This window comes from Schistocerca nitens, chromosome 1, assembly GCF_023898315.1.
Source record: "Schistocerca nitens isolate TAMUIC-IGC-003100 chromosome 1, iqSchNite1.1, whole genome shotgun sequence".
NCBI classification, from domain to species: domain Eukaryota; kingdom Metazoa; phylum Arthropoda; class Insecta; order Orthoptera; family Acrididae; genus Schistocerca; species Schistocerca nitens.
In genome coordinates this window covers 1,001,898,781-1,001,970,869 of record NC_064614.1, presented here as the reverse complement: position 1 = coordinate 1,001,970,869, position 72,089 = coordinate 1,001,898,781, and the positions used below count along the sequence as shown (strand labels likewise).

At 39.5% G+C, this 72,089-nt stretch overlaps 2 non-coding genes across 2 annotated transcripts; both read left to right on the top strand.

The window, feature by feature from the left end:
* Nucleotides 1–30,496: 30,496 nt before the first annotated feature.
* Trnak-uuu (transfer RNA lysine (anticodon UUU)) lies at nt 30,497–30,569 on the top strand. The gene has a single exon. It is a non-coding gene; the product is annotated as a tRNA-Lys (tRNA).
* A 23,578-nt stretch (nt 30,570–54,147) lies between these two features.
* On the top strand, nt 54,148–54,222 carry Trnat-ugu (transfer RNA threonine (anticodon UGU)). The gene has a single exon. It is a non-coding gene; the product is annotated as a tRNA-Thr (tRNA).
* The last annotated feature ends 17,867 nt before the right edge of the window (nt 54,223–72,089 follow it).

Sequence of the window (72,089 nt, the reverse complement as noted above, 5' to 3'; positions counted from 1 at the left end):
ATTGTCTGCAACAAGTCTTCGGAGTTGTCCACCCATCCTCTTCTGAATATGGCCTAAGCACTCCAGTTTCTCAATAGTGCAATCTTTTCCATAGGGCTGACTTTCAAGTACATTCTTGAAAGCACTAGAGTCTCCATCTCCTAAATACTGTACGTATCTTACTCCATCCTTTTGCAAAGATCTATGGAAAATGAATTTCATACCTGCAGCTTCCATCCCACCACTGGAGCCTGCATAATTTCTGCTACAAACAGCTTTATGGGCTTCTTGCCATTCTGTTTCTTTACCTGCATCAATATATTTCTTGTGCAAGGCACATGCAGAACAATATTCAGACATCACCTCTAAGTCTAATACTTTTCCAGTGTTGACACTAATGATTGTTGAAACTCCCCCTCTTTATCCAGGAACTGTCACAGGAAACTGCTATATCGTTGCTATTAGTTGCTTCACAATGTTCTTGAATTGCCCCCAGACTGCCATTTTCATGCTCTCTTCACTTACTTCTGCAACTGCACTGAGGAGAGCAGTATTCATTGCAGAAAATTTTAGGGGAAGACCAGGCATGTTCATAATACCACATAAAAGGTTTCCACCATCTCTTCCAACCCCTATACATCTTAGTCCATAAGCAAATCTCATATTGGCTTCATAGATTCAATTACTGACCTTTGATGTCTTGAATGGTCTGTCAGCATCACAGTTTTAACACAAAATGTGCAATGTGCAAACCAAACCTTCTCTCTCTCTCCATCACCAAGCAAATCCACATTTCCTCCACAAAGAGAGCACTTGCAGGGTTTTCTAAGTGCTTCTGCCACCATTTCCAGATCCACAATTCTGAAACCTGTATTGCTGTCATGATTTGTTTCTTCTGACACAAGCCCTGTCCCAAGTTTTATTTTAGATGCACTTGGAGACGAGCTAATGTTTGCATCTGCAGGCCTGACCCTAACCTCAATGTCAGTTTTTCGCTTTATATTGGAAATATAGGACTTACTATATTTTTCAAATACTTTACCAGGCCTAGGCGTTGTAAAAAAGGATCAACAGTTTCAACCTTGCACAAAGAATGGCACAACAAATCAAGCATCACTCAAATTCCACTGAACAGCACAAAACTTGTTTACAACACTCCACAGCCTTCTATACCACACCGATTTAACCAGAAAATGGCTCCACAGCCTTCTTTATAACACTGCTGATATGTATACAAAAAATCACAGCCCTGTAAAGCTATATTTTCTAGGTTCACAGGCCAAATTCTGCAATAAAATTTTTCCTCCATTTGGTACATTGAAAACCGGGCTTGGCACATTACACTGCTGAGGGTTTTAATTTTTTTATGCCATTTGTAGTTCGAATTTCAAGGAAAAAATTTGGAGTAATAATCTCAATTATATTTACTATCAATACGCAAATAAAAATAATTTGTAAATTTTTCATTATTTCTGCCAGTCTCCCCTTAAGGTAAATACATTGTTTGTTCTGTATCAAAATCTTTAATTTGCTAACTATGCCTATCAATAGTTAGTGCCTTCAGTAGTTAGAATCTTTTATTTAGCTGGCAGTATTGGCGCTCGCTGCCTTGCAGTAGTTCGAGTAACGAAGATTTTTGTGAGGTGAGTGATTCATGAAAGGCAAAAATTATTGTTAGTCAGGGCCATTCTTTTGTAGGGATTATTGAAAGTCAGATTGTGTTGCGTAAAATATTGTGCGTCAGTTTAGTGATGATCAGAATAAGTAAAGAGAAAACTGTCTGAGTACGTTGAGTTTTGCTCAGCTGTTTGTAAATCAAATAACGTAAGAGGTTGACCATCACAGTAATTGATAATTTTTCTAAGGGGACGTTTCAACTAGTACGACACAGTATTCGTATCTCCCCTTCAGGATGCTGTGGCTGAATGTGTGCGATAACATTTCGTGTGAGTACGAACCTGATTTTTAATTATCGATAAAACGCTAGTCACACACAAAACCAACACTTAGTAATGGAGGCGGTAACCACTAGCATTTTTTCTGGCCTACGCCCCTATTCCTACTGACTTATCAAGAAGGGTAAATCCTAGTTGATTTGGCATTATTTGCTAAAGTAATAAGAGGTTCTTACTCTTATAATTATGAATTTGCGCTTTGGGACACGAGAGGTAATTGTCTGAAAATTGCAACTTTTTCATTTTTTTATTTTTTTTAGGCGTCTGAAATTTTATTACAAATTTATATGTAATAATTGAACATAATCTGGAATCATTGGTTCATATTATTACCGGTGCTAACAGTAGTGAAATAGCTAATTGGACTCGTATTATCAACCTCTCAGTGGTCACCCTATAGGGAGGCCGAAGCAAACCAGGGCTCAACCTTTCCATGCGTCGCCACGGTGAAGCATTTCGCGAAGCACTATACGAAATCAGAACAGATATTTTGGAATTGACTCAAGCAAACCCTCTGTTCAGCTTCCCTGGTTTCTCTTTTGAGGAGCCTACCACATCTGCTGACAATCTTTTAAAAGGCTCTTCACCTTTCTAAGCCCAACACATTCACACAACAAGCCCTCATACATGCTGGAAAAGTACAGAGAGGACAGGAAGTACGACACATTGTAAAAGTAATCGAAATAAAAAACTTTGTTGTCTTCTACATATACATTAGTTGGGTTATTCATGAAGCGTACTCACAGTACCGCTTCAAGTTGTTAGGTCAGAGCAATTGCAACAGCAGTCACAACAGCTGTTTCAACAACAGCAATAACAATATTAGCAGCAAAATTATTTGCTTGATCAGAAAATTCATCTTTTGAAGGATCATCTGCAGGTGCAGGGTGCCACGAAATACAGGTTCAAATGGCTCTAAGCACTTTGGGACTTAACTTCTGAGGTGATCAGTCCCCTAGAACTTAGAACTACTTAAACCTAACTAACATAAGGACATCACACACATCCATGCCCGAGGCAGGATTCGAAGCTGCGACCGTAGCGGTCGCGAGGTTCCAGACTGAAGCGCCTAGAACCGCTCGTCCACACAGGCCGGCCGAAATAAAGGTAGCAGTCACTTCCTCAGCAGACAACCGCTCAGCCTCGTTTCCACCCTTTTAACGATCTGAAAGAGATTTTGGATACGTATTTACAACAGCTGAAACAGCTCTTCACCGCCTTTCAAGTCTCCAGCGGTACCTATTCCCGTCTTCGGCTTCCTCAAAGACATTTTTCTTACTTAATAAGTTGACTCCTCTCTCCAATCTAGACGCTCTCACATTCGAGAAAATGTGCACGTTCCTTTCGAATTATTACTTGCAAACAGCGCATGTCGTTGCGTCGCAGCTCCAATGTCAATACAACAAATAACCTGATCAGCCGTATCGCTCCTGGGTGATTGATTTGCAAGGACTGATTCGCCAATGCGATTTCGCTTGTACGAACCCAACATGCAAAACCTCATATTCAGGTTCTATAACTAGAGATGTAGTGGTCCAATTGGCTCCCGATCTGTAAGTATGCAGATCAGCCATGAAACTAGACAATCCCTCATTGGATATATTTCGACAATAGTGCATTATTTCGCGCCCCAGAAACGTGACATACCCGTAAACTACTTCCAAGATGACAGAGTCGATATTTATCAACATCAGATGTATCACTGACCTCTCATCAGCCAGTCATACCCTACTGGCGTGTGAAGCTAGGTCATGCCTGTTAATTACACAGTTCAAGTGTATGCAGAGTATACGTACTTCTGGATACCTGTTTTGGAAATATGGTCATCTAGGCGAACAATCTGCCGCAAACCGACAGGACGATCGTGTCACTTCTTCGCATATGTCAAAGAACGATACATGAACTCCAAGCAATAGTTCCCCAGGCGACCCTTCGCTAACAAGATATTTATAAACTACATAATTGCAAACAAAAGCGTCCATTTCCTGGTGAACATTGGAACTACAGTTTCCTTGGTAAACCTTCAAACTTATGCTTGCCTAGCCTCCCCAGAATACACTCCACCCTCTTCCTCCCATACATTGGTAACATATGGTGACAATTCAGCCCCTCTACAGTCTACAAGAAGATCACACGGCTCATACGTTATTTGTTGGATACGGTGAATCAGCTGGAAGTATTTTCGGTATGACTGTTAGATCGTTGTTCGGACTCTCCTTCAATGCCGTCCAGAAGACCTCCTTCTAGAGCTTGTTCGAGGAGATTATTTTTCTAAGAGTGACCTTGGTTACACTTAATTGGAAATATTGCTGGACGAGATATCTCAAAACATTGTAGTTATCAACATTCCCTACGGTTTATATAAATGTAAGTGCTTGCCTTTCAGGATCTGTTCCACTCCTGCAATCATTCTGAAATAACTGAAACAGTTAACCATGAACATACCCACTTGAGCTAAATGTCTAGACGACTTAATTGTCACGGCCGCTACAAGTCGGAACATCTGCGAAACTTTTACCCACTATTTACATTACATGATGCTGAAGCGGTCCATATCACGCAACCACTAAATCAATTCGGAGGAAATGTGTTCAGTACTGGTGGACTGCTGGCTATCAACGCACCTCCACACAGTTCAACTATATGCTGCACTCAGCACCCTGCTTACATTATTTTCACCACCCCATGCACCCATTCTGACCACAGATGCATCTCCTTATGACATTGATGCTACCCAGAACTGAACAACCTGTCGCTTATGCATTTCTGTCGTTGCGACTAACAATGGAAGCAAGACTTAAGAGAAACCAAGTACGCTCACAGGATTTGTCGATCTCGAAAAAGCGTTCGATACTGTACAATGATGCAAGATGTTCGAAATTCTGAGAAAACTGCTGGTACGTTATATCAAAAAGAACCAAGAAGGGTCACCGACAGTGGAAGACCAATAATGAAATCTTCGCATTAAAAAGGATGTACGATAGATGTAGCATTTCGTCCCTACTTCTCAATCCATACATCGAAGTAGCAATGATGGAAGCAAAAGAAAAGTTCTAGAGTGGGATTAAAATTCAGTGTGACTGGTTATCAATGATAGTATTCGCTGATTACATTGCTATGCTCAGCGAAAATGAAGAAGAAATTCAGGACGTGTTGAATGGAATGAAGAGTGTAATGAGTATTGAATATGAACTGCGAGTAAAACGAAGGAAGACGAAAGTAATGAGGAGTAGCAGAAATGAGATTAGTAACAAACTTAACATCAGAACTGGTGGCCAAGAAGTAGACGAAATGCAGAAATTCTGCTACCTTAGAGGTGTAGTACCAGACGAGAGAGGAGCAATAAGGATGTAAAAAGCAGATTAACACAGGTAAAGACCTCCCTGGCCAAGAGAATTCTGCTGGTGTCTAGGAACGGTCTTCATCTGAGGAAGAAATTTCTGAAAATATATGTTTGGAGCACTGCATTGTATGGTAGTGAATCATCATGAACTGAGGGAAAACCGGGAAATAAGAGAATCGAAACGTTTGACATGTGGTGGGCTGACGGAAACTGGAATACATCCGACAAATGAGGATGTAGTTTGCCAGTGCTGCTCTGAATGAAGAGGTTAGCACCTGAGGGGAATCCATGGAAGGCCACATCGAACCAGTCCAAAGGCTGATAATAGTCAACATCCCAACAAGTTGTATGTCGTAGACATAAGTATTAAAGCTTTTTTTCTGATTTTGAGCAAAAGTAACTCCCTTAAGAATGTAGCACACGTTTTATTGCACCATGTCTATTATGGATTTCTTCCTTATTACTTAGCACTTTGAGCATCTGAAAATCATGTTCTATGTGTTACATCGTACCCTCGCTCCACATCTTGTCTACTCGCAGAGTCCTGTCTACCAACTAGTCATGCCTCCACTCGATTGTCTTGCTTTACCTAACGCTAGGCGCAAATTGAGATGCGTATAGCGCATGTGACAAGGCGCAGCGCAACGTGCTTTTTTGTAACTTCACAGGTTCAAATTGGATTGCTCAAATTGCGACCCGACGTGACTGGGACGCGACACACGCTTGAGCTAGGTCGTGAGGAATTGTGTTTGTGGTACAGTTTCTCGCACAGCGCGGCACTGCGATAGGGGTGAGGCGGAGTGGGAAGGCAGTCCTACAATATGCTCACTTCGACATAGTGAATATGGGCAGCAGAAGTATAGCCCATCCGAAAAATCAACCTTATGGTATACCGAATCTTATTGTCACTCTCCATCTCTTTTCGTTAGTACATGATAGTTTTCAATTACATGTATCTGTATATTTATTTGTTTTGTTTATTCTTTTGTCAAGAACAATGCACAGTTCAATAACTGGAATTATATCTTCTGCCTCCACAATGTTTTCAGATCGTAAGAAGGAACACGATTCATTGTGAGGGTAGTGAATAAGGAAGTACGAAATATTATAAAATCATGTGAGCTGGAAGCAAGGCAGGAAAGTAAAACAAAGTTATGTACTTGCTGCCTGTGCTAACGTATCTCTACGATTTGTTACAAAAAGTCGAAAAGGCCTAATTTCCAAAGGTATGACCCCTTTGTGTTCCTGGTCTAAAGCGTCCGAGATAACAAGTACATAAGTTTCACTATCATTATTTGGATATGGATGTAAGAAGAGGCATTACACTATGTACATGTGAACATCATATTTCTACTACACGCTAGAAACAGTCGCGACGCCCTCACGAAAAACGAAGTTATAATCGGTTCGTCGTGATGAGGAATAGCATTTCAGTGGTTGCATACACACTATCAGCGTAAATAAATAAATTATCCAAGAGGCTACACAAATTAAAAAAATGGTCAGTGTTATTCCGAAACTATGAGTTTCCTGAAAGTGTGGCGATTTGATATATTTAATTTGTTGAAATGTATTGCTGACAAATGGAGATCTACTTTCACGACATTTTTTTCGAACGACGTGCACTCTTCTCTCACAAAGCACACTTGGCTAGATTCCGTCGTGCACATTATTTTCAGCTGCTGACTATACACCGACCATTCTGTTGTGCCAAGTGTCAATTGTTCACTTTTCTCAACAACAATTATTTTATTCGCGAATCACACGTTGTCAGTTTGGCATTTGCGTGTCATTCTGCCTGAACGGTACGCCCATCTTTATTTTGATACTGCTCAGACGAAGAAATGGAATAAAATCCTTTATAAGAGTCGAGGGGCATGAAAGGGAAGAAGTGGTTGGGAAATGAGTGAGACAGGGTTGTAGCCTCTCCCCGATGTTATTCAATCTGCATATTGAGCAAGCAGTAAAGGAAACAAAAGAAAAATTCGGAGTAGGTATTAAAATTCATGGAGAAGAGGTAAAAACTTTGAGGTTTGCCGATAACATTGTAATACTATCAGAGACAGCAATGGACTTGGAAGAGCAGTTGAACGGAATGGACAGTGTCTTGAAAGGAGGATATAAGATGAACATCAACAAAAGCAAAACGAGGATAATGGAATGTAGTCAAATTAAATCTGGTGATGCTGAGGGAATTAGATTAGGAAATGAGACACTTAAAGTAGTAAAGGAGTTTTGCTATTTAGGGAGTAAAATAACTGATGATGGTCGAAGTAGAGAGGATATAAAATGTAGACTGGCAATGGCAAGGAAATCGTTTCTGAAGAAGAGAAATTTGTTAACATCGGGTATAGATTTAAGTGTCAGGAAGTCGTTTCTGAAAGTATTTGTATTGAGTGTAGCCATATATGGAAGTGAAACATGGACGATAACTAGTTTGGACAAGAAGAGAATAGAAGCTTTCGAAATGTGGTGCTACAAAAGAATGCTGAAGATAAGGTGGGTAGATCACGTAACTAATGAGGAGGTACTGAATAGGATTGGGGAGAAGAGAAGTTTGTGGCACAACTTGACTAGAAGAAGGGATCAGTTGCTATGACATGTCCTGAGGCATCAAGGGATCACAAATTTAGCATTGGAGGGCAGCGTGGAGGGTAAAAATCGTAGAGGGAGACCAAGAGATGAATACACTAAGCAGATTCAGAAGGATGTAGGTTGCAGTAGGTACTGGGAGATGAAGAAGCTTGCACAGGATAGAGTAGCATGGAGAGCTGCATCAAACCAGTCTCAGGACTGAAGACCACAACAACAACAACAAGTTTCCATTCCAGTCGCTCAATGTTAAAAATACGATAGGTTATAGGATTCAATCAAAATTCCAACAGAACTGGCAATTTATTTTTGTGTGAATTGTTAACGTTTTCTCATTCGAAGAAGCATCACAATTTATGAGTATCGGCCACATTTCTCTTCTTAACAGGTTTAATTGTACTTCCTTTGCCAAAACACAGTATAATTTGCAAAAACTCATTTTCGCAGCAGCTACTATGGCAGAAATCGAAAACAGTGTGTCTCAGTAAACAAGTAATTGGCAACCAGAGAGTTCAGTAACTTACGGAAAACCTCATTTTGTCTGTTTGTGATAACATAAGAGAAGAAATTTCATGGTTATTTTCATACTAGGGAATTTTTGTTTCACTAGCTGTCGATAACTCTTAAATGAATTACAGTCGCTGGAATGAAAAAAATAAAAAGTATAATTTCTGATATATCATCAAAATAAGAAAGTGAAGCGAAATCTGGTTTCGCAGGACAGAGCGGATCAGGTTATAGTTGCGGAAAGGGGCCAAAATCAGTAACTCTCAGTTGCACAAAACATACAAACTTTATTTTCCTAAAACACTTAACCACGAATGCCCTTAAGAGTATTCAAAAATAATACTACTCAAGGCCCGATCACAAGATATTAAAAGACGGCCGAAGGCCTTATTTAGAAATTAAAATAAACTACATTAATACAGGGCTGAAGGCCTCGCACCGTACTTGAGACAAAAATCACAATCTAAAAACAACATAACAGTGGTGCTCAGAAGTGGTCCAAGGGTGTGCCTGAGGAGCTAACTCTAACGTAAGGTTAGGTGAGATAGGCAGCCAAGAATAAGATTAAGTAATCAGATGGCAACCCGACCCAGGGACGGCTTAAGGACCGACCAACAAGCTAATCAATTCCGCTGCGCCGACCAACGGCACGACAACGGAAAATATCAGCCGTTGACGAAGATACCAGCAGCACTACGTCTTCAAAATTGGCGTCTAAAAAACAGCCAGGGCGCAATAACCACTCAAAAATATAACAACACCAAAGGCTATCAAACTAAACGCGGCACGGACAGCATCAACACGGCGAGGAAACACACACTGCGGATACTACGCTAATGCGCTCGCAGGAGACTTCCTCGCTGCCCTGTCCCAACCGACCGACTGCCTACTCCAGTACGCAGACAGCATTAACACAACTGCTCAGTCGAAATTACACACGCTAGACACAGTTTCACGAAAACACTTCCACAAGAACTCGAACAAGCGTAAAAGCAATCACTGTGGAACAACCAGGACGAACGACAAGTCGACACACAGAAAACCCGAAGCGGTCGGCGACCAAATATACGTCCGATGAGACGACCGACCGAACGACCAACCAACGGTCGTACCCGCTCCAGTCTCCTTCCATCGGCGAGTACTGGCTGTCCGGACCTCACTGGTGCTGCGTCGCGACTGAACCCCCGACGCACGACGAGCCGGAAATACTAGCGGTCGCTTCAAAGATAATACGACAGTGCTCTTATCGATACGCGCTGCTGCTTGTAATGGTACTTGAATTTCGTATCCATATGGTACCTCATCTGAACCTCTCGATACCAGTAATGTTCTACTGTATTTCTGTTAACTACTTAACATATTTCTGAGACGACATTCAGATTTGATTTCACTTTTGATACATCGATATGTTTATATTGCAATGATATTATTCTTATGTGTATTGTTTCTTTTGTCACTATGATCTTTGACGTACTTGTAACTCTGATTTTTGGGCGCGTAAGCGATTATTAGTTAGTTAGTTTTTGAGTTGTTATAGACCTTGAGAAAGTCAAGTCGTGGACGTCATGTTGGAAAGACGAATAATGTCATCAGCTTATAAAATGTGAACTTTAACAGTGACTGTGAGGAAAATGTTTTCAAGTATGTTTTGTACTGTGAAGTGATGTTTAGTGTGTCGCGTGATATTGCAATAAAAGCAGTTAAAAGGAAATGTAACTTAATTTCGGAGTGCTGACTTTTTTTTATTTTTCTTTTTTTTTCTTTTTCAACGTCACCATTGTCCAGCAAAAGTGTAGTCTCCAAGAATGGTTTGTGAAGCGCATCTACAAAACTTTTGAATATAGCAGAATAAAACCTAGGCCTCTTTGCATCTGAGTTTGGAATCATAACCACCTAGATTTTCAACGATTGAACCATGATAATACGAGACCAGCGTGGGTAACACAAAAAGATGAGTGCCTAGTTTTTTGATTATTACATGAAATGACTATTAACTGTGCTCTAATGACACCTGCCACATAATATGGCTGTTGTTGCCCGAAAATGCAGTATTTAGCAGCGCGAGCAACACCACAATCGTTATTAAATGCTGACCTTTATTGTGGTAGGGTTGTTAGATGCTGCCACTCATGGGCAGGCAAGCCAGCAACTTAGTGACGCCAGTAAATCGAATAAGAAACGAGACGACAGTTCCGTAAAGAGAAGCTGTCAAGCAAGAAACGGCATGAACACGAGCCGCGCACGACTCAGAAAGTTCGGTATGTTTACAAACTGGTAAAGTACTCTCCTCCTTGCATCCCATCATTCGCCGAAATCTCGTTTCGATGTCTCGAGCGATTTAGGAGATATGAGGGATATTGTGAATATTTCATTCGCGCGGGCGTGAGATCGGGAGTGAAAGCGCTACCTTCTCGACATCGGAGACAGAGACCTCTTCCCAAGTCTAAACAAAAATTCAATTTGTGAGTTAAATTTCATACGCAGCAACAAATGGTTTAATACACACCATGCGCTAAATCATACCGACCCCTATTTTTCATTGCAAACTTTTTTAATTTTGTGTAGTGTTTTACTAAATTTTGTACATCACAATAAGTATGACCATTAGCGAGATGACGGGCGCTTCGCCACGAGGCTGACATGTAACGCTACAAGTAAAGCAAAAATCAGATACTGTCAATGAATAGTTCCTGTAAAATCGTTTGAAACACATTACAGGGTGCGCGCGTTACGGCTCTGTCAGCGCCGAGCGTCGCCAATCGGCGCGTGCGAAGTACGTGTACGCGTCGCAATATGTGCAGGATCAGCGCGACGTGTGAAATGTGCGCGTCGAGCTGTAGTTTCGCGTAGCCGTCGGCACATGGACCGTGCTGTCGAACGTCAACGTTGAGCGTGCTGTGTTCAACCTGCTGCTGAACGCTCAGGGACGATGCGACTTGTGCATACGGTACGTGGGCCCCAATGTGGTAAACGCGATCGCAACGCGCTCCAGAGGCAGTTGTGGAATATTTCTAGTTCGTAAATTACACCGTTTACTAAATTGGGCGTGCGTAAAATTCCCACGTTAGCTCTATTAAAACGCACGTTTCCTCCACTGTCCAAATCCTAGTCACGTTGGTCTATGCGTAATATTCACAAATAAAAACTTGAATATCCACGTACATGTTTTAAGACAAAAACGAAAGTAACATGTCCAATCAATAAGGACACAGGCTTATGAAAGTTCCATTACAAACAGTGTGACACAAATTTGCAATAGTTCTCCACATAAGATAAACATTATTTTATCATTCCCACATACGTACTTGATCACTGTTCCTACCCAGTAGGAGAATCTTTACAGCATGTGAATTACGAAACTTAAAAGAAAAAGGAACAAAATATCTTTGAACAAGTAGCGCAAGCTGCCCTGAAGATTACACCAATCGAACAAACTCACTCCTCCAAAAAAGGTGAACTTATATTTACACAACATCAAATATTGTAGTATATACTCACATTAAACTAATAATAAATTATCAGAACCTATTAAAAACGCGAATGTTAGGAAAAGACAATATTCGTTTACAGCCAATCTTAACATGTTGCCACATGCTAAAAGCTTTAATCGTAGCTATGTTACTAATTGAAATTTAATTATAACAAATTGTACCCCATTGTGTTTTTGGTGGATACTTAGCGTGTCACTGTCTTCAAATGGCATATTCTCATAATACGCAAGTTACAATAATTATTTTAGAACGAATATGATGTTTCTCATTATTTTATTGCAACGAATCATACAGTTAAGCCGTCGGCACACAGTCCGTGCACTCGAACGTTGAGCGTACCGAGTTTCTGACGTCACAGTGTGGAAAAAGCACGTTGGAGAGTCTTTCCGAACGTGCAGAGCAACGTTTAGCATGTCAGATATTCTGAACTTGCGTTTGAACGTTGACCAATGAGATGGAAGGACGCCACCTACGTCACAGACAGGTCGTCGTTCTACTCAGTAGTATAGAACTTCAGGAGGAGAAATATGGCTGCCTGGACACGCGATGGCTCGTGTGTGTTAATAGGCGCGTTCAAGGAAGAGCAACGCTTGTATAATGTAAAATGCAAGAACTATCATAATAAACAATCCCGGTCGGAAGCTCTAACAGTGTTCCAGAAAGTGAAAAGGCCGCAGTTACAGAACCCAAAGAAATGCCAGATAAAGTTTTCCAATATGAGAAACATGTTCAATGTGGAAAACAACTAGAGAATAGAGTGTCTGAAAACCGGAGCAGGAACAGATGATGGAAGTATTTAGTCTCCTTAGATTTTTCTGTTATAATGATATTGTATTTCCTAGCGATCTATGTAAATCGCAGCACGTTGTTTTTATAGCATTTACAAGCGATATAAATCGCTGCGTGCTTTTCTAGCGAAATAAATAAATCGCTGCACCTTTGTTTTAGGTATACACACCAAGTTTATGGTATTTTAAAAATATATTTCTGGAGGAACATTATGTGCCACGGATAACGAAGGCAACTGAGTTGCCATTCATGGCAATTGCCCACGATTTTCAGGTTTGTGTAAGTACTTTTATGTATAGCTGTTTCTCCACATTTTGGAATCGACAAACTAATGTTAATTTATTGCTATAACGTACTTGTTTGAAAGAAATTACGACTATGGAGTACTGTCATTTGGGGAAAAAAACTAGTTGCAGTTAGTTTCTGTATTTATGTATCTTGCCACCTGCACAATGGTTTGTGTGTGTGATATATATATATTTGGGTGGCTGACCCAGTGTGTAGCGCCGGAAGTTTTTTGTGGTAAGTAGTCGCTTGTATGGGCCTATTCTTCGCGTGTTATGGTGTTCGTTGGGGTTTTTGTATGTTTTTTTTTTTTGTATCGTCAATAGTATTTGAGCTGTATAGATCACGGAAAGTGTCAGATTCCAATTTGTCGTCGTAGCTGTGTGTGTTTTGGTATCGTGAGCTGTTGTTGACCTATATAGGTTAAGGGAAATGTTCGATTCCAGTTTTTGTTGTTTTAGGTGTTGGATTTGTGGTATCGATAGTTGCGGTGTGATTATAATTTTTGGAGTAGTTGGTTTTTATTTTGTGATATCGACAAATGGGTTGAGCTATGTAGATGAGGGGAAGTGACCGATTCCTGTCGATGTTGTAAGTGTAGCGGAATTTGGGATCGTGGTGTGTGATATGTATTTATATTTAGTTTTTACCCCACGCAAAAACCCCCGATTTCCCGTTACTTTGATTATATTTTTGGAGGGAGATATGTTTGTTGCTTTTATATGTAAAGCCCTTATTTCTTACGACATTTCACTTTAATTTTATTGGGACAGTTCAATAGCATAAATATATACTAATGTCTATTTTCCAATTATTGCTTGTGGTACTGTTGTAATGTAATAAGTGCAGAAGAAACTACAGTTGAGGTTGATCAGACAGACAGCTCAAACAAACAAAACTTAACTGTCAGTTTTATTTCTGTTCATTGCAATTTTCAGTCTTCACTAAAATCAACCTGGGTGCTTTGTGTACAACTTTTATGTTTCTCTTAGATGATGGTGGCACATCCAAGGATAGTGATCCAGCCCCAGCATATTGTGAACTGGAGGTGAACCCTGCAACTAACAACGTTGAGGATGTCTGCAGTAACAGCAGTACTAGTATGTTTGTAGGAAATGATCACACATCCTCAGACAGTTCAGGAGTCACTAGATATTCAAATGTCCACACCTATGTCCTCAACAACTAAGAAAAGAAAGCGAAATGAAGAATATGGGTCTGCAGTTCACCTGATTGCGAAGGCACTCCAGGAAGATGATAGTGATGTAACAGTTTGTTAAATTTCTGGGAGCAGAAATTTAAAAAAAATAACTGTGACAAAAAGAAAAGACGTGTAGGATTAGAGCTAATGAGAGTACTGTATCGAGCATTAGATGAATAAATTTAATTTTGAAATTTAATTTGCTTCTAGATTAAGGAATTATATTCTGTGCCTGTCCCACTTCCTGTATCCTAACATTATCATCAGAGAGAGAGAAATATGGGACCATTTGTGTCTCCAGGCAGTGTTCCTTCATATGATCAACCTGACTGCATTTATTCACAAGCAGTTGTAAATAATTAAATGTGCAGCAAATCTCCCTATATCTAATTAAATGGAGAACAGACTGCTGTATCACTTTTTTGTGCACTACGATCAGTTTATTTAAGTAATTCAGCCATCCAATGTGAACCATATTGTAGGAGCATGTGAAACATCACATTATAACAAACTAATTTGTGTAGCATTAAATTTAAAGTTAACAGCAACATTATATAATACTGGTAGTTCCCATCTACTTTGGTTTTGTATGATAACATGCTTTCAGTGAGGTGAAACTTACATGCCCTTTTTTTAGTACCTATCTCATTGACAGTGTGAAATGATAAGTTCAATCATCTACATGATTAAAGGGTAACATTTCATGTATTTCCATTTAAAATGTCATTTTTTATGTGAATGCAACATGCCGTGTAACTTACTTTGGCAAAATATGAGCACAGTTCTCTGTTCAGCTACATAAAAGGGAATTTGGCAGTGAGTACTACATACGTAATATACCAGCCATTTTCAGTTTTTTTTACTGGTATTGTCACATTTCCTGTCTTGTTGCTATTAACTAGCGTGTAAGTTCACCTATTGATACATGTTTTTCAACATTTTGGAGCTATAGCTCCATAATCCTTCCCACATAACCAATTTTTCAAAAGAAAAATGTTCAAATGGCGTGTGAAATCTTTTCGGACTTAACTGCTAAGGTCATCAGTCCCTAAGCTTACACATTACTTATCCTAAATTATCCTAAGGACACACACACACACACACACACACACACACACACACACACAGAGAGAGAGAGAGAGAGAGAGAGAGAGAGAGAGAGAGAGAGAGAGACACTCGAACCTCCGCCAATTTTTCAATCACTTTTTTTTTTTGCAGTGTTTCACTTTATCTGTTATGACTTTCTTTGAAATTTAGAGTCAGTGTGCCATCCCTTTTCTTAATATCTACTTTTTTCCAAATTGTGCACTTAGTATTCTTGTTGAACTTTTTGCTTAATTGAGTGGTACGGTCATGTCAGTTTGCAAATGATAATTACAAAGTTAAGGGCAGCAGTTTGCTGTAATAAGCTTATATGCTGTGTTTGCAAAGACTGATTACATGTTCCAGTACACAAACTGGCATAGAAAAGATTTTTCATTTTCTAATTAATGTAGGAGTAAAGAAAACTCACCAAGTTGCAAAAACATTGAGCCAGCAGTACACAGAATAAATAATGAATATTGGATGAAGAGAGGTAAAAGTACACTATATAATCTCACAAATGTATACTGAACAAAGTGATGTAATTTGCTTTTATGGAAATGATTTTTCATTGGTACTTAAGGAAGGTATTGATGTGCTGTCTTCTGGTAAAACTGCAGAATTGTAAGGAGGAAAATACAAAAAATAGTACAATAGATGATAGTATTGGGCCAGCTGCTATTGTAGAAGCTGAATCCAGACACAAATGGATAGACGAGGGTTGGTTTTTTCGTTATAATCTACAAATCATTCTCTTGCTAGCAGATTTTCTGATAGTATTAACAAAAGTCCAAGATAACAGCCCAGGGATTTTAAGTGGAAGGAGGCAAATGTATGAGGAAGGTCTTATTGTGTAATTTGTTAGTATTCTTTACTACTATGGCAATTATATGTAGTCTAAATTTGCATGCTTGGTACACACACAAAAGCTAAATTCTCAATAAGGTTGTACACTGAATGCAATTCACATAAGAAGCTGCCATTCATTGATAACTGCTGTGGACCCCAAGATTTATTTACATTTAAATAAACTGATTATACATAAGCAGCAACATATATAACAATTTAGGGATATAACTGAGGTTTATGATGCCTCAAAATGGTGTGGATAGTGTAATTAAAACAACTAACTTGTTACCAAATCATGGTATTGAAAGATATCTGACAGAGAACATATGTTGTGGTTTTCATTTCAGTCCAGCACTATAGCAGGTAAAAACAACATTCATAAACTTCATCCTCCATATCACTACACTATTCACCGTCTCTCTGTTTGCCATATTTAACTCTCCATTATAGCTTGTGACAGGTGTTAGCAGCATACATTTCAAGGTGAGTGCTCCCTGTACAGCTTTACCCAATAAGACTCCAAAAGGTTACTGATGTGAGTCAAGAAGCACAGTGTGAATGTACATTGTACACATTTAACTAGAGGTAAATTGCACCAGTGCAGTTACCAAATCCAACAGAAAACATCAGGTGGTCCACTAGCACATTATGTGGTTACTGCTACTAAGTGCTATACTTGCTTTAGGTCAAATTTAGACTGATATTGTTAAAGGAAATTAAGTTGACAAGGACTCCCAGTTGATATAACAAGAATAGAGTGCAAGGGGAATTAACTTCCTCCACCAGAATATTAGGGGATACACATCAAAATGAGTGGGCAGCTAATTTGATCTGAAAGATCCTAGTAGTTGGAAAGGAACTGATGTCAGTTGTCTGCCCAAATGCCTTACAATCAGAAGGACAGAAAATCACATGTAAGCTGTTATCAGTTGGCTAACCCTACTTTAGAAACATTTGGGTTTAGCTACTTTCGTCATAATAAATGTCAAAAATGGGGATATAAAATTCAGTAAGTTAATATATTTTCATTCATTGATGTATTACAGGATAATACTTTGGTGTATCCCTCTCTTAGACAAAAGAAAATAACTAGAGCTGTGTGTGGGGTTCACACACATACATCTTGTGGGAATATCTTTAAGCAGCTGGTATTATTAATCACAGCCCCAAGGTGCATTATTTCATTCACTTTCATAATTTGTTCTCAACAACTTGAGTTTGAGACTAATAGAGATGTTCAAAAGGATGACAGTAGAAGGAAAAATTATCTCCATTACTCTTAATTGAGTCTGTTGCACAGAACTGAATGTTATGTGCAGCTATAAAACTCCACCCACCTACCCTTGGCATTGAAATGTCTGGCAGTGTCATAAGTATTTTCAAATGTAAGTTCAAGATGTTTCTCCTTAATAAAGCCACCTAAACTTAGAGATATTCTTGAACAGAAACAGGCATTCATACTGAAAAAGAAGCCTATATACAACCAGCATGTACCCATCAATATTTTTTACTTTGTTTGTAAATGTGTCTGATGTTTGCTCAATTCACAAGTTCCACATCATAATGTTAATTGTAAATGTTATTTATAGGACACACCGGTAATTAACTTTACCTATGTTATTAAACATAACCTTGTGAGCATCCATTTTTGAGAGCCATCATAAATTACTGATGTAAATGTTTGAAAGTTTGGATGCTTAAGAGACAAATATTAGGTTTTCCACTTAGCTGCAAAATTAAAGCAATGTACACGAAAACAGTAGCACTGATTAGCGGTCGCTGTGCAGTCTAATAAGATTTCTTTACACATAAATGAAATGGTTCGTCATAATACAACACATATCTGTTTGGGATAGAACTTATGTACATCTGGTCTCAAAAGGCTATAGATAATGTAATTAAAAAAATTAATTTGGTATACATTCATTTTATTGTAACAAGTATTTCATTACAACCCATGAGCTTTCATTGAGCTTTAACATTTATCTACCACCTTCCTGCATCAACACACTCTTGTTGCCATGGCACAGAACCTACAGTGCTGAAGTAGTACCTGAATTTGTACCTAATACTCAATGCATTTACTGTAGGATTCTGTCCATTTTGTTGCTGAATGCCTTCCATAGTAGATGTGAATGTGCTGTTGCCAATTTCAGGTGGAATACAGCACTGGGATTTCTGTTCTAAAATAAAATTGTGCAGCACGCAAGAAACTCTTATAACAATATCCACCTCCTCTACTGAAAGTCGAATTGGAATGAGCAGAACCCCAAATTTACTTCGCATCATGCCAAATGCATTTTAAACGACTCTTCGAGTCCTGCCCAGTCTATAACTGAACACCCTTTCTTCCTTTGGGAGGTTTCTTTCGGGATACCCCTTCATCATATACTCTTTCAATGCAAATGCATCATCAGCAACAAACACATAAGGCAGTTCCACATCACTGAAACAATATCTTCTCTGGTGGTGGCAAATTCAGTTTTTTATTATTCAAGGCTTCAGCCAATTTACTGTTATTGAAAACTACCCCATCATTCACCCTCGTATTTGCACAAACATTTACATATATATATATATATATATATATATATATATATATATATATATATATATTTACAGTGTGCATCAACAACTGCGAGAAGAACAATGCTGTTGCTCCCTTTGTAGTCTCTGAAGTATGCACCTTCAGATCTTGGTGCCCTCAAGGTAACTTTTTTTTTACATCAATGGCACCAATGCAATGAAGGAATTGCCAGGACACATTAAATGAATGAGCAATAGTTTTCCACTCACTAGCAGTGGCTGGAACCTGAAAGAAGATATATTTTTTTACTAAAATGGCAGTACAATTGCAGTTAACTTTCCTATTTGAATACAATGATATGTATTTGGAACAGTTTCTGTGAAACAAATTTTTTTCTTGAAATGGTCTATAACCAATGTTATCTCACAAAACTAAAGGTTTGGATCACATGAGAGGTATTCTCATTTAAAGTTATAATTCTTAGCATGAAGTAAATATTTTGGAGTACTACACTGCGCAAAAGAAAGATTGTGTGTTGCTACTCAGCATCTTATTGTAAGGAGTGCAAAATCAGTTACACATGAAATGCAATGTATCATATTACTGAGATTTGTAGAGTGATTTTTGCTTAAACTAAATGTTATGAATGCTGTTTCACTCAAATCATGACAGTGCTAGAGTGTGATAGTGGATCTCCAGTTGTAGTATATCTTGTTTCATGACTTCCCCAGCTGTTAATCAAAGCTGCATAAGATTACACAGCTAGTCTGAATCTGTGGATGTATAAATACCTAATAGGTACACATACCTTCATACAAGTATCCTCCAAACTGTAATATTGCTTGAAGGGTGTCTGGAATTATCTGTGGTAAAGTATTTGATGCTATTCTGGTAGCATACGCCAGTGACTGGAAAATTTCAACAGTGGCAAGAAATCTTAAGGTGACAGTGAGTCTATAAAAGAAGTAAGTATAAGTTACATATGCAATTTTTTTGCTGCTATAATAATTAGTGTGTAAGACACATACCTATCTCTTGGTTTTATCGACTTCCGTATGTTCGCATCTTGCCTACGGATATCATTTTCAATTATAGTCACCAATGTCATGAAAACTTCCGCGTCCATTCGCGTGAAATTCCTAAACGAAACTGGATCTTCAAACCTACAACATGATAAAGTAGATTACTTCAGAGCAACAAAATTCAGTATCAAGAATATCGTATGTAAATTATATCATTTAAAACTACAGTATATGAAATGCTTGAAGAATATTCAGTAAACCGGTTAAACAGAAAATATGTTGGGAGATTGAAACAGAACTGCAAACAAACTAGCTATGTTTACGTAAATCAGCTCATTGTGGTGCATATGCAACGCTCCTGTCCCAGCATTGCGTTTTTGAATCCACTCTCTTGACCACTGTCTCCTTCGCTTTTCTGTCCTCTCGTCGTCGACAACTGCCAGTAAAGCTAAAACAGCCAGTTTACGCTTCATCATTTCGTAAGCATTTGTCTATATGCTATTTAACTCGCGCGCGCCAACTGTAGCCAACAACTGCCGCTGGAGCGCGCTGCCGTCGCATGTGAGCACGCTGGGATCGAGTACCGTATGCACAAGCTGCATCGTTTCTGAGCGTTCAGCAGCACGGTCGACTCGGCACGCTCAAAGTTGGAATGCATGGCCCGTGTGCCGACGGCTTTAATAACGGGTTTTCGAGTGATTCTCAATTTGCTGGTGCTCAGAAACGACATATATACGTATAGGCTTGAACTGAATGCCAATATGGCGCCTCACAGCTCAGTGCTTAAAGGAGATGGCGTGCATATGACGTAGGTGGCTTTGTGCCATCTCATTGGTCAACGCTAAGACGCACACTCAGAATATCTGATATGTTAGGCCGGTATTACACTATCAAATTTCTTTGTCAAAGATTTGATCAAAGGTGTGATAAAATATTCCGTCAAATATATTTGACAAAGATCTTTGACGTAGCGCTAGAAGGGGGGTTACACTGTCATCAAATTTTTCGTCAAAGTTCAAGATGGCTGACAACAACTTGTTATTAACCGCAGCAGTTGCACTTACCGCAATTACATTGTGTCCACATGCGGAAAAGATGTGAGGGAAAAAAAGGAACCATACATACAAGGTTGTCAGTCTTTAATTCCTGGGATTACAACTTGATAATAAATTCAGTTGGGAGGAGCACACCACAGAACTGCAGAAGCGCCTTAACAAATCTGTATTTGCAATTCGAGTGTTAGCAGACATAGGCAACATAAAAATGAAAAAGCTTGCGTACTTTGCCTACTTTTATTCCATAATGTCGTATGGTATAATATTTTGCGGTAAATCGTAAAGTCAAACAGAAGTTTTCAGAGTCCAAAAACGTGTAATACGTATTATTTGTGGAGTAAATTCACGGACGTCCTGCAGAAACCTCTTCAAGGAACTGGGTATACTAACTACTGCCGCTCAGTATATTTACTCCTTAACAAAATTTGCCCTAAATAATATATCTCTTTTTCCAATAAACAACTCAGTTCATGCATACAATACCAGGAACAAAAATGATCTGCACAAGGACTTAAAAGCACTTACTTTAGTTCCAAAAGGGGTCAACTACTCAGGAACACTTATCTTCAATAATTTGCCAGCAAACATAAAAAATTTAGTTACAAATGAAGATCAGTTTAAAAGAAGCCTGAAAGACTTACTAGTGGCCAACTCCTCCTACTCCATTGACGAAATTTTTAATAGAAACAAATGATGTATTTATTCATACTATTAGTATTGTTATTTCAGCTTTAAAAAAATTGATGTGTTCCACATCCATGAGGATCTTCTCAGCACAGATCTATGGAACGAAAAACTGATCTAATCTGGGTAAGCCGTGGGTTTTACGACGACACGATAACAGCATTCAACAAAACTTGTTACGTGAGCGTACAGTGGAAGACGTCAATTCGTACATTAATTACTTAAGAATGGATGAGCATACATTTGTGTATGTGCTCAGTGAAGTGTATCCTCATATCACAAAGCACAATATTCACTCAAGAACTGCTACGTCTTCAGAAGACAGGCTCACTGTAACACTCCGATTCCTTGCTACAAGAGAGGGTTAGGTTAGGTTACGTCAGGTCTCCAATCTTTTTAATCTATTTTTGTATTCAGGGTGCCTCACGTTGTAAAGCGCCTCATCAGCTTCATACATCTCTATTAATTTTGTAGTTGTCGGCACACACCAATTGTATTTACCGGCAATGTTTATAAAAACACGTACGACAGAATGCTGTAGCGATGCTAGGGCTCCATGTGGTAACATGTCACATTGCAGTGAACAGAAGACAAGCGATTTCTTTTATCAGATCTACAGCGAGGCCCTAGATTTGATCAAATATTGGACGACATTTGACGAAGTCCCTATTACACTATCAAATATCTTTGACAAAGGTATTGGACAAAGAAATTTGATAGTGTAATCCCGGCCTTAGACATTGCTCTGCACGTTCGGTAAGACTCCCGAACGTGCTATTCCACGCTATGACCTCAGGAACTCGGCACGCTCAACGCTCGGATGCACGGTCCGTGTGCCGACGGCTTTAGGCCAAGGGCAGACTGAGTCGCCTATAACATATGTGAAGTGACACGACACTACGGCGGGACGCGCACGTTCCGCACCTAAAATGCGCTGGTCTAACGCATATTGAGATGCTACAGATACTATCTGCACTGACAAACACGAAGCGTGCGGACCCTGTAATCTTTCTCAACGGCTTTTACGGAAGCTATTCAGTAAAAATATTTGATTTTTGCTTTGCTTGCAGCGTCAGATGTCAACTTCGTGGCGAAGTGCCCATCATCTAGCTAATAGTTATACTTATGGTGATATACAAATTTTAGTAATACGCTACGCAAAATTCGTAACGTTTGCGATGAAAAATAGGGGTCGCTATGATTTAGCGTTTGGTGCGTATTACACCATATGTTGCTGCGTATGAAAGTTAGCTAACATGTTGAATTTTTCTTTAGACTTGGGAGGATGTCTCTATCTGCCTCCGATCTCGAAAAAAATGGATCCTCCCGATCTCACGCTCGCGAGAATCAAATAGTAACAACATCTCTCATGTCTCCGAAACCGCTTGTGACGTCGAAACGGGGTTTTGGTGAATGATAGCACCCCAGGAGGAGAGAACTTTTCCAATTCACAAACACACAGAACTTTCGATATATCAGTAGCTATACTTCCTTCTTTATTTTTTTCTCTCCAGTGACTAATTTTTTTAGAGTTATCGACAGCTAGTGAAACAAGCATTTCCTAGTATGAAAATAAACACGAAATTTCTTCTCTTATGTTACTGCAAACCGACACAATGAGGTTTTTCATAAGCTATTGAGCTGTCTGATTGCCAGTTACTTGTTTAATGAGGCACTCTGTTTCAGAAGTCTGTTGTAATAGCTCCTGTAAGATGAGTTTGTGCAAATTATACTGTGTTTTGACAAACGAAGTCAATTAATCCTATCAACAAGAGATATGTGGCCGTTACTCAAAATGGTAATGCTTCTTCGAATGAGAAAAGATTAACATCTCATACAAAAATAAATTGCCAGTTCTGTTGGAAATTTTGTCGAATCTACGAAACCCATCGTGGAATCCCCGTAACCCATCGTATTTTTAACACTGAACGACTGGAATGGAAACTTACCTAAATATTTTAGATTTTATTCCTTTTCTTGATCTGAGCAGTATTAAAATAATGACGAGTGTTCCCTTCGGGGGGGGGGGGGGGGGGGGGAATGATAGACACATGTCAGATGCTGGTTACTCACCTAGGCATTTGCCTATCATTCCGCCTGAAGGAACGCTAGTCATTATTTTAATACTGCTCATATCAAGAGAAGGAATAAAATCCTTTGGTAAGTTTCCATTCCAATCGCTCAGTGTTAAAAATACGATGGGTTACGAGGATTCCACCAAAATTCTAACAGAATTGGCAATCTATTTTTGTGTGAGTTATTAACCTTTTCTCATTCGAAGAAGCATCACCGTTTGTAGTAACGGCCACATTTCTCTTGGTGACTGGTTTTGTTACAATGTAATTTACCAAACTCATCTCACAGCAGCTATTGAGACAGAATTCCGAAACGGAGTGCCAGTAATTGGCAATCACAGAGCTCAACAACTTACGAAAAACCTCAAAGTGTCGGTTTACAATAACATAAAAGAAGAAATTTCATGTTTATTTTCATACTAGGAAGCTCTTGTTTCGCTGGCTGTCGATAACTCTTAAAAATTTACAGTCTCTGGAGTGAAATGTATAAGTACTGATATATCGCCATAGTTTAAGAATTGGCGAAATACTCTCCTCCTTGTGTGCTATCATTCGCCAAACTTTCGTTTCGATGTCTCGAGCGGTTTAGGAGATATGAGAGATGTTGCGAGTGTTTCATTCTCGCGGGCGTGAGATCGGAAGTGAGCGCGTTACATAGGATCCATTTTCTCGACATCGGAGACAGATAGAGACCTCCTCCCAAGTCTAAACAAAAATTCAGCAATTTGCGTTGCAAAGCTTTTGAGTTTTCCATAGTGTCTTACTAAAATGTGTACATCACAATAAGAATGGTCATTAGCGAGGTGATGGGCACTTCGCCACGAAGCTGACACAACGCCAGAAGTAAGGCAAAAATCAAATATTTTCAGTGAATAGATGCTGTAGAATCGTTCGAGAAAGATAACAGGTTGCGCGCGCTTCGGTACTGTCAGCGCAGAGCGTCGCCAGTCGGAGCGTACGAAGTATGGTGTACGCGTCGCAATATGCGCTGGACTCGTGCGGCACGTGCGTGTCGCGCTGTAGTGTCGTGTCACGTCACGTGCTATACGCGTCTCAATTTGCGCCTAGCCTTGTGAAGTTACAAAAAAGACGCTGCGCTGCGCCGCGCCGCACGCGCTATACGCGTCTTAATTTGCACCTAGTGGAACGGCGCTACCTGACAGTCGTGGCACTTTTCCTATGTTACCCCTTTCGCGCGTGCATTTTTTGTAGCAACTCAGTTTTGTTAAATAGAAATGTCAGCAACTGACTATATTTATTTTTTTATACTTCTATTTTTGAGACTTAGGACCAAAAACTATGGTGGTATATATACCACCAAGGCACCTCTGAGTTGTTAAAATTATGGTGGTAAATGGATTTCCCTCTTCCCTTTTGTGAGCTGTAGCCATTTCCCTTAAAAAATAATGAACTGTTTTCTGTTTTTATTATACGTTTTGCTTTACTTTATTTAAACAATCGATATTAAATTTTACTTGCCACAACGTGAAAACAATCCTAGAAACCTAATCACTTTACGGCTGTCTACGTTCGAATATTCTGTGCTTTCTCCATATCCGCAAAGGTGATTTCCAGACTTTTTCATTTAAACAGAAGGTAGCCGATTTCCCTCCTGCTGTTGTCGACCACTAAGAGACTAAACTCCCGAGGTCATCGGTCCCTAGACTTACGCACTACTTCAACTAACTTATGCTACGAACAACACACACAACCATGCCCGAGGGAGGACTCGAACCTCCGGCGGGAGGGGCCGCGCAATCCGTGACATGACGCCTTTCACCACGCGGCCACAGAACGTGTGTCATCTCTATTCCTTGTCCATATTACTTTAACCACCCTTACTCCATATTATGTAGTTCTAACGTGTTTCTTATTTTGTCCGTTATAAATGATGTTTTCGAAGGTCTGCGATTTTGAAAACACTGGATTTGTTCATAAATAGCGTTCTTTTAACATATTTTATACGGCGTGAATCGCGAAATGATTCCCATTTCCAAGTGCGTATTTCTTTGTGCTATGCCATTTTCATGTTACGTTTTTGAGGTGTGAGGTTCTGGTTTGTTTTGTTGACTTCACTGCAACATATAAAAAACGCGCAATTTTTAGTTAATTATCGATTTTTATATGTAGTTAGTGGCGAAGTTTGGAAGAACTTGTACTTTATTTTCTTATGGTCTATTTGTGCAGAATCTCACACATGTTAAACGTCACTCACAACTTTCAGTGCACAGTATACATCGAAAATAACTTACATTAAGAAACAACGTTTTCAGATGTAGTTGACAGATGTTACAGGTACTCCACAAATATGCTTTTGTACAGAAGGTAATTATCTTAACGGTATGGATTATAATTCCCTCACAACCATTTTACAATGGAGGCTATTTCTGTGTGTTACTACTTTTATTTAAGTATACTGTCGAAGCATCTGAAGAAAGGCACCGACTCGCTTTCACGTTTTTCATTTAGCATTTTGTCTTCATATTTTCTGTAATGTGTATACATCTCCACTACTCCCAACAATTCTATTTTATGCCCTTTATTTAGTCGGTGGGGTACTTTGATATTTTGCACTACTTAACCAAATGGCTGTCCCATATTACTTACGTATGTTGTTTGTCTGTTTTGTTAAAGCCTACACACACAACAGCTACAGTTCGAATCCTGCCTCGGGCATGGATGTGTGTGTTGTCCTTAGGTTAGTTAGGTTTAAGTAGTTCTAAGTTCTAGGGGACTAATGACCACAGATGTTAAGTCCCATAGTGCTCAGAGCCAGCCACAACAGCTACAGACTTACAAAACATAGGACACCTATCTGGAAAAGTAGAGCAAAATGTCTGAGTACTTCACTGCCTAAATAAAGGGAATAAAATGGATTTGTTAGAAGAACTGGAGATATATACACATTACAGAAAATATAAAGACAAAATGCTAAACAAAAGATGAATTTCTTCAGATGTTTCCACATATACTTCAATAAAAGTAGTAACACATAGGAATAACCGCCATTGATGTAAACAAATTATAATCCATATCGTTATTATTAATACCTTCTGCACAAAAGCATATCTGTGGTGGACCTGTAACATTATCTGTCAACTACATATAAAAACTGTTTGTTTATGTTAGCTATTCTCAATGTGTACAGTGAACTGAAAGTTGTGAGTGATGTTTAACATGTGTCAGACTCTGCACAAATGGACTGTAAGAAAACTAAGTACAAGTTCTTCCAAATTTCGCCACTAACTACACTTAAAAATCGGTAATTAACTAAAATTGTACGTTTTTTATATATCGTAATAAAATCAACAAAACAAAGTAGAATCTGATACCTCAAAAACATTACATAAAAATGGCATACTACAAAGAAATACACACTTGAAAATGGCAATCCTTTCCCGAAACGCGTCCTGTAAAATATGAATAAAAAATCATGACTGGTAGCAGAAAATTTATTTATATACAAACACAGTCTAATATAGGCTATGGCAAATATAAGCATTCTGATCCCTAATACCCCATATCTTTAGGTCTTAGGTGAGTTCTAATTATTTATTTGATATGATAAAAATAGCGTTGGGAAAGTCTGTCATTATGAAACTCTTCCACCTGCCGAGCAAGAGTATGAGGCAGGCGAAATACTCTCAGGCTTTAAGAAGAATGTAATCATTCCAATTTCAAAGAAAGCAGGTGCTGGCAGGTGCCAATATTACCGAACTATCAGTTTAATAAGACACGCTTGCAAAATGCTAACAGAATACTTTACACAAGAAGGGAAACACTGATAGAAGCCGACCTCGGGTAAGGTCAGTTTGGATTACAGAGAAAATTTGCAACACGCCAGGCAATACTGGCCCTACTATTTGTAGAATGTAGGTTAAGGAAAGGCAAAACTGCGTTCGTTGCAGTTGTAGACTTAGAGAAAGCTTTTGACACTGCTGACTGGAGTACTATATTTGAAATTCTGAAGCTAGCAGGAGTAAAATACAGGAGGCGAATGGTTTTATAATTTATACAGGAACCAGACGGCAGCTACAAGAGTCAAGGGGCATGCAAGGGAAGCAGTGGTTGAGATGGGAGTGAGACAGGGTTGTAGCCCATCTCCTTAGTTATTCAATCTGTACACTGAGTAATCAGAAAAGGAAACCAAAGAAAAATCTGGAGTAGGTATTAAAGTTCAGGGAGAAGATATAAAAACTTTGGGGTGTGACGACGACGTAGTATTCTGTCAGAGATAGCAAAGAACTTGGAAGGGCAGTTGAAGGGAATGGACAGCGTCTTGAAACGAGGATATAAGATGAACAGCAACGAAAGCAAAACAAGGGTAATGGAGTGTAGTCGAATTAAATCAGGTGATACTGAGGGAACTAGATTACGAAAAGAGACGCTTAAAGTAGTAGATGCGTTTCGCTGTTTGGGAACCAAATAACCGATGACGGCCGAAGTAGAAAGAATAGAAAATGTAGATTGGCAATGAGAAGAAAAGCGTTTCTCAAGAAGAGAAATTTGTTAACATGGAATATTGATTTAAGTGTTAGAAAGTCTATCTGAAAATATTTGTGTAGAGTGTAGTTATGTATGGAATGAAACATGGCCGATAAACAGTTTAGGGAAAAGAAACTAGTAAATAGAAGCTTCTGAAATTTGGTGCTACAAAATAATGCTGAAGATTAGATGGGCAGACAACAAATAAGGAGGTACTTGATAGAACTGGGGAGACAAGAAATTTGTGGCACAGCTTGATTCAGTCTGCGACATCAAGGGATCACCAATTTAATACTGGAGGCAAGTGTCTGTACGGGGAGGGGGGGAGGGTAAAAATTGTAGAGGGAGACCGAGAGATGAATACAGTAAGCAGATTCAGAGGGATGTAGGTTGCAGTAGTTGTTCGGAGTTGGAGAGGCTCGCACAGGACAGAATAGCGTGGAGAGTTGCATCAAATCAGTCTTCGAACTGACGACCACAACATCAACGACAACAAAAATAGCCTTCGGGTCGTCTATTACATCAGACCTGGGCTAATGAATTTTTTTTAATCGAAGATTTGCTATAGTTCCTTATTGCCTTAAAGACGTTTTAGTATCCTGAGAACTCTATGATTGTCTCATTGGCGCTAGAAGCAAATATGTATTGCCCCATTTATTTCCGGGACACAAATTACCAGATTAATACGACTTTTCACTTAACACTACTGGGTCACGTCATATTTTTTGCGTTAATCTACATATTCCACACTTCATAGCCAGCATCATGTATGATGTGGTTTATTCCTTTATGAAGACTTATAAATTGGTGAAATAAGTCTAAAAAAAAAAAAAGGGATCTGGTCCTCCACACTTATCTCTGAAAATGACTAGTCTCTGTTTCTTCGAAATGTTATCAAACTGATCAAAGAAATCTTACATCTGTTGCTTAGATTTTTCGTGACTGACATTAAGTGAGCAAAACTCCGATTCCTGGATGATTCACACGTAACAATTCCCTTGCGCAATGGAATCAATCCTGTACATTCTTTTTCGCTTTCTGTCGCACATGTTTTATACTATCACAGAACGTTCGGACACTTAGTACTTTGGAACATGACCACTTTGTTGCGAAAGACGTTCATGTCTGGCAGAACTTGGAAAACGTGGCAGATTTGACCAATGGCCCAGGGAACCATCGTTTTATTAAAAAAAAAAAAAATCATGTCCTTACTCCCTTTCGTTTGATTCAAACTAATGTACAAGTCCTCTTAAGAATTTGGGAAACCCGACATGCAGAAGGAAAAATAGAGTTTGACAAAACTAAACGGTGTGCCCATTAAAGAACCCGAGAGGAAAATAAACAAGCACACAGCTACGCTGTTCGATAAGTTTACTTAAGTGAGTAATACGTTTTAATAATACAAACGACTGACTGCAGAGCCTGCATGTAAACAGAACAAAATTCATATCGAATTTGATATTTGTAAACAGGTTATAGTAATCAAATTTCATTCGTGATGGATTATAATCGATTCCGAGTCTGACATAACCGAAATGAATAAGGAATGAATTTTCGTGGAGCGTGATTTGAATCTTCTTGGCTGATTAAAACTACGTGCCGGACCGTGACTCAAGCGTGGGACCTTTGCCTTTCGCGGAAACTGAAATGATTCGCGTAATTCTTCACACATTCCGGCTGCCTACTGACGTCCTGAGATGCTGTGTATTCCGCCGCATATTAGCGTCTTTCTTGCACGACATTTTGACAACGTGAACGGTTATCTTCTTCGATGATATCCAGCAGAAACCTGATACCTCATGTTGTCGAAACGATTCATAAATGAGTAAACAAACAACACCTTTCAGTGAAACCATTTTTAACATTAACGGTTTCAAGCGACGTAGTTCGTGATAAAATTATGTGCATTATTAGCGATGTAATCGGATTTATATGAAGTAAGGCGTTAGCATTTAAGAAGAGAAGAAAACATTTTAGTGCATGTTTGCGTTATTAATATGTCCTGCAATAAATTCTCAATGTTGGAGCTATGATACTTCTTACATTTTTAACTGCATTAGTGTGCAAAGATTTTTTTTTTTTTTTGTTCCATCTGACGCTTATTTGCAGGAGATTCAGTAACGTGCATTTAAAGATATATACCGGTATGAGAATAACGAGTGAATAGTTTCCACTACGCACTTTGTAAATTAGCAGGTGGTCCAGAACTTTTCGCTCTTCTTTAAAAATCGAGCTCTTGTTTACATGAGAATTTTTTATATATTATGGAAGTGAAACGCGTAGTAGACTGGAACAAGAAGTTCGTAACAAAACTAAGACAAAGCATATGTTTCAGCTAGCTTACTGGTTCAGTAAATACTCCTGGCGCCTTGAAGATGACCACTACTGGTAGCGAGTTCTGTGCAGTCCGAAATTGGTTTCGACAGCGTCAGCGACTATGCTCTAACGTCTTTCTCTCCTTGTTTAAATTGCAGATTGATCCACTTATGCTTAAAAGTGAAGGAAATGTACTGTGGTTAAAAATATCACATGCGAAACATTTGATATACGTAATCTTGCGCCATTTCACATGTAGCCCGGATAGCTCAGTCGGTAGAGCATTAGGCTTTTAACCTAAGGGTCCAGGGTTCAAGTCCCTGTTCGGGCGAATATTTTTATCTGTGAATGTCGCTCGTAATTACAAATTTGAATCCTCCACATTCAGATTCATTAATCTGTATTGCGCTATTATCGCCTGTAGTGAGCTACAGGCCTAATCCTACCAATTTTACTGCGAGAACTGCACAGTGGCTCAGCGTGATTGTGTTTATCCATTTACCCACCCTGAAAACTGTTCTCAAAAATACATTTTTTTCTCTTATTCAATCGTTTAACTTATCTTCAGCAATGTCTACTTAAATTAGTAGTAAAAGTTAAAGATCTCTCTAAGAGAACTTTGGTACAATTCAAAAGTATTGAAGATAACATTCGAATAGTTTACATAATATAGTTCCTGAGAAAGATGATTCATCACTTTCTTCGGAATCTACTTCACACTTCGAACATTAACTGTTTTCTTGCTACGTTTACCGCAAGTGTATCTCTTACAACTCTTTGCAGGTTATTGTTTGTACACTTTGTCGTACTTTCCTGCTTTTGGCCAGCATTCACTACTGTCCAAATGACATCTACCTTTACCTTAATGTGCTTCCTTTTGCACTGAAGTTCTGCTTCAAACCAAAGAAAAATCAATCATGCTCACTGGTAGGACCATTGTTGCTATGCGCATAGAGAAATTAGATGTCTTATATTACCGCAGTGCTGTTATTAGTTGAATAAGACATTCATTGTGAAAACTTAACACTTAAATTTTGGATTATCCTACATTTAACAGAAACCTGAGTATAATATTTATAAAAGGAAGGCATAAAGTAACCCGCAATCCGCCACCGTTGATATTGCTCAGAATAATTTAACACCCCTGTTCACGACAAATGGTGCACATAAAAGTTATTTAGCTACAAATTATGTAGCTGTCTTTAGGGATACAAGGAATCTCGTCTTAACAGTAATCTGCAGTATTACCCACACACATCTTTGTGTAAGCGTAATAGGATAAACAACGAGACAGCAGAAACAATGCTCTTTATTAACAGTTCAGTTTCATTTCATAGGCAATATAAAAACGCACCATTTATAAAGTGCCGAAATAAAAGGTTTAACGGAGCGTTTTTAACAGCAGTCCCGTAACTCAACACGCCTAACACCCCTAAAGTTGTCAAACGATCCTTACGGGACTTTCACACCGAAAACCAACTCCAACAAACAAAAACATACAAGTGTTGTAAGTTCGGGAAACTTACAAATATTGAAGATGTTGACAACCGTTTCAAACTCTTGTAAACATACGTTCCGCGATTTTATTTTTTGTTAGACTAAAGCAATGGAAATGGATTCTGACTGAAATTTTGCCACTTGTTATGGCGGGAGATGATGCTTTTGCTCTTTCAGAGTACATGCTGAAACCACACGCAGGATGGCAAGAGAAGGGCAGCCAGAAAAGAATGTTTAATTGCCGAATATCTCGCGCAAGAAGAATTGTGGAGAATTTTTCTGGAATATTGTAAGCAGTTTTCCGGTGCCTTTTTTAGAACAAAGGTCCTGAAAAAGCAAGACTAGTGACTTCTGTAACTGTGTCTTTGCACAATTTTCTTAGAAGAAATAAAGAAAGTGCCACAGTTTACTCACTACCTGGCTGTTTTGATGTGGAAGATCCAGAAACAGGCAGGGTTTCGGATGGCAGTTGGAGGATGCCTCTGCAAAATATATGTCTTCAGAGAAAGAAAGACAATGCAGGAAAAACAGCAAAAAATGTATGAGATGAATTTGCTAGCTACTTTGTATCGGATGTTGGTAAAGTGAAATGGCAAGAGGAATATGAATAAATAAATGCTGAGTGAAAAGACAAATGTAATAAAAAACTTTCGAGAAAAACCCTTACAGATAGCTTTAGTTTTTAACAATGAAGCCATTAATTCGCAAACTACTTTGTATCAAATTTTGACAACATGGTATGAGAAGAGAAGTAAAGTTCCCGTGAAAATACAGTTGTAATTACAAAAATTCCGACGAAAAGTCTTACAGTTTCAGTTAAGCTAGTGAATGACGTTTTACTTACGACTGTAAATCTTTTTCTCCCTTGCTTGTCCACGCCTTCCAAATACTTCATATGCTTGTAAAATATCCATTTCGGAACGTAGATCTCAGTTGTCCCAGACGCACGTTTAGCTTTGACCATTTTACAATGCTCACAATTGCACTGTGTTGTCATAATGTCCATTTCCTTTCACACTACACAAGCGGTACAGCAATGTCGTCCAAAACTTCTTTCAATAAATCTTCCCTTTTACACCTGTCTTCATATGCGATATCAGAAGATTCCTAGAGATTTCCTCATTTCAATTTCTAAACAAAACTGAATTGTTGGATCTGTTGACGACTCGTGAGCTGCCATTGTCGAAAGAAACAGCAGACGAAGAGACACAGCAGACGACACGCAAATGAGTATGCGCAAGTGACACAACTCTGCCGTGTTTTTGCCCACTGTCCATAAACTGCAAACGCGAGACGAAACTTCTTTAACTATTCATCTTGATAATTAAACTCTTTTTGTCTGTGTTTACTTTATCAATAACATGTTTTTTTAGCAGAACATGGTCTTGTTTTTTGTCCCAGACATGTTTCACTGCAGTTGCAGCATAATCAGGTTTTTTTTATTATTATTACGGCTGTTAAACATAATGAATGTTCTTTACTGTTTGAATACATATAAATATTAGTTTCTATATCGTAATTACAGATTTTTGAAGAGCACATAAAATTCTGTATTCATACCTTCTCACCACATGGTGTAGTTTTCCTGCTGTATTACGTTTTTACAGTGTCTGTTTTTCTTTACAGTTTGTCACCTGCAACTATATACAACTTAATGTTTTCAAATCAGTGTTTATGTTTGTTGGGCTATGTTTATTGCCCATAAGGTGTTCAGCAAATATGGAATGACAGCTGTTACTTTTTAATGCCCTTATGTGTTCTGTGTATCTGGTATTAAAGTTTCTGCTTGTCTATCCTATATAAACTGATTTGCAGTCCTGACACGTTGGTTGGTAAATACCAGATGCGTGGTATCTGGTGCTATTGCTGCCAGAGGCCAGACTTACGTTACAGGCACGGATAGGTGTAGCATTCGAGAACGGAGCGGATCAACGCCTAGTTTCTTGTCGTGAAAATTTAAACCGTGTCCTGCCTCGTAAGTAAGGAATTCATGCATGAACGGGAAGTAGAGATCGACCTCCTACATGGAAAATGCCATGTAAACTTAAGAATTTGTTTTGAATCTGATAAAGACAAAAGCGAAACACAGCAGGCTGAGCCATAGTTTGCAAGTGCTGTGGGTGCAAGAGCATTCACAGTACACGAAGCTTGCACCTGAATTAAAGAACAGTCGGCAAAACGAAATAGATTCTTCGTTCATACGCTGCAAATACAATGAGGCGCAAACCTTATCGGACGAACAGAAAACGGAATTGTCTATGTTACAGGAGAAATATGTGGTGTCACCGCCAGACACCACACTTGCTGGGTGGTAGCCTTTAAATCGGCCGCGGTCCGTTAGTATACGTCGGACCCGCGTGTCGCCACTATCAGTGATTGCAGACCGAGCGCCGCCACACGGCAGGTCTAGAGAGACTTCCTAGCACTCGCCCCAGTTGTACAGCCGACTTTGCTAGCGATGGTTCACTGACAAATTACGCTCTCATTTGCCGAGACGATAGTTAGCATAGCCTTCAGCTACGTCATTTGCTACGACCTAGCAAGGCGCCATTACCAGTACTATTGATGCTGTAACACATGTACCGTCAAGAGCGATGTTCACCAATTTTGGATTAAAGTTAAGTATTCCAGCAGCTACGTACGTTTTTGGCTATTCTCATTTCCGTGTCCTGTTCCAGACCTCACGCCAGCCTGCGTGAGCTTAAACGCGTGCCTTTCGGCTTCCTCCTAGTGGATTGGCTGTCTTGCCAATTTACAACAAATATGTCCACGTATTTTCATTAAAGCCTGGCGTGATTAAGGGTTATGTTTACCGGATGAAAATCGTACCGCATAAAACGTAGTGCAAAGCAACGTATTCCGTCCCATGGTCCAAAAGGAAGGTTGCCAAACAGGAGCTCCAGAAAAATGATACAATGGCGTATTATAGAACCTTCCCTTTCGCCATACAGTAGCCCTTCATTAGCTATGGGCAGAGGAAGAGGAGGGTGCGCCTTGTTTTTGAAGTCCGATCTATCAACAAAATAATTGTTCCGATAAGAAATGTATTGTGAATGTATACACATTTTGAAGTTTTATGCTGAACCTCTCTTACTGTGAAATGAAGGTGTACTATCACAGTACCAAAGGTAATGGATATAAATATTAGTGGTAGTTCGTAAGTTTAGCTGTGTGCCTTCATAAAAGCATGTTTATATTGTCAAAAATGACTCCAAATAATGGGAAAGAGTTTCACTGCAGTACAAACTGTGAAATACGAAAATGGGAACTGAGTGTTTTGTCAGTGAAAAGATTATTTTAAGCATTAGTTATACGAACTCGAGAAGTTTGACACAAGTTTATACTGGAAGCTATTTCTGTATATATCGTTTAAATTATTGGATAAGTGAAAGTGATTAACTAAAGCCAAATGAGAACTACAGTTACGTTTTTGTAATTCGTTGCCTAGTACAAACATAAACAGGTGAATTATTACTTGCAATACGGTGTATATAGAGCAAGGGACAGTAATATTCAATGCAAATAGTTACCTTGTAGTAAACATTTTTTTCAGGTTTGACTTATATAGCATAAATATATTATACACTTACACAAACCTGATAGTGAACTGTATGTAAAAAGAGTGCATTCTCTCGTCACACTTGTGCTATATAGAGTGACACTAAAGTGAACTGATCAGTTACTGAAAGGGCGATGTAGAGGCCATGCAATAATTATATTCAGATTACAAATATTAATATGTAAGCAGCACGAAAAATAGCGTTTCTAGTTGACAAGTCAAGCAAAGGCCTGAACAAGGTGCTATTGGACTGATATTTTATTTTGAATGTAAATATGCTAATCTCTTACTTACCTATTTTATATGAGTTGATATGAATTATATTTTGAAACACGTAACTGCTCTTTAAAGGTATACAGGCACAATTTAATCAGCATGATACTTTATATATTAAATGTGAGGCCATGCGTTAAGTGAGTTTATGCGGCGCAGGAGTTTAGATTTTTGCCAAATGCGATTTCGGAGGCACGTGTTAATTTCGTGATCGCCGTCTGTGTTGTTTGGATTTTGTTTGTGCTTTGCTCTAGGCTGGCCCTTAACGCAGCGTAGGATTATTTCATGGATACATGGTACCATGAGGATAATCTCAGTAATGGAACTCAATCCGTGAAACATAAAACGAGGGAAGTAAAGAATTTTGTGAACATCGGACCACGAACAATACACTGAAACAGGCACAGCTAACGTACCAAAAACACACAAGCGACACTTTACTCGTATAAAGTACGCCACTCGTAAGAAAGACAAATGTAAAAACTATGTTAATTAATTTGTATAAGGAGTAAATGCGATCCAGGGAACAAACAGACTTGTGTGGGTAAGAAAGAGGGACTCATTTATTTGTGAATGTTTTTATAAGTGAAGATTGCGACGTGAACTGGTGGGCAATGTTCTCAATAGGTCACCTGAGTGAGTGACGTTGTTAATCCAAAACGTATAAAGTGAATACGTGTTGCGTCGAGTGAACAGTTTAAAGCCTTAGTCAAACTCACCGTTCTGAACTGCAGGCCAGCCAACGCAGTGAGAAGTTACGTGCACATGACTTGTCTTCGATGTGTACACGCACGTTGACACATGTATCCGCACACAAAAGTGATTTAATGAACTTATAAAATGTATTATTTCACTGGTGAGGTAATGGACTAGTAAAAAACCGCCTAGTCAATAAACAAACACCGTGTGAAAGCGTGATTAATTGTCGCCGCACACAAATTATGCAATTATACGAGTGAATTTTTTTTTTAACGCAAACTCTAAGCTTTGTGTCTGCCTGTGATGAACACTGAAAAGCATATACGAGTATTGTTTGTTGACGAACCCAGCGAACAACTCGACTCTCTTTGTTTGAAAGTAGGCCACGATCTGTAGACAATGGTACCAACTACAAAGTAGTGAGAACTGATATTCCCTATAGCTAGACCTGGATCGCAAGAACAATACCTGTGCACTGAAAGACGGTAGTGAAAGTGATTTCTGTTGTACTAATCAAACTTTTTCCTAGGACAGCTCTGCGATATTTAACTAATCTTTGTATAGCTGATACTGCTTTGCTTCGATATTCACGTATCAACAACCGCAGCCGATCGTCACGTGAATGGGGCTTACAGGAGTGGGGGCGTGGCCAACCGCCAGAACCGTTCGCATGCGTTCCAGCGGGATTCCTTGAATCGCCGCCAGAGGTCACCGGTGAGCCTATCGGTTCACTTCCTTCCCAGTTCCCAACAGATTGTCCGAACTGAGAATGTGCTCTGATGATCGAAGGCCCCGCGCGTGTTCAGTGGTTGCGGACAAGTCCGTCAAGATTCTTACAGAAAAAATTAATAAAAAGACAAGGGACAAAAAAGAGATTAAGAAACACAAAGACAGTGAAGCGTAAAGCATTTATACCGAATAATTTCTTTAAAATGAACTGCCAAGAGGACAGTTTATTTTGTTAATGATTTTATTGAAATATGGTGTTTATTTATTCCTCTGCAACCAATGTATACTAATCTTACCACAGTTGAACGCTTCTCCTGCATCTATAGAGACAAAATAAGAAACAAGTGGTCAAGAGGACAATGAAATGTAGCTTTTTTTGAGTAATTAATAAAATATGCCTCAAACGTTTAATTAATACAAAGAGACTTTAAGAATAAATTGCTTCTATGTAAATTGATCTGTGAAATAAGGAGAGAAGCTCATAATTTAACATAAAATATTCAAATGTGTGTGAATTCCTAAGGAACCAAACTGCTGAAATCATCGATCCCTACACCTACACACTACTTAAACTAACGTACGCTAAGAACAGCACACACACCCATGCCCGAGAGAGGACTCGAACCGCCGCCGGAAGGTTCATATAAAGAATATTCCAGAGAAATGTTTATGCATCGAAACTTGATAAAAGACACTCTGTAAAGGAAGTTGAAGATAGTCGCCGTAATTTGTTTTGACTGTATAAAAGTAGGTGTGCTCCTTCTCTTTCTCCCTCGCTTGTTTTTGATTGTTGTCTCATGAAATGAAAATGTCCCTCTCGTATTTGTAACTTTTGGTTAAATAATTTCGTTAATTTAGCGATAACAGCAGTGTCTGAATCAAGACACCTTCTTTCCTGTTCCATTAATGCCACATCTCAATTTATTATGTTGCATTTTAGACCTTTTTCAGGCTACAGCGGAGATTTGCTGACGAGTTGTTTGGGGGTCACAGCCGAAAGTTACTAGTGTTCTATCGGCATTTACTTTATCAAACTTTATTTTAGCGACTCTGAGATCTCTGTTTCCGATCTTCTCTATCAGTATCCGGGAAATATAAATACGCAAACTGTAATTTTGAGATCGGTCACTAAAGAATGTCTCAGTCAACGTTCTCGTCGGTCTGTTCGGAATCTAATGCTGGATGGTGGAATGCAAATTCATTGTTAAGCAAGCAAAAATTTTCTATGCTCAATTTTACCATTTCAGAAGCTTTGCCACCAGCAGACGTGATTAAAAGTTTTATAATTTTTTAAAATATCAGTAATATTATAGAGTCTGTACCGCCTGAAATAACTTTAACCTTCCTGATCCGAGCCTTTCTCGCTAGTTTTTTTCCACTAGGCCTAGTTTATTTCCTTTTGCATCAAGTTTCAATTTTTACTTTTTAAATTTTCCTTTGATGTCAAGTATGTAGCTTTAAGTTTTCTAGGCCTGCTTGTGTTTGTTTGAGGTTCGGGTCTAGCCGGCATAGGTGAAATATTGTTCAGAATTTTTGTAGGGGCGACTTGGTTCGTTTCATTCGAAATCACAAGCCAAATGGGCCTATTGTCTGGTCTTGCAGAAGGCCCTGGTAGGGGTGAGGTTGCTCTTCTTTCAGGGCCACATTTGTCTGCAGAAGCAGAGTCGGTGGATCTAGTAGTGGATTGCGGCTTGGGTAGCAGAGCTCTTTCATTGATTTGTGTCTAGATGACTCGATGATGCCTGCTTTAATAGAGAAACGTGGCAAGGGTGACGAGGTTCTTTCGTGGAGTGTTTGGACAGGTACGTTGGTGTTTTCATCTACTGTAAGTCTATTTTGATCACTTCTAAGAGTGTAATCTGGAACTGCATCGGGAATAAACGGATAGATTCCCGTTGCTTAGAATCCAGGGACGGTGCTCCCTGGTGTTGTATCTTTGTCCCATCTGTATTGTAACAGCTCGCCAGATTGTAACCTTCCTAGCTTCCGATGTGGGTGATCCCTTTGCCAGTTTTCAATGGCACTGTAAAAATGATGCTTTAAAGATTTGAAGACAGATCGGTCCAGCGAATGAAGACAATGGATGGTATGGCTGGAGAGGCACATTAAAGTGATACCATTCCTCTCAGCAAACTCCGACATCTGTACGAGACATAGTCTGAAGTACGGTCATCCAAAATCAACGGTTCTAAGGGGTTTGCGGGGCACAAAATGATCCCTTAGCCATACAAAAAACATCTCAGCATACCTGTAGGCAGATTTCTTTGATATGACAACTTTACTTCCCGGTGGCATGTTGCCCTCCATATTTTTTTTTTTTTTTTTTTCATTTGCTCCCCACAACATGAGGAAGCAACATCCCTTCAGCATTATAGCATGCATGTACTGTAATAGTGTCTCCTTTTTATGATGAAGCAATCACAGGAACTTTTCAGCTACAACAGCAGCTCGTCAGCTTTTCAACGGAAGGCCTGTCTTATCCATGTTAAATATACTTCCCGGTTTAATGAGCAAATAATTTCCTTCCATTAGAGTTGAAGGTAAGTTGAAACGTACCTTGACTTCATCACTATTCATTCCCTGGACTCTGGCCAAAGATACGCCTTTTGATTATCGCACACTTAGATCTAAATGTCGAGATAAGAACAGTTGTAACCAATCGTAACCTGAATTTCCTTTTTCGTTATTAAATTTATGTTCTAGGTCAAGTTGCACAGCAAAAATCACCAGCTAGACCTCGTATACAGTCCCTCGTCAAGGAAACCGTTGGTCTGCATTTTTTTTTTCTATGTAGAGGACAAGTCGTAATTCATTAGCTGAAACCAAACAAGAACTAGGACCCACTGGAATTTTGGAATCACAGTTAGTCTTTAATTTTATCTCAAGAATATTCCCGGGAATATTAAACTCGGTGGAAGTTTTTCTCTCAGAATAACCATCGTCGTTTACTTTATTAACAGCATTTTAAGGTCTTCTTCCCATGACCCCCCTACAAGAGCCGGCCTTTCAACCGTGAGAGACGGCCATAGCGTGTCATCAAACACGGTGAACGCAAACTCAAACAAAACCTACTACCGGTATGCAGTCACACCTAAACAACTCTAGAACTAAAATTTCCGTCGCTACTTGCAGTGTAAGTTATGTTTAAATCGAAAGCTTATGACATACTACATAATTTCATGGTACACGGAAAACTAAAGACGTGAAAATTACATACTTTCAGTTGAAATAAACAGTCATCTGGAGCGGCAACAATCACGTTACTAACTACCAATTGACCAGCAGCGCTGTACAGCAGGTTGTGGAAGAATTACAGGTGTTGGCCATCTCTCCCGTATCACGGGTTTACCCTACTTTCTAGAAATTTTTGTCTGTGGGCACACGATCGACTTAAGAAGAATGCTCGTTAAGTTTCACTTACGTTGCTAGAATTGTAGCTGACGTTAAAGTGTGCTTTCATTGTGCCTTCGATCTTCCCCAACATTAACGTCTTTTCACCGAAGTATGTCGTCTCATACTGACCTACTTTGGGCATGTCATGAGAAAACATGATTCGCTGGAAAAGACGTTAATGCTGTGGAAGATCAATGGCACAAAGAGCAGATGGCGGCAAAGGATGAGATGGACGAATGGCATTGCATAGATGGATGGTTATCGATTTTTTCACAATAAATGGTTATTGATTACCTCTTTTATATGTATTTTTATCACAGATTGACGTACTGCTGGTTATAGTAGTTACTTTATATAATATAAGGCATCTATTTTTTCGTTTGTTGTGGTCTGAAGACAACAACAACAACATTTTTTCGTTTGTTATTAGCTTTCGTAAGGCGTACTGCTGGTTATCGTAGTTACTTTATGTAATATAAAGCATATCATTTTTCGTCTGCTATTACCTGTCGTGTGACCATTTTGTATATACTTTATTGCAACAACCGTCTGACGTCCTAAACGCCTGACTGGCTATCGCTGTTGTAATTCGGTGTACAGTAGAAGGAGCATTGCCACTGAAACTATGCTGACCAAGAAAAAATATAAACACCCGTGGTGGAACGAAGATTGTAATGAAGCAACTGAAAAGCGAAGACAGGCTTGGATAAAATGGAAAAGCAACAAAACCTCCGAAAATCACGAAAATTTCTTGAAGGTTAGGAAAGATACATCAAAAGTATCGAGAACAACTAAGAGACTCTTCAACAAAAACCAAATCGATGAAATAGAAGCAAATTTTAAAAGACATCACTCTTGGGAATTTTATAAAGCCTTTAAATCAGTACTATCGAAGTTTAAACCCCCTGCGTTTCATATAAGAGGACTCGATAGAAAACTAAATTTGAATGACAAATCATGTGCTGCAGCTTTTGGAAATTACTTTTCATCCCTACTGAATGCTGAAAATGCAAATGAAAAGCTTGATTTCTATCCTGCTGTTCCTCCTGCAGATAGTCCCCCTCCCACATTAGATGAAATCACGAAAACTATACAAGGCTTGAAAAATAACAAATCTGGAAGTGAAGATCGCATCTTGGCTGAAATGTGGAAATACGCAGATCATGATACAATAAAACATCTCCATGATATCATAGTGAAGATTTGGGAAGCTGAAACTCTACCTCCAGATTGGACCGTAGCAATTATTCACCCACTTCATAAAAAAGGCGATAAGGGTGATCTGAATAATTACCGAGGAATCTCTTTGCTACCAACGACGTACATGATCTTTTCCGGACTGTTGTTAAACAGAGCTGAATCAGTCTTTGATCAACAATTGGGCTAATATCAAGCTGGTTTCAGGACATAAAGACCCTGTGCAGAGCAGATCCATAACATAAAATCTGTTATATCATACGCCAAATCAAGATCAAAAACGTTTGTTGTGACCTTTGTCGACTTTCAAAAAGCGTATGACTCAATTGATCGAGAAACAATAAAGAACACCCTTGCCGAATTTGGACTAGATAGGAAAACAATCAATTTGATAAGCGTCACTTTAAATAACACACTGTCAAAGGTCAAGTTCAGAGGCAAACTATCAGAACCATTTGAAATCTTTACAGGGGTGAGACAAGGTGACCTGCTCTCTCCATTGCTTTTCAACTGTGTCCTGGAAAAGATATCAGAGAGTGGAAAACAACCATACCGTCAGGTTATGGGATTCAAATTGGACGCAAAAGAAATGGCCTCAGTGGAAACTGTTTGGCTTTTGCTGATGATCTGGCACTCATTGCAAATAATATTGACGAAGCTAAGGTTCAAGTGTCCAGCCTACAATCAATTGCTGCTAAGACTGGCCTAAAAATAGCATTTAACAAAACTGAATTTATCACGAACATCAAACACGCTCCTCCTCATACTGAAATACAACAAGAGAAAATCAAGCAGTTGAAGAAATTTAAATGTCTTGGAGAAATAATTACACCTGACGGTTCAGAAAATGCAGCTGTAGAAAGTAGGCCTAAGTGTTCTAAACTAGAAGGTGCTTTTCATCTGTGCAGAGACTTATACAAAAGCAAAAGCCTGTCTTTAAACCTAAAACTTTGTCATTATAACACCGTAATTAGACCGTTAGTTTTGTATACATCAGAATGTTTAAACATGACGAAGAAAGGACAACTACGAAAATTTGAAATAAAATACCGGAAAATTTTGAGGAAAATCCTTGGCCCTATCAAAGAAAACGGAGAATTCCGCCCAAGACACAACTGTGAATCATGAGAACATAACATACAGAATGTGGTGTCACCGCCAGACACCACACTTGCTAGGTGGTAGCCTTTAAATCGGCCGCGGTCCGCTGGTATACGTCGGACCCGCGTGTCGCCACTATCAGTGATTGCAGACCGAGCGCCGCCACACGGCAGGTCTAGAGAGACGTCCTAGCACTCGCCCCAGTTGTAAAGCCGACTTTGCTAGCGATAGTTCACTGACAAATTACGCTCTCAATTGCCGAGACGATAGTTAGCATAGCCTTCAGCTACGTCATTTGCTACGACCTAGCAAGGCGCCATTACCAGTCAATATTGATTCTGTAAAACATGTACCGTCAAGAGCGATGTTCACCAATTATGGATTAAAGTTAAGTATTCCAGAAGCTACGTACCTTTTTTGCTAGTCTAAAGACCTTGTCCTGTCCCAGACCTCACGCCATCCTGCGTGAGCTTAAACGCGTGCCTTTCGGCTTCCTGTCATAGTGGATTGGCTGTCTTCCCAGTCCACAACACAGAAGACATTGTTACCAGCATGAGGAAGTGGAGAATGATGTTTTTTGGTCATCTGGAAAGAATGAACCCGCAAAGACTTACTCATCGCATACATTCATCAATTTCAAAAACAAAATCGTATTCAAAATGGGCAAAGTTAAAAAGGATTTACAGGAAGCTGAAATTTCATTTGATGACATTTAGGATCGAGAAGTTTTCAGAGAAAAAGTCAGAATTACTAAAAACCTTATTTCGCTCACTACGTCAGTTCCACGTTCTGCCTGCAAGTGGTCAAAACAGAGAAGTGAAGCACAGTCAGCGAAAATGAAAATCTATTGGCAAAAGAGGAAAACGCAATCATGGAAGAGATAAAAATCTTCGTGGTCCATAGCTGGCCAAAACGATAGCAAAAATAATTGCGTATTTAAGCAACAGCTGCATTGGTCTCCTTAGCAGTTAGCGTTCGTGGAGTCGTAGCACCTGCTCCGTTCACAGCCACCGTCTGCCATCATGGGTATAATTTTTTCTTTTATTATTTGTTATGTAAGAGGTATTTTATATATTACTACATCCTTCTAATTCTATTGTATGTACATATTTCACTGTGAGGTCCGAAGATGGTCTAAAACAGACCGAAACGATAAGGTCATAAAAAATAAAAACAGAATTTTCTAGTGATTGTGACTTCATGTTCATTTTTAAGTAATAAAAAAACGATGTTCTCCAAGAGAAACACTCTCAAAAATTACTTTAGTTTTTAATTGTCTTTGATCCTGATTATTCTGGCTATTGATGTAAGCATTTTATCAGCAATTTTTAAAACAAGGGTCATCTATAATAACTGTCATAGTTTGTTGTTATGACAACATTTAGCAGGTGAACATTGTTCCGGCGTAAAGTCGAGCGCCGGCACGCCAAACGGGAATTTTATAGCAGAGAGGGCTTTAGACGGCGTCAGCCAATTGCACGCTGGCCGACCTCTCTCCAGCGCCCTCTACACGAAGAGGACAAGCGCCACGGCGCCTGGCCGCGTCCCAGTTCTACCGAGTTGTCAATTTAGGGACAAAGCAGGTCACATAGTTTTTAAAAAATACGTTTCGGTCATATTCTGTTTTATTTTGTTTTATAGGACACCGCGCAGTGTTTTTAAAGCTTTGACAAGAGATGTTTTATGCGCGGTATCCCATGTTGTGTTGGGTTGTTTTGGGGGAGGAGATCAGACAGCGAGGTCATCGGTCTCATCGGATTAGGGAACGACGGGGAAGGAAGTCGGCTGTGCCCTTTGAAAGGAACCATCCCGGCATTTGCCTGGAGCGATTTAGGGTAATCACGGAAAACCTAAATCAAGATGGCTGGATGCGGGATTGAACCGTCGTCCTCCCGAATGCGAGTCCAGCGTGCTAACCACTGCGCCACCTCGCTCGGTGGTATCCCATGCACCCTCGCTATCAAAAACATATTGTTTAATACTTTCTTCCTAATGCCATCTCACTAAATAAGGCCAGGCCGCTATCATGAAATTTTGTCCGTAGGCCAATCCGAAGATACCTAAATAACGCGTCATTGAGAAACAAACACAAAAAGAAGCAATCAGCACTATAACCAAGACTGCTTATTTCTTCGTATCATACATACTGGTTGTTGTACCAACCCTGCTAAGAAGTGGAAAAAGTATTGACGCTACGAGAGACATTCACCTCGGCCTCCATGAAAAGTGTGGTGGTAGGCGCCATGACAGCTGTGGACTACTTCAACATTATTGCAAACAACCTTAGTTCCTTCATGTTCGATGTCTTCCCCAATGGCAATATCTTCCAGCAGGGTAACTGTCTGTGTCACAACGGCAAAATCATGCTTCATGTGTTGACCACCAAATTCGTGTTATCTGAAGCCAGTGTAACACGTCTGGGACGCTATTGGGTGCCCACTCCGCACCTACAAATCACCGGCTTGTAATTTACGTATAGCCTGACAATTGCGAAGACGCCTGGCTGCACTTACCTCTGGAAACCTGTCAAGGGCTTACCGATTCATGCCACGCAGAACTGCTGTACTATTACATACAAAATGTGGATCGACTCGCTATTAAAAACGGTATCACAGTGCTTTGGCTCATCAGTGTAGTAGTTTTTCAGGAGTGTTCGCGCAACTGTAAAATGTTGCAAGTGTGTTTCGATGTTTCTGTTGGGACTTAGAAATATTTAAGATCACTTTGACGACAGACTGCTATTAAATTACCATTGTGCACAGCAGAAGGCCTTATAAAATAGCCGGACACTTTTTGGTGATAGCCTTTGTAAAGTTATTAGCTTAATTTTTGCTATTCAATGATAATGACGTGAGCTCTATTTTATTACGTGTATCATACTTCATATTTCTCCGCTAGGTCTTCATTAATCGATATATTACGCCACAGAGATTTTGAGTGCAAGAAATATGGTCTTTGGTTGTATGTAGCGTTGTCGTTGCTAGCAGCATTCAGTGAGAAGTGAGAGAGTCGGCTGTTGGTTACGTTACTGACAAGGGAACCTCCCCATCGCACCACCCTCAGATTTAGTTATTAGTTGGTACAGTGGATAGGCCTTGAAAAACTGAACACAGATCAATCGGGAAAACAGGCAGAAGTTGTGTGGAACTATGAAAAAATAAGCAAAATACACAAAAATGAGTAATCCATGCGAAGATAGGCAACATCAAGGATGATCTAAGCTCAGGAGCGCCATGGTCCCGTGGTTAGCGTGAGCAACTGCGGAACGGAAGGTCCTTGGTTCATGTCTTCCTTCGAGCATAAAATTTTATTTTTTATTTTCAGACAATTATCAAAGTTCAGGCACTCACACATAATCAAGTTCGCTCTCCAAAATTCCAGGACATGTTCAGATTTGCTTGGACATATGCAGAATTTGACGGTCTACACACGGAAAAATTTGAAAACGTTAGAAACATATGTTCTGACAGAGCACAGGGAAAACTGTGCGACTGTGAAACTGTTGCATTCATTTGTTGCAGTTTATGTGACAAACTCTTATGTTTTCATCACTTTTTTGGGAGTGATTATCACATCCACAAAAAAACCTAAATGGGGCACTGTAGAAGAATCTTTTTACCCATTCGCCAAGTGTACAAGTTAGGTGGGTCGACAACATATTCCTGTCACGTGACGCACATGCCCTCACCAGTGTCGTATAGAATATATCAGACGTGTTTTCCTGTGGAGGAATCGGTTGACCTATGGCCTCGCGATCAAATGTTTTCGGTTCCCATTGGAGATGCACGTCCTTTCGTCTACTAATCGCACGGTTTTGCGGTTCGGTCGCAAAACACAGACACTAAACTTATTACAGTGAACAAAGACGTCAATGAACGAACTGATAGATCATAACTTTGCGAAAATAAAGAAAAATTTTTCACTTGAGGGGAGACTTGAACCAAGGACCTCTCATTCGGCAGATGTTCACGCTAACCACGGGACCACGGCGCTCCTCAGTTCAAATCATCGTTGATGTTGCCTGTCTTCGCATGGACTACTCAGTTTGTATATTTTGCTTACTTTTTGATAGCTCCACACAACTTCTTCCTGTTTTCTCGATTGATCTGTGTTCAGTTTTTCAAGTCTATCCACTGTGCCAACTTATAACTAAATCTGAGGGGGGTGCGATGGGGAGGTTCCCTTGTGAGTGGTCAGAAAGTAGCTAGCAGAACAGATAAATAAAAGTGCAGAGGAAGTGAATTTCAGAAATATGGTTTTATAAAGAATACTCTGAGAAGAGTGAAGATTTTCAGGTAATGTTGTCGCCGCATTGCTTGCTCGCGCGTAATTTATCTTGAGTTTGAGTAGGGCAAATACTTGGCAATTTTATCTTCATTGGTTCAAGTCAGTTGGTGTGTCGAGACGAGGTCAAGCAAAGTTGTCTGTTCGTGTACCTTCCACTCAGAGTTAGAGATTTAGCACTCCTTCTCCAGTCAACTAATTAATTTGTGGCAGAGTCAGACTTTTTTTATAAGAAGTAATTTTTGTAAAGACGGTTGTAATTGTTTAGGAATCAGAGTTGCAATACAGTTTTTGAATGCTAGTCACGTTCAATCATTCAATGAGTCGAGTTCCTAACACCGTCTCCTCACGAAAATTTTGTTTGTAAATATGTGTTGCCTCATTGCACTGAGAGGAACACAGTCATTCAGAAAAGCACAACGTGCTTAGCATAGCTGCACGTCCTCGCACTGCGCTTGCGCAAGGCTTTCTTTTCTTTAGCTGGTTTGCTGCTGTGCTGTATTTTTATTTTCACCACCTTCGCGCAGTACTGAGTTTCCGTTGCCACAAGCTAAGTCATCAAAATGTGTTAGGCCAGTTTAACATTAGAACACAGTGGGATGATTCATCATTAAGCACTGCATTTAAAAATTACGAGGGACGTTCAATAAGTAATGGAGTATTTTTTTCTGAAAGCAGGTTGGCTTTATTCAAGATTCGAATACACTATATTATTCCTCACTCTTTTGACTATAAAACCCTATTTTGCAACTTCATCTCCGTTTAAAGCGGCGGCCTTACGCCACCTTCCCGGATGGGTCTGTATGCCTGCGTGGTACCACTCTGTTCGTCGACGTCGGACCAATCGTCTCGCTGCATGAATAACCCTCCCATCATTCACGTACTCCTTCCCGCTGAGCGTGTCCTTCATTGGGCAGAACAGATGGAAGTCGAAAGGTGCGAGATCCTCGCTGGAGGGTGAGTAACGAGTAATAGTCAATTGAGTATCCTAGCTGGCGGGTGAATGTGTCAACACTATTAACAGAGTCGACGAGTTGAGCAGTGAGGTGTTTCATTGTGATCTGTCGACCTTCTCCAATGAGTGTGTCCGACGTCCCAACATTGCAGGAGTCACAGCTGTGTGCGGTCGACCAGCCGGCACGCGGAAGATCGGACAGGTTGTAAGTAGACTGTTTAGGTTTTTATGTTGGTGACGCCACGTAGCGCTCTGTATTAAAATCGCTTACTGCGCTGTGTGCAGTCTGTGTCTGTTGGACTCATTGTTAGATTATTCGCTAGTGTAGTGTTGGGCAGCTGGATGTGAACAACCCGTAGCGTTTGGCAGTTGGAGGTGAGCCGCCAGCAGTGGTGGATGTGGGGAGAGAGATGCCAGAGGTCTGAGATGTTAAGATGAGCGTACGATCTGGGCGTGTGTCCGTCAGAAAAAGGAAATGTCAACTTGGATGTCACGAATATGACTTTTGAACACTATTAAGGGAAATACATTGTTTGTTCTCTCTCAAAATCTTTCGTTTGCGAACTATATGCCTATCAGTAGTTAGTGCCTTCAGTAGTTAGAATCTTTTATTTAGCTGGCAGTATTGGCACTCGCTGTATTGCAGTAGTCCGAGTAACGAAGATTTTTGTGAGATAAGTGGTTCATGAAGGGTATAGATTATTGTTAGTCACGGCTATTCTTTTGGCTCAAATGGCTCTGAGCACTATGGGACTTAACTGCTGTGGTCATTAGTCCTCTAGAACTTAGAACTACTTAAACCTAACTAACCTAAGAACATCACAAACATCCATACCCGAGGCAGGATTCGAACCTGCGACCGTAGCGGTCGCGCGGCTCCAGACTCGAGAACCGCTCGTCCACCACGGCCGGCGCTATTCTTTTGTAGGGATTATTAAAAGTCAGATAGCGTTGCACTAAAATATTGTGTCAGTTTAGAAATGATCAGAGTAAGTACAGAGAAAACTGTCTGAGTACGTTCAGTTTTACTCAGCTGTTTCAGTATCAAATAATGTAGAAGTTTACCAGCACAGTCTTTCTTTACATACAAAGAGCAAGTTTCAAGGTTTGCGCGACCTTGTTGCAATGATGACAGACGCCTCTCCCAACGACTTACCGTGCTTTTCTTCACTCAGGTCTCCGTATAGATTCTACAAGCACCTGTGAATATGTGCAATGCTCAGGTTTTCCGCCTAAAGGAACTCAGTGACAGCTCTCTGCTTCGACCGCACCTCCATTGTAGACGTCACTTTGAAAGGTACGTATAGCGCCGCCACCTATAAGTACTTCATGAAACTGTAGGAATTGAAGAGGAGTATTCCACAATATTCCACAACAAATTCCGCATTTTTTCAACCGAAATTTGGCGACAAAAAAATTGGGTGGATTACTTACTGAACGGCACTCGTAATATGAGATTCAGCTTAGGTAGAGTCCTGTCCAGATCTCATTTCTTATTCAGGTAGTCTTAAGCTTACAGTGCAGTGTTACATTTGCTTATGTTTCGTTTAAAGTTTTGGGCAGTTATTCTTTCAAAATTTGTTTTTTATTGTAGTTTTATGTAGAACTTTTATTCTGTTAGTTTTCTGTGGTGGAAGTCAGTCAATTACTGTGACGTCACGCACTGTAGCACTATTCACTGCACTGCGCAATGCAGAGTTTCACTGAAAAAGTTATTTAGAATACAGTTTTACATTTTTTAACTATTTTTGGTAGAAAATACAGTTCCAGTTGGATTTGGCGACTCTTTTTTTCGGATGGCGTTTACATAATTACACCACTTGCGTTGTTCAAGTTCACTTTCAGTACAGACACATACGAAAGTTAAGAACAGGAAAACAATTCAATTTAGAACACAACAAGAAACCCAATAAGTTACAACTTTGGCTTCGTGCATTTGGACGTAGGAAATACACATCATCATATCTGATGATTGAATTTGGTGAATTTTCTTGCACACATTTGTAATTACTAAAACTGATTGAATGAGTAAAGGAATTTAATTTTATTTGATTTCAACAACTGATTTACATTTTTCCAAAGAAAATTCCGCATTGGCTGTAAGAATGATTTTTATTAAATTTGCGACCGGTTTCGCACCACTTACCGGTGCATCCTCAGGCAGTATACGCTATTTATAACATAGTAACGTTGAACATTGCCCTGTAGCCACTCCCCACCATTCAATATACCGTCATCTGGTGAATCCAGCAGTTAAAATTTAAAAATATATTTTAAAAAATTTTTAAATGATGGGAGCGGCAATGACCGTGCAAGCTGAGAGGAGCCGCGCGACAGCGGACACGGCCTGACTCTAGTGTGCGAACCCGGTCGCAGATTTAATAAAAATTATTCATACAGCCAGTGCGGAATTTTCTTTGGAAACATGTCGAAGTTTGGCTGTGGTTGCCCGCCCTACAAAACAACATAATTTACATTTGAACATTAAGGCCATCATTCGTCAGTGAGGGATAGACAGAACGAATAATCATTGTCCTTCATTCTTATAAGTAGGTAGTGCCGACTAAGGCTATTTGAACTAGCATCACATTTCTTAAAATTAAAGGTTATTTGTCTACTCGCTAAACTTATCGTTCTGCATTGTTAATTTGACGTGGTCGGCGAATGAATAATACCTTTCCCGGTTTACAAGCCGCGCCATTTCGAAGAAAACGAGTTTCTCCGATGGCTATCTCTGCCATCGTTGTTCAGAAATGGCTCTGAGCACTATGGGACTTAACATCTGAGGTTATCAGTCTCCTAGACTTAAATCTAATTGGCCTAAGGACACCACACACATCCATGCCCGAGGCAGGATTCGAACCTGCGACCGTAGCAGCAGCGCGGTTTCGGACTGAAGCGCCTAGAACCGCTCGGCCACAAAGGCCGGCCATCGTTGTCAGGAGTAAGGAAGACTGCTGGAACTGACACGGTTTTCCGCTTATGTGGGACGATTGCAGCATCTAGAACCAATCAGCAATCGCGGAAAAAGAACTGCGCAGCTCAAGTCAAGCACCGTCTTTACTTTATTTCGATATCCGAAGCCCGCCCCCACCCCCTACTGTGTGGGTACCTCTGGTGCTTGTTAAAATTGTTTCCCTTTATTCTAATCTCGACCGCCTGTTTTACAACGGATTCCCCGTATGTTGAGGCTTGAGCCAGGACTCTTAACAGGTGAGGCCAAGCCGGCTCTATTCCTGCCACTCTGTTGAGTGACGAGCAGCCAGTTAGGATGTGTGCGGCTGAGACATAAACTGACACCAGTTTCCCAGCCGACCCCCAAGATAATTGATATGCTGCATCCTGTTAAAGACGACATCGCTCGTTGGGTGCCCAGTGTGTATGGTGTCCGTAGGAATGCGGCAGCATCATCGTAGGTCGAACAACTGGCGACAGTTATACAGAGCACAAGCGATATAATAAACAAGGGGAGTTTGAGAAGTCGGCCAAACCTAGGCATTGCGTGGAAAACGGACGTAAAATACAATTTAGCGCTCATGTGTCGTTATACTGGAATCCCGCAATAAAGAAGGGCAGAGATTAGAATAAACAGCAACGATTTTTACAGACTGCGAGTGCACTTTAAGTAGGGTTTGGGGCGAGTTTGGATACCGAGCGAATGCAGAGACATGCTTGACGCTTGTAGAACGGCCGCCTGTATTAGAGGCCGGAGGACTGAAATGTGGCAACGTTACGTTAAGGCCTACCGCATGGCTGTGGCTATAAGGTAGTGAACGGAAGCAGTTGTTTACATACTTTCGCGGTGTCGGTTTTATCCGACATTACAGTGTAATTATGCTGTACTGGACTCTGCAAAAATTATAGCGAGTAGTCGTGACTACAGTCGAAGATCTAACACAATGTAAGTATACAATTCTGTGAAGTTTGTAGTGTTTTTACATGTATATGTGCAAGTGTGCTACGTGAACGACTTTCGTCTACACAGTTGCAAGAAAAGTTCTACTATATTCTAGATACAATTTGAAAATAAAGTTTTGAATTCATAAGTTTAGTATCAGAATCTTCTCCTAAGTGATTTTGTGTTAATATTATGAATATTTCTACACATTTGATTCTATTTGTAGACTTGTGTTTCGTGATGTCCAAGCAGTAGAAAAAAAACCAGTCCACTCAAATTCTCATTTGCTATTTTTACATAATAGTATTTTGATTTAAGATGTTAGCAATTAATGCATCATTCTATTTGCAGATGCCAGAAAAATGTTGTGTACCTGGTTGCAACAGCAACTACAAATCCAGCAAGGAAGAGGGTTACATCTCAGTGTTCAGATTCCCCACTGAAGAGGAAAGCAGAAAACGATGGACAAGAAATATCGCCAGAAAGGACTGGACTCCATCAAATAGTAGTGTTGTTTGCATTAAACATTTTGAAGAATGTGATGTATCAAGAGTGGAGATTTACAAGGACTCTGATGGGAACTGTCACGAGTTTCCTCGTCAAATGCCATTGCTTTTACCAGAAGCTGTGCCAAAAATATTCCCTGGGTTACCATCGTACTTAAGTAAGGTGCAGCCTCCAAGAAGGTGTGACCCAGAAATAAGAAGGAAGCGTGCACGCCATGAAGAGGAGAATGAAGCCATGCTAAATGACGACATTATTGCAAATTTTCAGTGTTTGTGTGCTGAGTACCAGGATAGAATAAACAGTGTAGGAAAGTGGAGTGTTAGTGTTAAAGAGAATAAGATATTCTTTTACACTATAGATTTTTCTGAAGACATTCCTCATGTCAAAGCGAGTATGGCAATTAATGACAAACTCATTTCAAGTGTGTGTGTGAATGGTTTCATTCTGTCGCATGAGCAGCTCAGTTGGATTTTACCTTCCTCACTTAGAGTAACCAGATGGTCACAAATATAAAATATTTTGAGTACAGTTATCAACTGTGATAGCTACACACCCGCATTTAGTTCTCTTTTAAATGAATTAAAGAATATTGTAAAGAAACTTAATCTGCATTCAGAAGCTAATCCAAATTGCTGTGCCACACTCTTGTTTCTGTTGGAACAGATAGATTTGTTGGCAATGAATAAGCGGACATATTCGGTTGACATGATGATGCATGCATTTATCATCCACAACCAATCTCCAGCATGCTATACAGCACTCCAGTCAAGTGGATTACTTACCTTACCACATGTGAAACACATTCAGCAGCTTTCATCTTCACTGAATATTTGTCCAACCAATAAATCACAAAATGCCCATTTTCTTAATATTTTTGTGGATAAATTAGATGAGAGAGAGAAATTTGTAATTCTGCAAGTGGATGAAATTTATGTTAATCCATTTATGCAGTTTAAAGGGGGGAAACTCCATGGATATGCAGAAAATAATGCCCCATCTGAGGCAAGAACTGTGCTTGCCTTTCTCACATCTTTATATGGCAGTTTCAAAGAAGTTGTTCGTTTGATTCCTGTCAAACAGTTGTCAGGCTCAGATCTCCATAAATTAACACTTAATGTGTTGCAGTTTCATTCCTCATGTGGTCTGACTGTTATTATATCTGATAACAACAGAATTAATAGGAATATGTTTTCACTATTGGTGAAAAATTCCAGCAGTCCATATTCCTTTCTGTCATGTGGTTCCCCTGTATTTGTAATGTTCGACACTGTTCATTTGTTAAAAAGTATTAGGAACAACTGGTTGAACCAGAGGGACAGTGACAGAATATTTAAACTTCCCCATTTTGACTCAACATCCAATGATCTGCTAATGGCAAAATTTTCAGATATTGAGAACCTATACAAAAAGGAACTGAACCAGCTTTTGAAATTAGCTCCTCAGTTGACTCACAAACCAGTGTATCCCAATAGCTTAGAAAGACAAAATGTCAATCTTGTCTGCAATATTTTTAATGAGACAAACTTTCAGGCTTAAAGGCTGCATGGTCATCGACGGTAACTGTTCTTTCGGGAACAGATACTACCGCCATATATAGTTAAAAACATGGGTTCCCGGCCTTTGACCTTCTTGTGCGAACGCACACGCTATGCCCTAACTCGTACGGGACTTGGTAGATTAATCTGCCACGAGTAATGAGTATGATGGGCAAACATCTATTAGGCGCACTACGAATGTAGTGTTGTGGACATGTTGGGAATGTGGATCTCACAGGGAGCGTGCAAGGGATAAGTCCCTGCAGACGCACTATCCTCTGTGCCCGCGGTGGCTCAGATGGATAGAGCGTCTGCCATGTAAGCAGGAGATCCCGGGTTCGAGTCCCGGTCGGGGCACACATTTTCAACATGTCCCCAATGAAGTGTATCAACGCCTGCTTGCAGCTAGGGTGTCTATTTATCATTTCATTACAAGTTTACATGCCAACTAGCTCTGCAGATGACGAAGAAATTGAAGAAATGTATGATGAAATAAAAGAAATTATTCAGATAGTGAAGGGAGACTGGAATTCGTCAGTAGGAAAAGGGAGAGAAGGAAACACAGTAGGTGAATATGGATAGGGGGTAAGAATGAAAGAGGAAGCCGACTGGTAGAATTTTGCACAGAGCACAACTTAATCATAGCTAACACTTGGTTCAACAATCATATAAGAAGGTTGTATACATGGAAGAATCCTGGAGATACTAGAAGGTATCAGATAGATTATATAATGGTAAGACAGAGATTTAGGAACCAGGTTTTAAATTGTAAGACATTTCCAGGAGCAGATGTGGACTCTGACCACAATCTATTGGTTATGAACAGTAGATTAAAACTGAAGAAACTGCAAAAAGGTTGGAATTTAAGGAGATGGGACCTGGATAAACTGACTAAACCAGAGGTTGTACAGAGTTTCAGGGAGAGCTTAAGGGAACAATTGATAGGAATGGGGGAAAGAAATACAGTAGAAGAAGAATGGGTAGCTTTGAGGGATGAAATAGTGAAGCAGCAGAGGATCGAGTAGGTAAAAAGACGAGGGCTAGTAGAAATCCTTGGGTAACAGAAGAAATATTGAATTTAATCGATGAAAGGAGAAAATATAAAAATGCAGTAAATGAAGCAGGCAAAAAGGAATACAAACGTCTCAAAAATGATATCGACAGGAAGTGCAAAATGGCTAAGCAGGGATGGCTAGAGGATAAACGTAAGGATGTAGAGGCTTATCTCACTAGGGGTAAGATAGATACTGCCGACAGGAAAATTAGAGACCTTTGGAGAAAAGAGAACCACTTGCATTAATATCAAGAGCTCAAATGGAAACCCAGTTCTAAGCAAAGAAGGGAAAGCAGAAAGATGGAAGGAGTATATGCAGGGTCTATACAAGGGCGATGTACTTGAAGAAAATATTATGGAAATGGAAGAGGATGTAGATAAAGATGAACTGGGAGATATGGTACTGCGTGAAGAGTTTGACAGAGCACTGAAAGACCTGAGTCGAAACAAGGCCCTGGGAGCAGACAACATTCCCTTAGAACTACTGACGGCCTTGGGAGAGCCAGTCCTGACAAAACTCTACCATCTGGTGAGCAAGATGTACGAGTCAGGCGAAATACCCTCAGACGTCAAGAAGAATATAATAATTCCAATCCCAAAGAAAGCAGGTGTTGACAGATGTGAAAATAACCGAACTATCAGTTTAATAAGTCATGGCTGCAAAATACTGACGCGAATTCTTTACAGACGAATGGAAAAACTAGTAGAAGCCGACCTTGGGGAAGATCAGTTTGGATTCCGTAGAAATATTGGAACACGTGAGGCAATACTGTCCCTACGACTTATCTTAGAAGCTAGATTAAGGAAAGGCAAACCTACGTTTCTAGCATTTGTAGACTTAGAGAAAGCTTTTGACAATGGTGACTGGAATACTCTTTCAAATTCTGAAGGTGGCAGGGGTAAAATATAGGGAGCAAAAGGCTATTTACAATTTGTACAGAAAGCAGATGGCAATTATAAGAGTTGAGGGGCATGAAAGGGAAGCAGTGGTTGGGAAGGGAGTGAGACAGGGTTGTAGCCTCTCCCTGATGTTATTCAATCTGTATATTGAGCAAGCAGTAAAGGAAACAAAAGAAAAATTCGGAGTAGGTATTAAAATTCATGGAGAAGAAATAAAAACTTTGAGGTTCGCCGATGACATTGTAATTCTGTCAGAGACAGCAAAGGACTTGGAAGAGCAGCTGAACGGACTGGACAGTGTCTTGAAAGGAGGGTATAAGATGAACATCAACAAAAGCAAAACGAGGATAATGGAATGTAGTCGAATTAAGTCGGGTGATGCTGAGGGAATTAGATTAGGAAATGAGACACTTAAAGTAGTAAAGGAGTTTTGCTATTTGGGGAGCAAAATAACTGATGATGGTCGAAGTAGAGAGGATATTAAACGTAGACTGGCAATGGCAAGGAAAGCGTTTCTGAAGAAGAGAAATTTGTTAACATCGGGTATAGATTTAAGTGTCAGGAAGTCGTTTCTGAAAGTATATGTATGGAGTGTAGCCATGTATGGAAGTGAAACATGGACAATAACTAGTTTGGACAAGAAGAGAATAGAAGCTTTCGAAATGTGGTGCTACAGAAGAATGCTGAAGATTAGATGGGTAGATCACATAACTAATGAGGGAGTACTGAATAGGATTGGGGAGAAGAGAAGTTTGTGGCACAACTTGACTAGAATAAGGGATCGGTTGGTATGCAGGACATGTTCTGAGGCATCAAGGGATCACCAATTTGGTATTGTAGGGCAGCGTGGAGGGTAAAAATCGTAGAGGGAGACCACGAGATGAATACACGAAACAGATACAGAAGGATGTAGGTTGCAGTAGGTACTGGGAGATGAAGAAGCTTGCACAGGATAGAGTAGCATGGAGAGCTGCATCAAACCAGTCTCAGGACTGAAGACCACAACAACAACATGAAACAAAATTCCTCACTTGTCAAAATCAACAGCAGTTACTACTCAATCTGGTTGACCAAGGAGTTGAATCACATGTTTCTCTGCAAATATTTGTAACAGATTCATGTCTTGTGGAAGGCCACTTACTGATGTCCATTATGTGTAACATATTGTTAAATAATTATACAAAACTCCAAAATGACCATTTAATATGTTCCAAGAAGGAGGGAGTTAATAGAAAATTAAAAACATTACATAACTTTTGACACAAAATTATGAAACTTCTTTCTTACCCATAACCTCAGTCCTTAAATGCTCTGATTAGTACTGGCAAGGAGGAGGTGGCCACTAGGAAATAAACTTTAATGCACTGATAAATTTCAGTCATGCTTCTTATGCAAATCCTACAGCAAGGTACCCAGTTCATTCTGACTCAGAAAGATGTGTGAAAGTATTTAAATAGATTGTGTATGACCTGTGATTTTAAAGAAATCTAACATACTAATGAACAATACAGAAAAAACGATCGTTAAAAATTATTATTATTGTTATGCCACCCTCATATATAAAGGTGTGGAAGATATGTTGCAGCTGTCAGAAACTTTTATATTAGTTTGTCATTTATATAGGAAGGAACATGATAATACATTTCAAATAACAGACTGAAATAATTGCAAGTCTGCAAATAATGTTACTAGGCACCTCACAAAATTGTTTGCTGAACTTGCATCTCCAAATCTCGGGTAAGAAACGTCATAATATACTGCTATGAAGCACATGTGAGTTATTGAAAAGTTCGTCGTTACAAGGAAACGAGAACAAAATGCGTAATTCCGACATAAAGTCGTTGTAATACTGCGAGAAATTAGCTTTTCTAGGTTACTGTGTTATTTATAGGGACCAAATCTACAAAAAAAGAAAGTGATTGCGTATTTATATCTGACACGTCGTCTGCATTCGACGAAATCTAAACTTCAGTCTGGGCCTAGCTGGTCACGCTAGCCGGCCTACTGACGTCACAGGCTACGACGTTGTCAGCTCCGGCCTCTTAATACAGGTGGCCGTGCTTGTAGGGGGAGAGCTTTGTTTCACCCGAACGAACTAAGGAAGTGACGTCGAGATGACGTAGCGTAGTGTTCACAAAGTATATCGATATATCGATCGGCGACTACAAATCGAGCTGACGTAGTGGCGGGAGAAAATCGAGTTGACGTAAAAGTGGCGGGAGAGTCGTGTGTTTACAGGCTCAGTGCTGTAGAGTTCTGCTGCTGCGGTATGTCGCAAACTCCTGTTTCGGGCACTTCTTCGAGTATGTCTACTGACAGTGTTGAAGACCGGGAAGTAGATGTGTTCGAGAGGTTAATGCGTTCATCACTGAGAGATGTATGTGTTGACAGAGAAGGCGACATCCATGGATTTTGCGAGACAGAAGAGGATGTTGTTCATCTTCTGAGCAACTTGCGCGTCCATGACTACGCATACTCAGAAGTAGTGCGTATTATCGCCAGCCCCCTTCAGGTGCTGCTAAACGTAAGTGAAAGCGTTCCTAATTCGTTTTTGTGTTCAGATGTAACATAATTACATAATTGTTACATAGATGTATTCCATTTATATCCTTTGGCTGCGTTAAAAATAAATGTAATTATAGTTATTTGAAGTAAATAACGTCGTTCGTAAATCAGATTTGTACATTTCTCGAGAAACCTGTCTTGCATATTTTCATTCTGTGAACACATTACACTTTTCATTCTCGCACTACATACTGTTCAATCGAGTAAATCAGTCGTAGTAGGATGGGGAAGACAGCAAGCCATGTAGCACACACGAAACAATCGCCAAATAACATTAATGGCTATGTAGCTAAAAATATAAATTTGCTTTGGGAATGGATAACTAAGAATGAAATTTCAAAAAGGACAACCATTGTCAAAGTTTGTAGAATGTAGCCTACAAATAGAATTTGTTACTGTAGTGTGAAGGAAACAATTAGTTTTCTCCATATACATCAGAAATGAGAAATGTGGAGAGAGAAAAAAAAATAATAATAACACGCACACATTAATAGAATGCCGTGAACAAAAGACATGTGGGAAGAAGAAATGAAAGAAATTGATTCTGGAAACATTTAAGACACGCAGGGATTAAAATGTAACCCAAGTGTAGGTACTGATACTTCTTTGAGTATTTGTAGCAGCATCAACACACGAAATGCCAATCTTCCTGTCTCTACTCTGGCAAGATTTTTTACAGTGTATCCTAAACCTCACAGGTGACTCTGTATTGTATATCTATTGAATCATTTGGGTCATTGTTCCCATACAGTTAAAACGGCTTAATTTACAAAACTATCTACCCATTAGTGAGTGAAAATACTGCAACTAAGTACTGACATCACTTCCATGCTGTTTGCTTCAGTGGTCAAAGACAACTACTTGTATCCAGTAGTGAACTATATCCATTCGTGTATGAATAAACTGATCTTGATTGTACTAGTTCATGACAAGGTAATTGGTTTTTGCACTAAATTCTGTTGGTTTCTCATGATGCTATCATACATATTTTACATAGGGCTGCTACATAAGTTTCCATGTACATCAGTGGCCTATATGTGCAGTGACATGATTGTAGATTTAATTAAAATTCTGTTTTTACCAGACGAGACAGGCTTCTTCTACAGCCACACAAAATGCAACATACCAATAGTTTTTTGGCCCTGTTTTCTGTGTTGAAAGCTTAGTGAAAAGAGAATGTACTCTTGGCCCGTTATATCATAAAAAGGGGACTCCTGTTTCAGATCATCTGGTAAGTAAAATAAAGATCTAAGTAGCAATTACATATATTTTCAATCAAAAAGGAATAGTTACAGGGACTTATTAAATTTTGTTTATTTTATACATAAAGGTGGACCATGTTAACCCAAAGAAGAAGAGAAAAGTTCTCATGGACACACAAAAGAAAGGCTGTCCAGCAACATTCGATGTTAAGTGTGTCAGGGTATTCCCCGATTATGCGATAAACTCGGCAACAGACAGTTCAAAAAAAAAAGAGTATCCAACTGAGTAATGTGTGTAGATATATTAGCCTGATAAGTTACATGTATGTCATTTGGCTAGCTCTTGTATATAAATATTGTAATTCATTGATAAATTTGCATTGTATTAAAGGTTACTGAGAAACTGAAACTCGACTTGGAGTCGACACAGGTACCAAAAAGTTATCTGTGATATTACGTGGCTGCCTCCCAAGCAAGCCGCCATAATCATGGCATTGAATGTGTGAAAACGATTGGACACATACATCCATTGCTTTCAAAAGAGATCAGGGATATAGTTACAAAGCGGACGAACTCAGTTCGGATAATTAAGTTAGAACTGGAAGATTTGTGGAAAAAAAATTCACTGGGGAAAACAGACCAAATCGGATGAACATAATGTTTTACCCAACAGATAATACAATTTATAGCCATATGTATCGGGCTCTGTTTGATTTGAAGAAAACTATTATTGACCAAGATGCATTAAGGAATCAAATTAATGGGTGGGAAAAGGAATCGAAGGCTGAGAGATTTTTTTTTCAGACCGTTTACAGATGACAATGGAAAAGTGCAGCCATTGCTGTTTTGTTACCAGCACAAGTGGCAAAGGGAACTTTTGAAAAAGTATGGTAGGGTATGTTTGCTTGATGCAACATACAAGACAACAAAGTATGACATTCCATTATTTTTCTTGGTAGTGAAAGCTAATGTATGCTATTTAGTAGTTGGGATATTCTTCATTCAAGTAGAAAACACTGCTTCAATTGAGGAGGCTCTAGAAATTTTCAAGGCATGGAACCCAGACTGGAATCCAGTTTCATGGGTTACAGATTTCTCTGAGGCTGAGATACGGGCAATTGAAGGAACATTTCCAATGTCAAGGGTTTATCTTTGTTTATTTCATCGAAAGCAAGCCTGGCAATGGTGGCTTAGCAAAAAGAACAATTTAGACATACCGGGTGATAGTGAGCAAATTCTGAAGCTGTGGGAAGGAATTGCTGAGTCACAATCTGAAGAACAATTCTTAACTGTAAAACAAAACCTTCAATCTCATGAATTGTTAACTAGAAATTCTGGTGCACTTGGTTATTTTAATAAGCAATGGCTTTCAGTATCTGAAAGGTGGGTGAAGGCCTATGAGGACAAGGAGAATTTCTTCACTAACATAACTACTACTAATGGTGTTGAATCACTAAATAAAAGAGTGAAACATTTTTTTCTTAGACATTCAGCAGATAAAACATTGACAGGTGTTGTTAAAGTTTTAATAAATGATTTCCTCCCTAGCCTGTTTAAAAAATATTGTCTGAAGAATTCAGCTGTGAAATCTTACAGCAGAGAGATTCCTCACTTCTTGCATAAAAAGTCACACAAATTTGTGAATCACGTAATTAAAAGATATTCTTCAGCGCAAACTGAACTTACCGAAAGCTCAGTGAAAGAAATGGGTGAGGGATTATTTTGTGTAGAAAGTGCCGAGGCCAAGGATTGTTACTATGTGGTGAATTTTGCAAAGCCTAATTGCACATGGGAAGACTTCCAAAGGTGGAAATATCCATGCAAACATTTCTGTGCAATTTTCATTTATTACCCTGGCTGGGACTTTCATAAGTTGAATGACAGTTACAAGAACAGCCCTTTAATTTGTCTCGATGAGACCTTTGGGTTTGGCTCAAGCAGCAGTTGGTCTGAACCTGCCAGCCCTGTATTACAAAGTTCAGAGGATACCAGCAGTGAGGAGGCAGTAAACAAAGGCAGTGACAATCCCAGAAGCTCAACTTCATCAGAGGAGCAAGATGCACAGGAATTAGCAAGGCAGGTCATAAACCTGACCTACAACTGTAAAAACAGAGAAGCAATTGCTAGAACGCTGAAGAGGCTTCGAGAGTGTGTGGACGATTTAACATCGTCAAACCCACAAGCTGGTGGTCTTCCATTATCAGGATCATAAAAACGGTGTGTGTGTGTGTGTGTGTGTGTGTGTGTGTGTGTGTTTGCTTTGATAATGTTTTGTGAGGGAAATTCAGCTTCTTGGTGTACCACATACTGCCCAAGTCTCGTAATCACACTGTTTGAAAATGGATGGAAGGTGTAAGATACATGCTTTGCTTGAACAGCTGCAATCTGAAGTATCCTACCTCTCTGCTGAAGCAAATTTAGCTCCAAGAATATGTAAGTCAAAATAAATTTCTTGTGCATACATTTTCTAAAACTAATGTACTAAAACTATAATCATTGAAAGAACTACTTACTTGCATTGATGCCCATACCAATCACCCTGGACTAAAAGAGGAACATAAATAAAATACCAAATACAGCTCAGCCCCCTGAATCAGTTAGGCATGAACATAGCAAGACAGCCAGTAGTATTTATTTAAATTTAATAAACCAGTTGCTGAAACCAATTTGATTTTATATAATTGGTGCTAAAATCTAGGTCAGGGCCAGCGATAGTCAAAATGGTGCTTATCTACTGCTCATTGGTTGGCGAGCGAGTTTTGCGTAGCCAGAATAATGATTCTTTGACATATTCAATGAGAGACAAGAACAGACACAATATACTTCTAGCGCTGAAATTGTAAAGCATTGTTATGTTTCCTGTTTTTCATTGTATTCATGAGTTTTGAGAAATATTTTGTGATAAGGGGCGCAAGCTATAAATTACTGATTTCAGTGCTTGTTCTGCATGATGTCATCTGCTTGTGTATATCTCATGGATTAATTGTAGATACATGAAAATGTCAGATGTGATGGTGAAATGACTCTTAAAGAGTAAGTGGGTGGAATCGTCTGGAAGTGCAGCATAAGCCTCCACTTTCAGTAACAAGATCAATTTTTTTTAATTCCATTGTGGAAGAAGATAGGTGGATCAGTATTCATTGATAGTTGCACATGTGCTATATTAAAAAGCACCGTTCCACCTACATTCTTCCATGATTTAAGTAAGAAACATTGATCAACTTACTCATTGTTCTTGTGTACATTGATTGCATACCAACTCAAGAGGAGAAAAATATTTCACTGCTTTCTCGAATACACCTTGGGTTGTGACACTGAACTCAGTTTTCAGATGCTAGCACAGTTTAAATATCTGTGACTCAAACAGGGAGCAGTTCAATATATGATTCTTGTTTACAACAATGTTTCATCCTTTCTTTCAAATGTATTACATTGAAACATATAGTCTGCCTACTGCTATCTCATTGGCTGTATAACACAGCCGACACACCCTCTTTTGTTCCATTATACTTCACAAGAAGTGCTGAAAACATTCCTGCGCGAAAGATATAAGTACGCCACTGGCCCTGTTCTAGATTTTTCACAATAGTTGGTTCAAAACTTGGGCTGCTTCCACATAACACCCATTGTCTAGTCTGCACAAGTGCCAGCTGCCCCTTCCTCCTCTCATAGTTTGTCCTACCTTACCAAAAACTTTTCCTGTTCTAATAATATGTGCCTTATAAATCTTCCTGTAAGCAAATTCTTTCTCTCTCTCTCTGCCCCCATTCTCTCCACCTTATCTCTCGTACAGTTTTTTTCCCCCTTTCACTACATATTACTATAATTACTGAAAGGTAGAGGCACCTGGGATGACTCAATCTACATGGTTCTTGTACTGTACTATGGGGTACAATTTTCGATCTTTTCGCTTAAAAGTTTTATTGTTCCACTGTTGTGGAATTTGCTGTATGCAGTCTGGTTGTGGTCAGATGAAAGGAGCTCTTGTCTTAAGTAGCTAATGCCTCATCACGTGCATGAATGGACTAAATGTAGTTGTACAGTTACTCTGACACACAATTGGCTGTTATATACAATTCCCAAAGATTATTCAATTATTCTACCTATATGTGTATACATATACGAATTTGTCTGAGGCTCTGGTCTGTAGATCCATTAATCACTAAAGTATTGCTATTTTCATCGGTAGTATCATTCCAGTAGCTACTTATCCCCCTGCTTGCCAATCTTCTTCAGAGATCAACACACACTCCTTGAGCTGCTCCTCATTTGTTATCCTGCCCCTTTAATTTCTAACATTGAGATGGTATAGAGCCTCACCTATTTGGAAAGATTTACCTCAGTAGCTCTGACATTTTCATTGACCTATGAAGTGCAGGGATAGGCACGTAAAAAATGGAGACATTAATGTGTTGCATGATACCACTCATTCTGTGTGTGCAACTCCTAATATTTTATCAACTCATTGTATAGAGTATAGGGGTATTTGGTAAAAGTCATGTCACACACAGTGTTCGATTTTTTCCATACTGAAATTTTAATGACATGTGTTACATCTGCAATTACTTTTGTAAAACAACTTGTTAAGACTACCAACCATGAGGTGAAAGCAACCTTGCAGATAGAGTAAACAATTTAGACAGTGTTGCAAGAGGATTTTTGATGGTTGATAATTAAAGACAATGGGTTAAGCCCTTAGTCACTGCTGATAAACGTATCCTGTAAATTGTAATTTACTACAATGAAATTTGTATGTCATGGCAGGCAGTGTTCTACACTTTGCTAAAGACGAACTGACATGTTGCTGCTAATTCCAAATTCACACAGTATGTTGGACATTCACTATCCAAAAAGTAGAAATTGTCTGTTGAAGATCAGCTTTAACTGAGGCCTTCCCAATTGTGGCAGACTTAATGAAGTAGAATATTAACAATACAAAATGTTCTCACAAATTGGTACAATGAAAAGATTGATAACTCTTAGCTTTCAGCCCAAAGGCCTTCATCTGAAGTAGAAAAATACACACCCATGACCAATGTCTCTCACTACTGTGGCCAGAATGTGTGTCTAATTTGTATTTCAGATGAAGGAGCCTTGGCTGAAAGCCAAGATGGATAACAGTGTAAAATTGTTATTCCATCCTGGGCTTTGCGTTGTTATAATATTACCATTCTTATACATGTTATGTGTACTCTGCATCAAGTACAATGTATCTGTACTATTTACCACAGTTACTCAGTGTACATACAGATTATTATATTGCAAAGGAAATTTTTCTCAAGACCTTGTCAGTCATATATACACTCCTGGAAATTGAAATAAGAACACCGTGAATTCATTGTCCCAGGAAGGGGAAACTTTATTGACACATTCCTGGGGTCAGATACATCACATGATCACACTGACAGAACCACAGGCACATAGACACAGGCAACAGAGCATGCACAATGTCGGCACTAGTACAGTGTATATCCACCTTTCGCAGCAATGCAGGCTGCTATTCTCCCATGGAGACGATCGTAGAGATGCTGGATGTAGTCCTGTGGAACGGCTTGCCATGCCATTTCCACCTGGCGCCTCAGTTGGACCAGCGTTCGTGCTGGACGTGCAGACCGCGTGAGACGACGCTTCATCCAGTCCCAAACATGCTCAATGGGGGACAGATCCGGAGATCTTGCTGGCCAGGGTAGTTGACTTACACCTTCTAGAGCACGTTGGGTGGCACGGGATAGATGCGGACGTGCATTGCCCTGTTGGAACAGCAAGTTCCCTTGCCGGTCTAGGAATGGTAGAACGATGGGTTCGATGGCGGTTTGGATGTACCGTGCACTATTCAGTGTCCCCTCGACGATCACCAGTGGTGTACGGCCAGTGTAGGAGATCGCTCCCCACATCATGATGCCGGGTGTTGGCCCTGTGTGCCTCGGTCGTATGCAGTCCTGATTGTGGCGCTCACCTGCACGGCGCCAAACACGCATACGACCATCATTGGCACCAAGGCAGAAGCGACTCTCATCGCTGAAGACGACACGTCTCCATTCGTCCCTCCATTCACACCTGTCGCGACACCACTGGAGGCGGGCTGCACGATGTTGGGGCGTGAGCGGAAGACGGCCTAACGGTGTGCGGGACCGTAGCCCAGCTTCATGGAGACGGTTGCGAATGGTCCTCGCCGATACCCCAGGAGCAACAGTGTCCCTAATTTGCTGGGAAGTGGCGGTGCGGTCCCCTACGGCACTGCGTAGGATCCTACGGTCTTGGCGTGCATCCGTGCGTCGCTGCGGTCCGGTCCCAGGTCGACGGGCACGTGCACCTTCCGCCGACCACTGGCGACAACATCGATGTACTGTGGAGACCTCACACCCCACGTGTTGAGCAATTCGGCGGTACGTCCACCCGGCCTCCCGCATGCCCACTATACACCCTCGCTCAAAGTCCGTCAACTGCACATACGGTTCACGTCCACGCTGTCGCGGCATGCTACCAGTGTTAAAGACTGCGATGGAGCTCCGTATGCCACGGCAAACTGGCTGACACTGACGGCGGCGGTGCACAAATGCTGCGCAGCTAGCGCCATTCGACGGCCAACACCGCGGTTCCTGGTGTGTCCGCTGTGCCGTGCGTGTGATCATTGCTTGTACAGCCCTCTCGCAGTGTCCGGAGCAAGTATGGTGGGTCTGACACATCGGTGTCAATGTGTTCTTTTTTCCATTTCCAGGAGTGTACATAGATTGCAGTAGTGATAGGTAAGAATTGCAATCTATCTTTTATTTTAAAGCTGTGGGTGGTGTGGGAGTTATCCCCTTTTGCAGTTAAACGTGTTACATATGCTTCATCATTAAATATGTTAAATATGTATTGTTTACCCCTTTTTTTGCTTACATTATTTCACGGTTCACAGGTACTCTGTGTTCTTGTGCCACATTTAAAAGCAGCATTCAGATCAGCTTTTTTGGTTCTTTTGTATTGCATGGGAGCAATGGGCAAGCCACAAGCAAAATTTACAAAAGAGTTGCAGTTGCAGATCACCTTGGCAACATCAAGGTATGTCAGTATCTGCATTGATTTTTGATTAAAATCACTTGCAGGCCAAGTTATTTTAAAGTTAATCATTGTATTCCCATTCAGGTGACACAGTTGTCTTTTCCCAGCAGCGAGAGGCAATGTTGTGATCATTCCTCTAAACCACCTCCTCTCGTGGAAAGTGTAATTGACACACAATGCTTACCCAGGTGTGGTAGTCCCTACCGTTAAAAATAAGGTTGCTGTGGCACATTACCTGGTTGTGTATCATCAAGGTGCGTAATGTGATAACATTTATTTACATGAATTCTTATTACAAGGCAATTTCTTTCAATTAATTTTGCTTTCTGCACTTAGTCAAGACCGTATCAGTCCAAGGGAAAATATAATGAACACAAATGAGTGAGTGCTCAGCGACAGTTTCAGACAAATGGCTGAATTTTCCAGGTTTTCTGTACAGTGAACAAATTACCACATGGAGACAGAAGTGAGTATAGTATCTGATTCTGAATTATATTTCTAGGAGCATGTTATTTTACCACTTCACTGTACATGATTTGACAATTTTGTATTGTTACAGGTTTCTGCAGAAGTGGCCTTAGTGTTAAAGTAAGACAGAAAGGCAAATTTCAGATTTTGTTTTTAATCATGATGCTATTACATCATCCTCAGGATAAGATGTAGCTAGTGCACACATTCTCAAAGTCTGTTAATGTTTATAGTGCTGTAGGTCAGGTTTATAACCAGCCTAGCTAACTGCCTTTCATCTTGTTCCTCTGATGAAGTTGAGCACAATTTCTTCCCACAGCTTCAGAATTTGCTCACTATCTCCCGGTATGTCTAAATTGTTCTTTTTGCTAAGCCACCATTGCCAGGCTTGCTTTCGATGAAATAAACAAAGATAAACCCTTGACATTGGAAATGTTCCTTTAATTGCCCATATCTCAGGCTCAGAGAAATCTGTAACCCATGAAACTGGATTACAATCTGGGTTCCATGCCTTGAAAATTTCTAGAGCCTCTTTAATTGATGCAGTGTTTTCTACTTGAATGAAGAATATCCCAACTACTAAATAGCATACGTTAGCTCTCACTACCAAGAAAAATAATGGAATGTCATACTTCGTTATCTTGTATGTTGCATCAAGCAAACATACCCTAAACCCTACCATACCTTTTCAAAAGTTCCCTTTGCCACTTTTGCTGGTAACAAAAAAGCAATGGCTGCACTTTTTCATTGTCATCTGTAAACGGTCTGAAAAAAATCTCTCAGCCTTCGATTCCTTTTCCCACCCATTAATTTGATTCCTTAATGCATCTTGGTCAATAATAGTTTTCTTCAAATCAAACAGAGCTCGATACATATGGCTATAAATTGTACTATCTGTTGGGTAAAACATTATGTTCATCCGATCTGGTCTGTTCCAGCAACACTAAAGTGCACAAACCCCGAAAGTGTTAACGAACAAACTTTAGTTACGTTTTGTTTGCAGCAAGTGTGTTTCTGTATTGCATCCTGGTCACTCACTGATTTCCTTACAACAAATAAGCTCTGAGCACATGGGTGTAAGTTGTTTAATCTGTGTGGTAAAACAATATTTTAGAAAAGGTTTTTCATTTATAAAACAGTATCAACTCAAAAAAATTTATTTACATTGTTCATAATTTGTTGTGTAGTCAAAATACACATGTTGGAATGAATAAATTCAATTATGTAATTATCATTTCCTTTGGCAATGAATCATATGAGCTAAACATGACATTAGAGGGAATAGCAATTTTCAAATCATATTTTTCAGTGCATACTCTTATGTGTGCATTGTTCCTTTAAGCTTACACACAATCTGTTGTTCAAAATGACTAGTTGTTACAGTGTTTTTAAAATGTTTATACTATTGTACATGTCAATGTATTTTATGTTTTGCATTTATGTAAGCACACATGGACTATGTATGTGAATTGGACATATGAAGAAATGTCATTGTGTAATTATCCTTTTTGAGTGAAAACTAAACTCCATGTATTTCCTATTACAGATAATAAAACAATGTGGTATCAATTATGAAGTTTTCTTAATCATTTGCAATTACCCACTAGAATCCACAGATATGAAAGTAAAGTAGTTTGATTATGGTGCCTGAAAAATGTAACCAACCTAACAAACTTACAGTTTTTAGGTTTATTTACTTCACAAGAGGATTAGAACTTTAAAAATGGCATATACAGAGCCTACTACAGGGAAATTTCTACACCTGGTATTGTCCTCCTGATTGTCATTTGCCCTTTCCTTTTGTATTTCTGGAGACTCTTGCTCACCTTACCATTCTTCTTTGGTACCACCATATGGGCACCAGGTAGACAGTAATTCAGTATGGTGTTTTTTGGGGACAATAACTTAATGCTACTAATTCTGAATGTTATTAGAAATGTTGTTAGCCCGGCAAAACTTGCTACCATTCTATCAAATAATTCATAGTTGTGAGTTTGTTGTAAATCTATGATAGGTATGTTTCAAGTTGTAAATAAACTGTCCTGAGTATCACTGTTACAACTTAAGAAATAATGGTTCTAAAATTCATCTATTTTACTTTTGTAGTTCAGGATCTTTTATATCCAATTTGCCATTTTTTACAACAAATCGTGATCTATCTTGTATGTTATGAGATATATTACATTTCAAATTGTAGATACCACAAGCACTTCAGTTTCATCATTGGTCACTAATGTTTTCCTGTGTAACATTGGCACCAATGTGGCAAGGGTTATAAAAAAATGTCTGCAACGTTTTGATTGTGGTACTTAATATTATTTTAAATATTTTCCTTCACTATTGAAGCCAGAACATAAAGTAAACAAAAATCTATATAAGTGGGCCTGCTTGGCTTCGTACCTCATTACCTGAAAGAACCAAAATGTAAATCCTTTAACACAAGACGGTGTTAGCAGAATTCTCACTGTAAATGTTGCATTTCACCCTCAGGAAGTACTATGGTGGGTTATTGGTCTGAGAGATGATATAAATGTTGCTCTAGCACTATTACAAGCAGAAAGCACTCCATAGATTTAATAAGCCTCCACTACACACAATGTGCAATGGAAAAAGTGGTTTGCGTACCTGACTGTAATGGAACATGCTCCCATTCAACCCGAGTTAAAGTTTATCACTTATCTCTCTGTACTGACTAGGTAATTACTGTACAAAATTTCACAAACTGAAGATATATTACATTTTTTAAACAATGTAACACAATTGCAACTGGTTAAAACACTGAAGTTTAACACACAGACTGGCACACACTTACCGATGGATATTTCACTGCCAGGCACAGTGCTAGGTGCTAGGCTCTGCTGCGGCCTCAAGTAGCTACGTAGTGTCAGGCATCTAGTTCTACTGTGGCTGCCTGCAGCCACATGGCAGACAGTGTGTTCAAGAAATAAAAAAGTATTTCTTATTGAAGTTATAATGGAAAATCTCATTTAAAAATGTGTCCAGTAATAGAGCTGGGCCATCCCCTTGCCGAAAAGCACAACACAAACCTATTCATTGGGTGCTTCAGCAACACAATGGAGTGTGCAGACAACGGTCATTTGCTGTGCTTCTCATAATACACCATGGGATGCTACATGGACACAATCATGTAGCCCATTATTATAGCCTGGATGTGCAATTATTATGTGCAAACATGTATAGATGTAAAAAAAATTAACAAATGATGGCACTCTAGCAATTTTAGGCCTGTACACAGATGAAAATCGATGGTATGCTGGTAAGAGCTGGCAGTTTATGAATCAGACATATATCTGTACAGTACATGTATGGTTAAGAAACATACCTGCTGCACCTAGTACTAAAAGGGAAATAATGTTGTGGGGAGTTTTTAATGTATGTTATTTAACTGAAAGTGCTAAGAAAGACCTTAGTTGTTCAATGTTTTTGCAGTTTAGAACCAGTTAGAGAGGTACAGTGAAAAATCTGCAACCATAAACTCTAGCTTATGACAGTCTCCTGTATATATAGTACTGACAGTTTAATATTAAACATGCATAGATGAGTTTTCATCACAGTTTCAAGAGGTATTTCCACAATCACCAAAAAATTGCCAATCTTCATAAATGATGGATTAAGGAAAACAATCATTAATGCAAAAAGGAGCTTAATATTACTATTTCAGTATCTAAGATGACAAAATTATTTGCTTCAAATTGTAGCAATGGTTAGTACTTCAAAACGAAACTGATGCCCGAAAAATAATGAAAACTCCTTTGGAAACACAGCAGAGAAGCCCAGCCGCCTGAAAGTCTGGCCTCTCCTACCCTGGCTATTGCTGTCCTGATCTGCATCCCTTCCTCCATGCCATTCTGTAAAAGTGTAGCTAGGAGCTTTGTCCATACAGGCTTTTGGTTCCCTCATCTCCATGAACATGCAAATATGGTCAAAGGCTTAGGATAAAGAGTATTCTGTGCACCCACTGTTTACTGTTACCATTAATCTCGGTACAGTGCTTGCCAGTGTCTCATGCTAACAGTTATAAAACATAATTTTAATCACAATAAATAAAACAGAATGATTGACACCAGACTGAGTTAACATTTGATATTCTACTACATTTGTAGAGGAGAGTAAGCTCTGCGACTTTTGCGTTCATGCCACGAAGTTGACTATGGTTTTATGCCATCGAAGAATAAAGGCCATCAGTGTCCTAGCACAAAATACTCCGTCACAAGTGTGGATAAAACGACTGCAAATAACCTTTCTAAGACTGAGGGAACGGCAATGAACAACATGTACTAAATTCTGTGGGGGTGCACAGAAAAAACAATACTAAAACAATGTTGTCACTCTATTAAAAGAGTCTCCAATATCAGTATCTGGATGCAAACAAATGAAACATACTTGTATGGGCTACCAAGCTATTTTCCAAATAAGCTAACTACTTTCCATTCAGTATTAGCATATGAGGATACATTCCAAATAGAGATGAGCAATTTATAAATGATACAGTACACAAAAAGAAATTCAGTGATGTACTTTTTAAAAACACTACAAATTGTTGCTGTTTACAAAATCCACCCTGCCCCTCAGGGTAAAAAAGGTTCAGAAGCTGCATATATTATGCCAACCAAATCACACAGTTACCTCAATATTTAGTTTGTGAATTATGTTTAATCTCCTACTACCACTCAGGTAGCCATATATTATTTTCACTTTTTATTAACACATTATTGCACACAATTGGTACAGTTCTGTATGTATGGAGCCATGATCGAGTGTGGCTGGAGACGGTACACTGCTCTTAATGAAAACAGTAGAACAATACATACATTTTCAGAAAAATAGTATTCACATGAGAGTACCGGTAATTGTTTCATAATTTATTTACATTTCTTTTTAATTAGTCCTTTTTTTAAAATAGTCGTCTGAACATCCACGTTCAATTCTGAAATTGCGGATACGGCGTGGGAATGAATGTTCTAAATGAT